At 36.1% G+C, this 55,346-nt stretch overlaps 2 protein-coding genes across 2 annotated transcripts; one reads left to right on the top strand and one right to left on the bottom strand.

The window, feature by feature from the left end:
* Positions 1-3,433: 3,433 nt before the first annotated feature.
* On the top strand, positions 3,434-34,129 carry LOC141403174 (putative aminopeptidase-2). Its single transcript, XM_073985349.1, has 2 exons — positions 3,434-6,308; positions 31,243-34,129. Exons 1-2 carry the CDS (start codon positions 3,525-3,527, stop codon positions 34,057-34,059), a joined length of 5,601 nt encoding a protein of 1,866 aa, XP_073841450.1. The 5' UTR covers positions 3,434-3,524; the 3' UTR covers positions 34,060-34,129.
* A 16,855-nt stretch (positions 34,130-50,984) lies between these two features.
* On the bottom strand, positions 50,985-54,273 carry LOC141401961 (aminopeptidase N-like). The gene is made up of 2 exons (XM_073982552.1): positions 54,069-54,273; positions 50,985-53,819 (listed from the first exon to the last, which is right to left on the bottom strand). The coding sequence occupies exon 2, from the start codon at positions 53,800-53,802 to the stop codon at positions 51,028-51,030; it is 2,775 nt and encodes a 924-aa protein (XP_073838653.1). The 5' UTR covers positions 53,803-53,819; positions 54,069-54,273; the 3' UTR covers positions 50,985-51,027.
* Between the last annotated feature and the right edge of the window lie 1,073 nt (positions 54,274-55,346).

Raw genomic sequence — 55,346 nt, forward strand, 5'->3', positions numbered from 1 at the left:
AGATTAATACCCTAGAGCAGAGTGAGGCAGAGAAAATTTTTGGGTCTCTCTTGTGCTCTCAATGAGCGTAAATTTGTTGTTGTTCACAACGTGTTAGCATCTACACAGGCTGTGAGCGATAACAAATTTACGCTCACTTAGAGCACATGGGCTCTCTTGTGAGTCACAATGCCTCCTCCTGCCCTAGAGTCTAGGGACGAGCTTCTTTGCTTAGATCGTATAGTGAGGGCGCCCACTGAGTTGTTTTTGCATTTGCTTCTCTCTCTCACGTACGGTGTAAATAAATGAAAACAAACAAAAACATAATGTGGTTGTTGCTTTTTTCACTCATACGTTCATACATGTCTTCGCTTTGGTTGTATTTCTGTGGTCGTCGCTGCCCTAGACAGACGGCAGCGTTAATTTGCATTAACTGCCTTAATTCAAATTAATTCGTGCATTATCCACATTCTTAATGCACAAAATCAAAGGAAATTTTAACTGAATTTAGGTATTTCAATATGGCAATGTTGTAAAAGAGAGCCCATATTCATGTGGGAGAGAGAGCATATTCATGCTCTGAGACCATTGATGCTCAGAAAAGTTGGTGTATTAGTAGTGGTAAGACACTCTTTCCATTGCTAAACAATGACAAATCAAAAATAAAGAGAGAATACGTGTGATTTGTTTCCACTTTTGTGTAAGAGGGCGAGCATCGCTGCTCTGAGACACAATTTGCATTGAAAAACAATTGTCTTTTGTCAAATTTCTATGTTCAAGAAAATAAAAAAGGAAAACAAATCAGAAATGTTCGCGTTTCTTTCAAATAAGTAGTGGTCTTTATAGAATAGAATAGCAGCTAATCGTTTTTCGAGCCTTCTATCAAATCTATTTTTAAAAATTTTATTTTCACAGACATTTCATTACCCACCATACCAATTCTATCGAAAATAATATCTTCTTCAAATGTTCCTTTATTTTTAATATTAAAAAGACTCAAAAATATCGCGAATAAATTAAATTTATTTCTGCATTATCGTGGTGAAAAAGTCAATGGTTGAAAGTATATTTGTTTCGCATATTTTGGCGAACTTTTGTAAAACTTTATGAAATGGTCTGCTGGGTACAAACAAACAACACACACAGCTGTTTCATAAATGCAGAAACTATCATCTGTCAGGGTAAAAAGTTAATTCAAATTAAGGAATTTTTAATGCAAATTAACTCTGCCGTCTGTCTAGGGTATAAGCCAAACTATTTTGAAAAAAAAAAACAAAATTGCAAACGCTATCCCAATAAAAAACGCCACAATGCTTCTATTTTTTTTAATTTTTGTGTTTTCGATTACAACAAATCGACAATCGTACCTGTATGATTAAGCCATGTCCGAGACACAATTTGCATTGCAAACAACAACACAGTTGTTTACCAGCTGTTAATGCAGAAACTGTCGTCTGCGAGGTTAAAATTAAATGTACATCTTCCCTGCCAGCAATTGGAAGTGCCTTTCGCACTCCCTCGCCTAAGAGGTCACTCCGGAGACACCCCAAGGAAGATCGTCGGTGAATTACACAAACAATTTCTATAGCCTTATTGTGATTACGTTTTATCGCATATGCCGACACTTCAGAGTGACTTCTGAGTGACTTCCAAGGCGATTGTTTACATTTATTTAATGATTCAACATATTTGAACAAATATAGAACATTTTCTATCTGATGATTATATGAGGCGGTGGTGCAGTGGCAAGCACACTCGCTTTGCACTCTGAAGGTCCGGGTTCGCTTCCCAAGTCAGGCAAAAACACATCACATTTTTAAAATGACAAAATGAATGTAGGCGGAAATTGCAAAGAATAATTTCTCTAAAAGAGAAGAGAAATAAAAAATAAATAAAAATAAAAAATAAAACTAAAAAAAATTAAAAAATAAATTAAACTAAAAAATAAAAAAATTAAATAAAAATAAATAGAAAAAATAAAAAAAAAATATGTTTTTTAATTTCTAGAACTATCGCGGAAATGATCTTCTAGAAGTGTCGCCGGAGTGACTTCCAAGACGACACCCCGGCGTGGTTCATTTCTTCACAACGGAGGTCACTTCAGGGTGACTTCTGCGACTATCGCCGCGACTGTTTTCATCGCCCTAGGCGACACGCCTAAGTCACTTCCGCGATAGTTTTTGCTTGCAGGGTTAATGCAAATTAACGTTGCCGTCGCCCAACAGAATACAATCAAACTGAAGCAAGTGTTTATGTATAGGCAAAAAACAACAACCACATGATGTTTATCAGTTGTGTTTTGCTCACGTACACTGTGAATGAGGGAGAATGGCAAAAGCAAAACAACTCAGTGGGCGCCCACAGTATACATATGGGCGACCTTAGACTCTAGGGTATAATCTTTGTAATAAATCGAAACGTGGACCTATACCGACGAATTTTAGTCGGAAATGTGGCAATATGAAAGCGTCGACCTGTACAGACAAATTTCTGGCGAACAGTTTTATATCACCATGAAGACTAAATACCATATTTCAGCCATTTTGGTGGAATATTGAAGCCACAACCTTCAAAATACGGAAAATCGGGAGGTACTTTTCCATGCGGGCTATATGAAGGCGTGGACCTATACCGACAAATTTAAAGGGGAAGTTTGAGTACCCCCAACGAAAATGTCAGTCATTTCGTTGAAATAATGAGGCCAAAACGAAGGCATGTACCGATAACGACAAAGTTCTGGGGGAATGTTTTATACCACCAACGTAGACTAAATTTCAGCCATTTCGGTGTGATAATGAAGCTAAAACCTTCAAAATACCGAAAATCGGGAGGTACCGTTCTATGGGGTCTATGTGAAGGCGTGCACCGATACCGACAAAATTCTGGGGGAAAGTTGTATACCCCCAAAGAAAACTAAGTACCAAAATCAGCCATTTTGGTAGGATAATGAAGCTAAAACCGTAAAAATACCGAAAACCGGGAGGTACCGTTCTATGGGGGCTATATAATGAAAACTTCTGTACCAAATATTGACTCTCTATTTTTAAAATTGCGAGCTGTATCTTGATTTCTACAGACAGACGGACGGACATGGTTTAATCGACATAGAATTTTGCTGATCAATAATATATATACATACTATATAGGGTCTCCGACGAATATTTCGATGTGTTACAAACGGAATGACAATTTTAATTTTACCCTTCATATGGTGGAGGGTATAAAAATAAAACTTTGTTTTCGTAAAAAAATACCATTTCTAAAATATGTACTGAGAGGGAGCTTTAGTTTTGGCCGACACTGTATGTAAGTATTTAATCTTAGTGGGTGTTGCGTAGTGCAACGGGTTCAGCTAGTTTAGTTTATAAAAAAAGCTGAATTGCACATTTTTGCTTTGTACCGCAATGCTCTTTCTTATCAGCGAGTCTTAATTATAGTTTCGTTTCAATTTAAAATTTATTCACGATTTAGTTCTATTTCAAGTTCCTTTAACAAATGTATCAACTTTGTTTAAATAATAAGTTTTATTAAACAATTTTAATTAAATGGCTTTCCTTCGGCGGCTATATTTTGTTTGGATGCTGTATGAAGTTTTCTTCGTGGTAATCGGCGGCGGCATATACACACATTATCGTTTACCAACTGCCTTAAAACCGGAGAAATATCAACTTAAAATCGTAACACACTTAGAGACTCCGGAAAATTTTACATTCCACGGTGAAGTGACAATTCGACTCCAAGTTCTAGAAGATACTAAGAATATTACGTTTCATGCCAAAAATCTGACACTGCATGAATCTCAAATTAATTTGAAAAGCCTTAATGATGACCATCATGTTTGTGTGGAAGGTGTTGAAAATGTTCCGGAACACGATTACTGCATATTACATTTGAGTCAGAATCTACAGAGTGGAAACAAATATGAATTGCAGTTAAAATTTTCTGGATTACTAAATGAAAATATTGAAGGTTATTTTTTAGTAAAATATCAAGATGAGAGGACTGATGAAACAAAACGGATTACGGCAACCGATTTTCAACCAACATATGCTCGTATGGCCTTCCCATGCTGGGATGAACCTAATTACAAGGCGAAATTTACAATATGGTTGGGTCACAATAAATCCCTTAATGCCTTGAGTAATATGCCTTTGGAACATGTAATTCCTTATGAAGGTGATGACAACTATGTGTGGAGTATATTCCAGGAATCTGTTGTTATGGCAGCATATCTGGTAGCATATAGTATTAATGACTTTGTTTCTATAGAATCAAAATCGAATGTTAGTGAAACAGAATTCCGAGTATGGTGTCGCAAAGACAAATCTCATCTGGGCGACTACGCTGCTGAAGTGAGTCCTCGAATACACAAATACTTTGAGGAACTATTAAAAACACCAAATCCATTGAAGAAAATTGATCAAATAGCAATTCCTGGTTACCCAAATGAAGGTATGGAAAATTGGGGTCTTGTCGTTTATGCGGAGAGATATTTGTGTCCTGAGGCCCATGGTATGGAAGAAATTTTGCTTAAGAAATATTTATTTGAATTGCTTGCCCATGAGTTGGTACATCAATGGTTTGGAAATTTAATTACAACGAAATGGTGGAAAGATGTATGGATTCATGAAGGATTAGCCAAATATTTTAGTTTTTTGGCAACAAGAGATCTCAATGCTGATTGCAATGGCGCGGTTTATCTTTGGTTGCACCTTTTAAAAATGTTTAATGCAGATTCCACAACCACGACTCATCCTTTATCAGAACTGGCAACAAATGCCCAAGAAATTCACCGAAACTTCGGCGAGTTAAGCTACGTCAAAGGATCTATAATATTGAGAATGGTTCATATTGTTCTAGGCGATGAGAATTTCTTTCGGGCAATTCAGCAATTTGTGAACAAATATCAATATCAAAATGTTGAACAACACGACCTGTTTAGAGAATTCAGCCAAAAAGCATTAGATGGCGGCAATGGGCTCAATATGGAAACCATTTTAGATTCATGGACCCTACAGTCCGGTTATCCAGTTATAAAAGTTTGGCGTAACTATGAAAATGGTTCTTTGGAAATTTCCCAACAAAGATTTATGAGCGAAATGAATCTAACAGCAGAAGATGTTCAGAAATGTTGGTGGATACCATTAAGTTATATATCTGCAAAAGAATTTGAATTCACCAATACCACAATAAAATCATGGCTTGAATGTGATGAGCTAATGAACAGTAAGCCGCTTCAATTGAGCAATACGCGTCTTGAATCAAATGACTGGATTATATTTAACATTCAAATAACTGCATTCTACCGAGTGATGTATGACCCCAAGAACTGGCAGCTCATAACCAACACCCTTCTCAGCGATGCGTATTCAAGAATTCACGTTCTTAATCGAGCCCAATTAGTTGGTGATGCCTTAACTTTAGCCTGTAGTGGTCATCAAGAGTATGATATTGCATTTGGCATTTTAGAATATTTAAAACATGAATACGAATCTCCACCATGGAAATCGGCGTGGTTTGGACTGGAGTCAAATTTCTGTGCATCAATTCTTAAGTCATTGCCAAAGAATATGATTTATTACAAAGCCTTTATGCGTCACATTTTGCAGCCTATATTTAATCGTTCAAGAAGTCGTGATATCGACTTTGACTTATTAAATCTTTATGGCCTAAAAATCCATTGGGTGGACAAGCTAGAACTTCAAAACCACTCACAATCACATATAGCACTGTTTAGAAATTGGACAACTTTGCCACACCCTGATGTAGACAATCCAATACCCCCAAGTTTGCGAGATAGGATTTATTGTGATGCTATCAAATACGGCAATATTAGCGAATGGGATTTTTTGTGGAAACATTTTCAAAATCTCTCCAGCGATAATAAGGAAAGAAAAACAATACTTCAATCATTAAATTGCACAAACAATGAAAATCTTGTAAGAAATTATTTGGATATAATTTTCAATAACGAAACTTTATTAACAACAGAAGAAGAAAAACATTTTGCTTTCATGGCATTAATAAACAATGAAATTGGCCTAAGGTTAGCCCGAGAATTTTGTGTGAAAAATATCAACGAACTATACACAAAAACTGATGTCAACATTTTATTTGACCGCATGGCGAGTAAAATTATTTCCCTGGAGGATCTCAACACCCACATCCATTTTATTCAAACTCATAGAGAATATTTTGAAAATGTCGATGAAAAAGTTCAATTGATCCGTGAAAATTATTTACCAAAAGTTCAATGGATTGATGCAAATGCAGATAAAATCATATCTTATCTGGAAAAGAGTTTAACGCGTATGGGCATAAATATATCTAATGAAATTTACTGAGATATATATAAAAGAAGATTCTATATAGCGTAATAAATGTAATTAATGCCTTAATAAATAATAAGATAAAAATAAAAATAAAGGTTTTTACATTTCTTATATGTTTAATTGTAATGATTGGTGAATTTGGTGAATTTTATGAAAGCGGTCAAGTGCTTAAAGATCGTTAAAGCTTTCAATCGGTACTAATTGTGTAAATGTGTTTTATCAAATCTTTATAAATAAAAATCAAATGTCGTAATTGCGTCAGTTGAGGACGGCTGGACCGATTTGCATCTTTTTTAAGAATTGTTATAGCCCAACCTAGGTTTTTATACCCTCCACCATATGGAGGGCATAATTAAATTTGTCATTCCGTTTGTAACACATCGAAATATTCGTCGGAGACCCTATAAAGTATATATATTATTGATCAGCATAAAATTCTATGTCGATTTGACCATGTCCGTCTGTCCGTCCGTCCGTCCGTCCGTCCGTCAGTCCGTCCGTCTGTCTGTTGAAATCAAGATACAGCTCGCAATTTTAAAGATAGAGAGTCAAAATTTGGTACAGAAGTTGCTATTACTTGCAGGATGGTTGGTATTGAAAATGGGATATATCGGTCCACGTTTTGATATAGCCCCCATAGAACGGTACCTCCCGATTTTCGGTAGTTTTAAGGTTTTAGCTTCATTATCACACTGAAATGGCTGAAATTTGGTACGTAGTCTTCGTTAGGGGTACAAAACTTTCTCCCAGAATTTTGTCAGTGTCGGTCCATACCTTCATATAGCCCCCATAGAACGGTACCTCCCGTTTTTCGGTATTTTGAAGGTTTTCGCTTCATTATCACACAGAAAAGGCTGAAATTTGGTACGTAGTCTTATTTAGGGGTATAAAACTTTGCCCTAGAATTTTGTCGGTATCGGTCCACACCTTCAATAGCCCCCATAGAACGGTACCTCCCGATTTTCGGTATTTTGAAGGTTTTAGCTTCATTATCCTACCAAAATGGCTGAAATTTGGTACGTAGTCTTCTTTAGGGGTACAAACCTTTCTCCCAGAATTTGGTCGGTGTCGGTCTATACCTTCATATAGCCCCCATAGAACAGTACCTCCCGTTTTTCGGTATTTTGAAGGTTTTCGCTTCATTATCACACCGAAATGGCTGAAATTTCGTATTTAGACATCGTTGGGGGTACTCAAACTTCCCCTTTAAATTTGTCGGTATAGGTTCACGCCTTTATATAGCCCCCATGGAAAGGTACCTCCCGATTTTTCGTGTTTTGAAGGTTGTGTCTTCAATATTCCACCAAAATAGCTGAAATTTGGTATTTAGTCTTCAATGTGATATAAAACTGTTCGCCAGAAATATGTCTGTACAGGTCCACTCTTTCATATTGCCCCATTTCTGACTAAAATTCGTCGGTATAGGTCCACGTTTCGATATAGCCCCCATAGAACGGTACCTCCCGATTTTCGTAATACTGAAGACTGCGACGTCAATATCCAACCGAAATGGCTGAAATTCGTTATTTCGTCTTCCAAGAGTAATAAAATATTCCAGAGGAGTATTATCAGTCTTCCTATATCCCCATAGAAGCGTACTTCTTGATTTTCGGTATTTTTTAAGTTTTAGCCACATTCTCTTACCGAAATATAGGAAATTTGGTATTTAGTCTTCTTTGAGCCTAAAAACTTTCCGTAAGAAATTTGTCGGTATAGATCGACGTTTTGAAATAGCCCCCATAGAATGGTGCCTCACATTGTTTTACCGAAATTGCTGAAATTTAGTATTAAGTCTTCTTCATACACGAAAGGAAACAAATTATTCCATTTTACTTCAATACAATTTGTGGTGGAGGGTATAACAAGTTCGGCCCGGCCGAACTTAACGCCGTTCTTACTTGTTTTAAAAATATGTTACATATGTTATGATTTTCCTGAAATTTTCAGGAAATGTGCAGGGATGGCCCGCGGTAAAATAGACTGCATATTTCGTTGAATTTCAGAGGGAGCGGGGAATCACTCCTATGCCATATTTTAAAGAAGTAAAAAGTCGTTAAGTTCGGAACTCTTTAAAATCTTCAACATAAAATGTTCTTCATCAGTCGTCATTTGACTGGGAAAGCAATCGAACGTCTGCGCTTCTTAGTGAGAGTTTGTTTCATAACTAACAGTTCAATTAGTTCAATAACCAAAGCCATGAATTTCGATCTCGATAAAAACAAGATATTCAAAAACATTACCATTGGACCAAAGTTCCTTTTAATGTCTAGAATAAAAGTGAAGATACATTAAAAAATGTTTCTCCCCTTTTAATTAAAAAAGTGATAGACAGTGTGGTGAAGTAGACTCGTGCAAAAAACTCCGTAACGGCGAGTTACTCATAAAAACAAAAAATGCAACGCAAGCTACCAAATTGATCCAATTGATTTCTCTTAATAACGAAATAAGAGTTGAAGTCAAAGAACATACCAGCCTTAATCTCAGCAAAGGTGTCATATACAACAATGATTTAAGGGGTATTTCTGAAGAAGAAATTGTAAGGAATTGAAACCTCAATCGGTTGTTGAAGTTCAAAAACTATTAAAAAAGTGGACGATAATTTGGTTGAAACTGGCCTCCTAATACTCACCTTTTCATCATTAAATCCTCCAGAAAACATAAATATGAGGTGACGATGATAAAACAATAAAATGTGTAAATTGTTTTGAAGAAAAGCGGAGAGAAGTCAATCACTCTGTGCTCTGTTGTTTTCCAGATGAATTCCAATTATCTAAGAAAATGTATGTGGAAAGTCCCACATCTTTAGCCCCAACCAAAATCGCTGATACTATAGAGCAAGACTTAAGCCCTTTGGAAAACCTCCAGGTATAAACAGAATAAACTACGAAATGATCAAGAATCTGGGTTCTAATTGTAAAACACGTTTATTGTCGCTTTACAATAACATTTTTAATTCGTACATTCCGCAAATTACAAAAATAGCCTTATTATTCCCATTCCCAAACCTAATGCTGATAAAACTTCCTTGATCTCTTATCGACCCATATCTTTGAATGTTTGTTGCTCCAAAATTCTTGACAAAATTATTGCTAAAAGATTGTGGTGGTTTATTACCACTAACAAACTTATTAGCCTATTTCAGTTTGGCTTCAAACAGGGTAGGACTATAGCTGACCCACTAATTTTCTTAGATTATCACGTAAACAGCACTTTGAAAATTAATAAACGTATTTCGATTCTATCTCTAGATTTCTCAAAAGCATTTGAAAAGATCGGCTTGCGTGCCATACTTTGTCAACTACAAGAATGGGTTATAGGACCTAAAATGCATAATTATATCAGAAACTACATGATAAATAGAAAAATAAACGTCAGAGTCTACTCTTACCTCTCAGAAACGAGAAATCGTTATAATGGCATACCTCAAGGGTCGGTTGTTTTATTCATAATGTTTTATTCATAATATCATACAACAAACTTACTCAAATACTGGATCTTCATAAAGAAATTAGATACGTAGCTTATGCGAATGACTTTGTAATAATAACAAGTAAGAACAGACTATAGTCGGACGGGGCCGACCATGTGATACCCTATACCACTAAACGCGTCTTCTTGGGATAAAGTTATAAGATGTGCATTAGAAATTTTACCAATTTTCACACAAAAGTTTTGATCAATTTAACCCGCTAAATATTATCCGATCATACCGTTGACTTGCACGCTACTTCTTCATCTCAAACCAAAACTACGTTTAAAATTTCGCGCCGATCGGACTATTATTGCGACCTACAGAGCGGCTACAAAATCGAGCAAAAATTTTGTTTTTGGTCCATTTCATCCCTTTAACATTTCACGATCATCGCCAAAAACTAATCAGTTCTATTCTGGTCCAAACCCGACCTCCATACTAAATTTCGTGACAATCGGTCCATAATTGCGGCCTCTAGCTTGATTACAATTGTTAATGGACGGACAGACGGACGGACGGACGGACGGACACACATCGCTAAATCGCTTTATCTCGTCGAGATATGAAGTTTGGTATACCACATGAGGGGTCTACGACGAATATTTCGCGGCGTTACATGAATTTTTGGGAAAACAAACTTATTATACCCTTTTCCACATTGTGGTATAGGGTATAAAAACGTATCTGACAAAAACCAAACATCTATTAACATGGGCAATCTTTTGCCTGAAATTGAGAAATGGTGCTCATTTTCTGGAGCGCAACTGTCTTCAGAAAAATGCAAGCATCTACATATGGTAACATGGGGCGCCTTTGCCACGTTTTTGTTCAAAATGTTCTCATACCGACACCGTTTAAGTTTTTTTAAATATTATTTTTGGTAAACATATTAGCATATCTTGACTATAAGTTTTGATATATAAACGTTTATAATGTTGTTTTTAAAATATAATTTTTGAGAATTTACAAAATGTCTAGAAAGTGGTGAAGCCTCCCCACCCATGGGGCAGCTTCGCCATCGATATTGAACATTCTCCAACGGACTCTAAAAATGGAATTCACCACACTTCTTCCTTAAATATCAACATTATACTAACAAGGAACATGTTGTATATTGATTAATCAAAAATGATTTTAAAATTCACAAAAAGTAACCGATTCTAGCGGATAAATGAAGTAGGTACCTTGAATTTAGGTACAAAAATCATAATATAACTAAAACAAGATAAGTTTAGGATAATATTTTATTTTAACTTCACATTATAGTGTGGTATATCTATGGTATAAAGAATTTAACTTAAACATGATAAATTTCTAACATTAAACCACCACGCCCTTATCATGGCGTAGGCGCCCCACCCCTTACATTTTTCATAATATTAATATATTGACATTTGTAATTGTTTTTTTCATGCGAATTATTAGGATTTATATTCTTCTGTAGTTGTCTTCTAACGGTATAAAATGTGTTTTTGATATCACAAAAGGTAAAGAAGATATCACAAAAAATACCTACCATAATTATTTTTCCCAATACCCTGAAAACACAAAACAAAGTGCGTCCGCTATCATACCGATGACACAAGTGCCAACTTTTGGAAGATGATAGATCTTCATTAAACTCACAATTTAGCTTTTAACGGATTTTTTCTAGCACTTATATTTTGCGATAAAATCAGCGCTGGTGGAGCCGCACCAGTGGCGAAGGCGCCCCATGTTACCATATATGCCGAAAACGAAGTTGTTCTCCTAATTTGGTCTGCGAAAATACATAGTACAATTCCATCTGTAGAAAAGTGGAAAATTCTCGGCTTAACAATTAACTATAAATATAATTGGAATTCACATATTGCCGAATTATTAATTTCTCTACAAAGCAAACTTAATATAGTTAAATGTTTATCCAATAACAAGTTTCAGTGTAACACATTTACACTAATTTCCATTAATACCTCCATCATTATTTCAAAAATAAACTACGGAATATTTCTATACGGATATACTGCTAAATCTAATTTAAACAGGATTAAAACCATATATAACTCCGCAGGGCGAATTGCTCTAGGAACACATCGTACAACAAGAATAAGCGATATGTTATTTGAAGCCAACTTAATAACTATTGAAAATTATAGAGAAATCGCCACAGCAAGACTTTCCAAAACAATATTGCTCAATGGCAATTCCCCAGTTGTCAAATTATTATAAAGCTCAATTAAAACAAAAAAATTCTTTAAATTTGATTCAGCTCTTAAAAGAATAAAAAACTATTGCGATAAATTTAATATCTCTCACAGCCGCACGGCTCCAGTAACTAATAAACCTTTTTGGATCTCAAACTCATTTTTAATTAATACTTCTCTTCGCAAATAATACTCTATCAGAAATTTACGCACAGGAATTTCGTGATACCCAAAAAAAGTACAAACATTACAAGTTTGTTTATACCGATGGATCCAAATCCAAAAACTTTATAAGCTACAGTAATGTAATGAGCAATTGGGTGCCATCGTGGTGCAATGGTATGAACACCCGCCTTGCACGCAGAAGGTCGTGTGTTCGATTCGCCGACCAAGCAACATCATAATTTTCAACGGTGGCAAAATACCTCTCAGTAATGTTGGCGACATTTCCTGAGTATTTCAGCCATGTAAAACTTCTCTATAAAGTGGTGTCGTAAGACACGCCGTTCGGACTCGGCGATAAACAGTAGGTCCCATATTATTGAGCTAATATGAATCGGGGTGCACTCATTGATATGAGAGAAGTCTCCCCTGTCCCGTCTGGGATGTTTGCGGAACAATTATTATTATTATAATGTAATGAATGATGAAATCCTTAAATCATCGCTTTTACCAGATTATTCATCAATTTTTTTCTGCTGAAATAATAGCGATTTATGAAGCTGTAAAATTAACTAAAAATTTAAGTGGGAAGTTCGTAATTGCCTCAGATTCATTATCAGCATTAGACTGTATAACAAATCCTTATAACCAAAACATCTACGCATCCTTAATCATGGAAAACTTTAATCATCAAAAACAAACATTATTATGGGTACCAGGACACTCAAAAATAAAAGAAAATGAATTTGCAGATTTGGTCGCAAAGGAAGCTATAAATTATCCTCTTACATGTACTGAAAATATACTTTGGACTGATATTAAAAATATATATGAATAAAGAATTTTCCCATGATAAACTTCTCAGTTGGAGCAATACATCCGACTGGTATAAGTTTATAAATAATAAAAAAATCAATATTAAAAATTATCTCCAACAAGAAAATACCCTTTCAAGAAACGATCAGATAAAAATAATTCGCTTACGGTTAGGACATTGCCGTGCAGCGCACGATCAAAAAAGAATTCACATTGTGTAACTCTAACATCACAGCAAACCATGCCAGATGTCCGACACGTCTGAACAATTACGAAAGCAAAGTCGTTCAAATTTCGTTCCGATTTCTAATCTATTTTTCGGAGAGGAAATAGTTCAGATTTTGTACCGATTTCGTTCCGATTCCGGTACGGATGTCGGAAAGAAATTTCCTTTTCAAATTTCCCAACGATTTTCTTCAGATTTCGTTACGAAATCGGACCGAAATCGATCCGATGTCGCTCCGACATTTCGTTCCGAAATTATGTCAACCACTTCATACAACTTTCGTTAAGATTTCGGATTTGATATCGGAGGTATCGTAAATAAATAAATAAATGAATAAATAAATATATATGTAAATAAATATATAAAGAAATATATAAATAGATAAATAAATAATTAAATAAATAAATAAATAAATATATAAATAGATAAATAGTTTCGCGGTAGCCTTCAAAGTGAACGCACGCATACGCGCAACCTACGTGCATCCAGTTTCGTTCTTTAGAAATTAAATCATTTCTTTATGTTCGTTGTCACCATTGTAATCGTCAATTCCATTTCTCCCCGTGTTGCTCACTCTCCGAGAGCTCATATAAAGTAGGGATGCACAAAACAATATATGTGACCATATATGTCAGAGTGAGGCAGAGAATATTTTTGGGTCTCTCTTGTGCTCTCAATGAGCGTAAATTTGTTGTTGTTCACAACGTGTTAGCATCTACACAGGCTGTGAGCGATAACAAATTTACCCTCACTTAGAGCACATGGGCTCTCTTGTGAGTCACAATGCCTCCTCCTGATATATGTAACGAAATGAAATTTACGCTAGAGTACTGTTTTGTGCATCTCTCTAATATAAAGGCATGGGCCAACCAAAGAGAGCTTTATGGAAATGTAAATACTGTTCGCAAAAATCTCCCAATATTGGATATTTGGTTTTACCTCCGGAGAATGAAAAGCAACAACAACAAAGCAAGCAACAACGAAGTGAGAGTGATGAGGCTAGCAGTAGCAGCAAAAGGTTTAGAAACTCGAACACACCAACATCATCGCTATACAACAACAATGAAAACAACGATGTCGAAGACTTAAAGTCTGGTTTGACTAGCCTTGAGATCTGTATAAAGCAATTAACAACGAGTATCACTGCAATGAGTGCGAAACTCGAACAAAACAGTGAAAAAATCGAACAACACACAACGGAGATGAATAAAAACTTAGCAACACTCACAACACAAGAGATAATGAAAAAAGGGAACAGATAGAAAAGCTAAATCTAAAAATTGAGAGACTTGAGCAAAAGTTAATAGATAGAAATATCGAAATAAGCAACATACCCAACATGAATATCGATGCGAACGATGTTGTGAGCAAGATAAATGCGAAAATAGGAGTACCAATAAACAGCAATGACATTTATAGAATCTACAAGGTACACAAAAAGAAAAAAATCATTATTGAATTCTCATCTCTCAATAAAAAACGTGAAGTAATGGGTAAAATAAAGAGACACTCATTGCAAATTAGCATTGGAAATGGAGAATTTAATGAAAACGGAGAATCTGAGAGCAATACAATATATTTGAACGATGAACTCACACCGCACAATCGCCGTTTACTTTGGTTAGCCAAAACAAAAGCCAGAGAATGCGGCTGGAAATATGTTTGGGTCAAAAATGGATCTATTTATGCCCGCAAAATCGAAAATTCCCCTTTCACTTTAATAAACAATTCTAGTGATATTGAAAATATTACTTCAGCAAATTAAACACGCATACTAATTTTGCACTCAATTACACATTAAACACAAATTAAAAAAATAAATAAAAGATACTGTCTCCCAAATTTAAGTAGTTAGTAATTAGTTAGTAATTTTAATGAAATTAATGAAAATAACATGAATTACTATTTAAATATTATACACTTAAATATCAGAACAATGAGAAAGAACTTTTTAACATTCACAGCGAATATCTCAAAGATAACACTGCTCAACAAAATTGAAAAAGTTGAATGTTTCAACCGAAGTTGTTGTTGTTTCTAAATGGAATCGGCGAGCTATTTTCAAATTTGGTCACGGTTTTTTCTTCATCAGCTCTTGTTCTTGAGATATAGCTCAAAATCGGTTTTTACGAGTTTTACCCAGAATTTGGTTATTTTTGGATACTACAAATATTTTTTTTTGGGTTTTTCGACACTAATATATTAAGAAGATGTTGTACGTTCGATACAAAACGTTTTTTGAAATAATTATGGCGAGTATTTATCAAAAAATATAGAAAACATACGATGAATCTTGTAAAAATTGCATATTTTGAGTACTTTAAGCTGTAATTACGTCATCGGGGGAAGTCATAGAAGCTTCATATGGCATTCCGGATATGCTCAGGGTGTCTGCTATATAGTCCTGTATTCAAATATTTAATATAAAGTTCATAGCGCCCACGATTCGCCATAACCTAAAAATCTTCATGAAGACTGCCATTGAAAATTAAATGGCCTATTTGGTAATGATATCACAGGTAAATGATTTACCTTTAGCAGTCTTCATGACGGTTTTTAGGTTATGGGCGAGCTATATCTCAAGAACAAGAGCTGATGGAGAAAAACCGTGACCAGATTTGAAAATAGCTCGCCGATTTCATTTAGAAACAACAACAACTTCGGTTGAAACAAAAGTCGTGTTGACCAGTGTAATAGAAAAAGTGCATTTAATAGTTCTTTGCGAAACGAACATAACAGATGAGGAGAATTCTTTTTACTCGAATTATGGATTTAACTCTATTTTTGTAAACAGAGATGGAAAAGGAGGAGGAATTGCTATATTCGTAAAAGAGACAATTCAATTCAAAAACATAATCATAATTATGAACTCAGCAGAAATCATAGGACTTCAATTATCTATTACAAAAGATACAAGCGCAACAGTTTTTGCTATTTATCGTCCACCAAACCAAAGTATATCACATTTCTTAAACGAATTAGATCACAACTTGGGTACAATTAACAAAAAAAGCAAAATAATACTTCTAGGTGATATAAACATTGATATCCTAAAGGAAAAGGGAGCAACATCAAGCTACATGAACGTCATTTCCTCAAATGGATTACAAAGTATGATATCCAAACCAACTAGGGAAGATGGTTATAGGAAGACAAAAACTTGTATTGACCATTTATTTATCAGATGGGATAAAAACTTAAAAGAAACATACTCTGCAATAGTAACCACACAAATTTCTGATCATCATGCCTTATTTGGATCCATAGAACAATCAAAAGGTAAAGCAAGATATTATTAGCAACTCTCATAACACAACTGAACTTTACAACAATATACATAACGCGTTCAACAAAATATATGAAAGCTCCAAAAAAGAACACACAAACTATAAAAAACGTAATCCTCACCCGTGGCTAACTGAATCGATATTGAAATCATGCAACATTAGAGACAGATTGTATAAAAAATGGCGACAAAACAAAAATAACAAAACAAACGAGATAATCTATAAGAATTTTAACAATAAACTAAATAAAGAAATTTTCAATGCAAAAAATATTCATCTGTATAATCAGTTCGCAAAAAACAAGAATAATCCTCGTGAAACTTGGAAAACAATAAATGAAGTCATCGAAGTCAACATAATTATGAACTCAGCAGAAATCATAGGACTTCAATTATCTATTACAAAAGATACAAGCGCAACAGTTTTTGCTATTTATCGTCCACCAAACCAAAGTATATCACATTTCTTAAACGAATTAGATCACAACTTGGGTACAATTAACAAAAAAAGCAAAATAATACTTCTAGGTGATATAAACATTGATATCCTAAAGGAAAACGCAACAACATCAAGCTACTTGAACGGCATTTCCTCAAATGGATTACAAAGTATGATATCCAAACCAACTAGGGAAGATGGTTATAGGAAGACAAAAACTTGTATTGACCATTTATTTATCAGATGGGATAAAAACTTAAAAGAAACATACTCTGCAATACTTACTTACTTAACTGGCCTTTTACAGAACATTTGTTCCATAAGCCGAACTAAGAAAAAATCTCCAATCCTCTCTGTTTGCTGCTGTATTTTCCCAATCTGGGATATGTATGTAGCTTTGTGATATCTCGTTTCACTTGTTCGCTCCAACGAAGCTTTGGCCTTCCAGATCTGCGAGAACCTCCATGCGGCCCGTATTTATACGCCTTTTTGGCGGGTTCATCATCACTAATTCTTATAACATGGCCTAGCCATCGCAATCGTTGCATCTCGATTCGTTCAACTATATTGATGTCATTGTATAGTTGATACAGCTCGATGTTCATACGACGCCGATATTCGCCGTCAACACAGATTGGCCCGTAGATCTTTCGAAGAATTTTTCTCTCAAACACACAAAGCACTGTCTTATCTGCTTGAGCAAGTACCCATGCTTCGGAACCATACATTAGCACGGGTAGTATCAGTGTTTTGTACAGTGTTATTTTTGTTTGACGAGAGGTGGCTTTATTCCTAAACTGCTTACTCAGCCCAAAGTAGCATCTGTTAGCCAACACTATTCTTCTTCGTATTTCACAACTGATGTTATTTGTTGTGTTTATGGCGGTGCCGAGGTAGACGAAGTCCTTTACTACCTCAAAATTATAGGTACCAACATTCACAGATGGTGCGGTGTTTATGGACATATTACGCGTCGATACCATCAACTTGGTTTTTACGCCGTTTACTGCCAGACCAACTTTAGCAGATTCTCTTTCGACTTTTGCAAAGGTGTCAGTTACTTCCTTTACCGATCGACCCATGATGTCAATGTCGTCGGCATAAGCCAGTAACATATGGCTGTTCGTGTATATCGTTCCATTTCTTTTGACCTTCGCGTCTCGTATGACCTTTTCCAGCTGGATGTTGAATAGGTCACACGACAGGCCGTCTCCTTGTCTGAAACCGCTTTTGGTAGTAAACTCTTCGGAGAGGTTCTTTCCAATTTTAACTGAGGATCTCGTCTCAGTTAATGTCATTCTACAAAGTCGAATGAGCTTTGCAGGAATACCAAAATCAGACATGGCTTGGAACACCTTTGAACGTATAGGGCTGTCGAATGCTGCTTTATAATCGACGAAAAGATGGAAGGTGTCGATCTGCATTTCTTGGGTCTTTTCCAGGATTTGTCTCAAGGTAAATATCTGGTCAATGGTGGATTTGCCAGGTCTAAAGCCGCACTGATAGGGTCCAATAATTTCATTGACCATAGGCTTTAGTCTCTCACACAATATGCCAGATACTATCTTATATGCAATAGGGAGCAGACTTATGCCCCTATAATTGGAGCACACAGTCTTATCACCCTTCTTGTGGACTGGACATAGGATGCTCACGTTCCAATCGTCGGGTACGCGTTCTTCCTGCCAGATGGTGGTAACTAGCTGATGCATACACCTTATCAGCGTGTCGCCTCCGGTTTTGAACAGCTCGGCTGGTAGGCCCTCTGCTCCTGCCGCCTTATTATTCTTCAGCCGGTTTATTGCTATCCTTACCTCATCTTGGCTGGGCGGTATACATTCAATACCATCATCTGGGATTGGATCTGTGGTATCTTCGCCGTCTTCACTGCTATCGGATACCAACAGTCTGGAAAAATGTTCTTTCCATATCCTGAGCACACTATCTGTATCAGTTACCAAATTACCTTTTTGATCTCTACAGGAGGATATTCCTGTACCAAAGCCATCAGTTTGATGCTTCACTCTTTGGTAGAATTTTCGGACTTCGTTCTGTCTCCTGTACATCTCCATTTGTTCACACTCCCTCTTTTCCATTTCTCTCTTTTTCCTGCGGAAAAGACGTTTCTCCTCTCTCCTTCTCTCCCGATACCTCTCTCGTGCGCTACGCGTTGCTACTGATTGTAAAGTAGCCCTATATGCCGCATTTTTTTCTTCGGTAGCAGCACGGCACTCCTGGTCATACCACGGATTCTTTGGTGGAGGTCTCTGGTATCCACGTACTGATTTTGCGGCTGTTTGCATGGAGTGGGCAATATTTTGCCATTGTGCTGATATGTTATCGGGACGAGAGGCGCTATCATTAAGCAATTGGGTCAGTTGAGTGGAATATGCTGTGGCTATCTGTTGTGTTTGCAGCTTGGCGATGTCCAACTTTCGTGTTGTGTCTGTCCGTGCTTTATTTGCAACGTTTAGACGGGTACGTACCTTTGCTGCAACGAGGTAATGGTCCGAATCTATGTTTGCTCCTCGGAACGATCGTACATCCAACACGCTCGATGAATGTCTTCCATCTATCACAACGTGATCAATTTGATTTATTGTTCTTTGGTCTGGAGACAGCCAAGTGCCCTTATGAATATCGAGATGCTCAAATCTGATACTGCTAACTACCATGCTTTTTGCCGCTGCGAAGTCTATCAGCCTCATTCCATTGCCTGATGTTTCACTATGTATACTGAATTTCCCAACTGTTTGTCCAAAGATATTCTCCTTTCCAATTTTGGCATTAAAATCGCCTAGAAGAATTTTAATGTCATGGGCAGGACAACGGTCATATGTTTCTTCTAAGCTCTCGTAGAATATATCTTTGGTCTGTTCGTCCTTGTCTTCGGTTGGGGCATGAGCGCAGATAAAGCTGATGTTGAAGAATTTTGCTTTAAATCGAATTGTAGCAAGTCTTTCATTCACTGGGGTGAAGCTGGAGACCAGATGTTTTAACCTCCGACCAACTACAAAACCGCAACCAAACTCATGCTTTGTGTCATGGCAGTTATAATACAATGCGTCACCTTTAGGTGTTGTTGTGACATCTTTCCCAGTCCATCGTATTTCCTGTATGGCAGTAATATCGGCTTTGTACTTTCCAAGTACGTCTGCCAATGCGATGACTGCACCTTCTCTATAAAGAGTGCGAACATTCCAGGTGCAGATTCGCAGGTCATGGTCCTTAAAACGTTTGCGGTGTTCGTCAACTTTAGAGGGGTTTGTTTTTCTTTTCTTTCGTTTTTTCATGGTAGGCTGTTTTTTTTCTAGGGGAGGGTTACTAACCCGACGCCCAAACCCAAGTTTTTAACGTTCTTATGGGTGAACGCGCGGCACATGTTAGCTCACTACCTTTAACGGGTGTTAAAGGCAGTTCCCCAGGTGACACCACGGGGAGGTCAGTGTCCACTTGAGATGAAAGAGGGACCAAGATAAATCCTGGGCTTTGCCATGTTAAAACCGGCCAGGACCGTTCCTTGGTATCTTCCATCCCCTACGTCACTCTGCAATAGTAACCACACAAATTTCTGATCATCATGCCTTATTTGGATCCATAGAACAATCAAAAGGTAAAGCAAGATATTATTAGCAACTCTCATAACACAACTGAACTTTACAACAATATACATAACGCGTTCAACAAAATATATGAAAGCTCCAAAAAAGAACACACAAACTACAAAAAAAAGTAATCCTCACCCCTCCTAACTGAATCGATATTGAAATCATGCAACATTAGAGACAGATTGTATAAAAAATGGCGACAAAACAAAAATAACAAAACAAACGAGATAATCTATAAGAATTTTAACAATAAACTAAATAAAGAAATTTTCAATGCAAAAAATATTCATCTGTATAATCAGTTCGCAAAAAACAAGAATAATCCTCGTGAAACTTGGAAAACAATATATGAAGTCATCGGAAAAAAGGCAAAAAACAACTACAAAACCGCAACCAAACTCATGCTTTGTGTCATGGCAGTTATAATACAGTGCGTCACCTTTAGGTGTTGTTGTGACATCTTTCCCAGTCCATCGTATTTCCTGTATGGCAGTAATATCGGCTTTGTACTTTCCAAGTACGTCTGCCAATGCGATGACTGCACCTTCTCTATAAAGAGTGCGAACATTCCAGGTGCAGATTCGCAGGTCATGGTCCTTAAAACGTTTGCGGTGTTCGTCAACTTTAGAGGGGTTTGTTTTTCTTTTCTTTCGTTTTTTCATGGTAGGCTGTTTTTTTTCTAGGGGAGGGTTACTAACTCGACGCCCAAACCCAAGTTTTTAACGTTCTTATGGGTGAACGCGCGGCACATGTTAGCTCACTACCTTTAACGGGTGTTAAAGGCAGTTCCCCAGGTGACACCACGGGGAGGTCAGTGTCCACTTGAGATGAAAGAGGGACCAAGATAAATCCTGGGCTTTGCCATGTTAAAACCGGCCAGGACCGTTCCTTGGTATCTTCCATCCCCTACGTCACTCTGCAATAGTAACCACACAAATTTCTGATCATCATGCCTTATTTGGATCCATAGAACAATCAAAAGGTAAAGCAAGATATTATTAGCAACTCTCATAACACAACTGAACTTTACAACAATATACATAACGCGTTCAACAAAATATATGAAAGCTCCAAAAAAGAACACACAAACTACAAAAAAAAAGTAATCCTCACCCCTCCTAACTGAATCGATATTGAAATCATGCAACATTAGAGACAGATTGTATAAAAAATGGCGACAAAACAAAAATAACAAAACAAACGAGATAATCTATAAGAATTTTAACAATAAACTAAATAAAGAAATTTTCAATGCAAAAAATATTCATCTGTATAATCAGTTCGCAAAAAACAAGAATAATCCTCGTGAAACTTGGAAAACAATATATGAAGTCATCGGAAAAAAGGCAAAAAACATTGATGACCAGATTATACTCAACTTTACCGCTGAAACCATAAAGGAAACAGCTGACAATTTCGCCACAAAATTCAACCAAAATGTTTTAAAAATTGTCCACCCATGCAATATTGTTACGTTGAGTTCCAGAATTGACAGAAACTTTCCAAGCTCAATGTATATGGAATATGCCACTGAATCAGAAATATATAACATACTTTGTACATTAAACACGAGTAAAAGTTCTGGGATGGACGGCATAAGAGCAATTGATCTGAAAAATAACGCCACTACCCTTACACCAATGATTACAAATCTTATAAATGGTAGTATAAGAGAACCTGTGATATCAGACATTTTCAAAGAATCTATAATTAGGCCTATATATAAAGGAGGCAACAAGACAGACTATGCTAACTATAGACCTATCTCTATACTACCTGTATTAGAAAAAGTTTTAGAAGAGATAATTGTACGAAGACTGAATGGATTCTTAACTAAATATAATATAATAAACAACAATCAATACGGTTTTCAAAAGGGTAAAAATATAAACCAACTTCTTGGACATTTCAGCAATCACATAAACAAAAAACTCAGTCAACAAAACAATTGTATTTCAGTAAAGCATTCGACACACTCTCGCATGAAAAAATAATTAATGTATTAGAGAACACTGGAATAAGAAGTCATTGCTTAAGATGGTTCCAAGAGTATTTATCATTGAGATCATTCAACGTCAAGATTGAGAAGACTAATAGCATCAAATTATCCACTTGCTACGGAGTTCCACAAGGATCAAAACTAGGTCCTATTCTGTACTTAATATACACCAACGAAATGATTCAACACCTACACCGAAGTACACCATTCACATATGCCGATGATACCGCCATAATAGTATCACACTGAGATGTCGATGAAGCAACACTCATAATACAGGATGAATTCAATACTATCACAAAATGGTTTCACGACAATGGTCTGGTTATTAATCCCAACAAAACTAAAATAATGCACATCAGGCCAAGAAGTGTGCCAAAAGCCAACGTCCGCATAGTTTTCCATAATAATGACTCCGCACAAATCCGTGGAGTTGAAGATGAGCGAGGAGAAAAATGTACAACCTTGGTCGAAAATTATAAATATTTAGGTGTTCACCTCGATCACAACTTTAAATAGAAAACGCACATTCAAGAATTGCAGAAAAAATTAAGAAAAGCATCGTTCGCACTGTACCATCTTGACAACTGTGCACCGTACTGCGTCCTGAAACAGGTTTACTATTCTATAGTAGAATCACAGTTGCGACACGGAATTTCAGCGTGGGGGAACGCACGTTGCTGCAGATCTTTGCAAGCAACGCAGGACCGAATTATAAAGTCACTATTTAAAAAATACCATCATCCAACTTACAACTATCCAAACGACATTCGAAAACTGATGTATACAAAGCAAACATATTAAACATCAAAGAACTGCATGCAGTAACCATAGTATCTGAATTCTCTGAAGATCCAAACCTTGCCAGAAAAATAAACCATCAACAAAATACCAGAAAGAGATTGGACGGTCGTTATATCATACCAAGTTTTAGAAATGAATATGGGAAGTTCTCTTTAGATGTTGATTTACCAAGCATACTGAATGAATTTCCAACGGAGGTTTTAGAAATAAGAAACAAAATCACCAAAATAAAGCATATTAAATATTTTTTATTAAATAAGCAACAATGAAAAAACAAATTGAATTCAAAAGTAAAGAAACAGGCTATATTTGAAGTCTGCAGTCTGTTTGTAACGTGCCAATTGTTAAATATTATAAAAGTTATATCCTACAGACAAGCCTTTGGCTTCATAGGTCAATGTAATACCAAACACTTATATCAATAAAGAAGTCCTGCGGGACACAAATACAAAAAAAAATTAAATAAATAAATTAATCTATATATATAAAAAAGGATGATGTTAGTTACTACGCTTATAACTCAAGAATGGCTGAACAGATTTTGACAATTCGCACCAATTCGGAATGGTCTCATGGCAGAAAAGGATAAAAATTTGCGAAAAATTTGCAAAAATATTTTTTCAATAAAGTCAATTTTTCGAGCTTCGCGTTTGCAGTAAATCTTGGCACTTATTTGGACAGTTTTTGGCGAAAATTGTATTTGCACCTACTGTGAGGGTCCATTGTACGCCTCAGTTTTGTCAATTTTTGAAAGTTGTATAGAAATTTTTATTCACAATCAAATCAATTTTCATTTATTTTCAAGCGTCTTTTTAGGAAATTAACAGCGAAAAATGGTTAAAAGGGCTTAGTTTAGAGTTTGTAAAGATTAGTGGTGGTTTCGGTCAGATACCTATTGAAAAGACTAAGATGATAATGCCAAAAGTGGTTTCCAGAGTTTTGAGGAAGACGTACAAATCCACAAAATTGGTGGGTTAATTGAAACATCAAGAGCTCCCGGTAATTTCATTGAAGATGTGGCATATATGTATACTTTTAAACCGTAGGTAAAAACATCTTCGAAAGATAAACTTCCGATGTATGCGGTATAATATTTAAGCTGTACCAGATATATTTTGATATTGTTTAGATTCTGTCATGATACAAAAAAAATTATTCCCCCACTGTAAAAGGAGTATGAATTCAATCAATTTAGTTCCCGCAGAGCTGGAAGGCAATTACAAACGGCGAAATTAAATATTGGGTGACCAAGTAATCGACAACAGTCACGTGTTAGTGTGACAAGACTTCAAGCATCCGAAACACACAAAGAACGCAACTAATAGAAAAGCTCTGTCCATGTTACCAGAGCCATTGCATCTAATACCGAATTTGGAGTGCAAATAGAATTCGGGAGATCACATTATATAGAGAAGTCAGAAAAAATAAGTAAAAAAGCGTTAAATAGAGAAGTTAGAAAAAATAAGTAAAAAAGCGTTAAGTTCGGCCGGGCCGAACTTTTTATACCCTCACCATAAAATATTCTGAACTAAAACGGAATAATAATATTCTTTCCTGTCCACAATTTTAGACGAAGATATTTTGTGACCTCTGATACCTAAATAAGGTAAAAAACATAAAAAATGTATTCCATCGGTAAGGATTCAATTATTGCGAACGCTAGAGTGATTACAAGAGATGGACAGACAGACGGTCATGGCTAGATCGTCTTAGAATTTTATCCTGATCAAGAATATATGTGCAAATGATTAGTTCGATGTGTTACAAACAGAAAAACAAACTAAATATACCCTCCATACTATGGTGGAGGGTATAAAAACAGACGAAGGAGGTTACCTGATAACTAGACAGCGGAATTTTATGCAACCCCTATTTTTGGTCCGATTCATGTCAAATTTTGGGACTGGGCATATTTTTGGCTTCTGATTATATTGCAATCGAAACATATGACATATGCAAAATTATGCAAAATGCATAAATTTTTGCATATGCAAAATTTATGCATTCTACATATTTTCTTATGCAACAAATATTTCAATAATAGGTACAAAAATGTCTATGTGTACAATTTTTCTGTTTAAAATTCCCTTCAAACAAGTCAATAAAATAGAGACATGTATAACCACAGCCACAACCTTCAAAATGCCGAATATCGGGAGGTATCGTTCTATGGGGGCTATATGAAGGCCTGAACCTAAGCCGACAAATTTTAGGTGGAAAGTTTTATACCCTTAACGAAGACTTAATACCGAATTTCAGCCATTTTGGAGGGATATTGAGGGCACATCCTTCAAAATACCAGAAATCGGGAGGTACCGTTCTATGGGGGCTATATGAAGACGTGGACCAATACCGATAAATTTCGGTTGGAAAGTTTTATACCCCCAACGAAGGCTTAATACCGAATTTCAGCCATTTCGGGTGGATATTGAGGGCACATCCTTCAAAATACCAGAAATCCTGAGGTACCGTTCTATGGGGGCTATATGAAGACGTGGACCTATACCGAGAAATTTCTGGTGGAAAGTTTTATACCCCCAACGAAGACTTAATACCGAATTTCAGCCATTTCGGGTGGATATTGAGGGCACATCCTTCAAAATACCAGAAATCCTGAGGTACCGTTCTATGGGGGCTATATGAAGACGTGGACCTATACCGAGAAATTTCTGGTGGGAAGTTTTATACCCCGTGGACCTATACCGACAAATTTCAGGTGAAAAGTTGTATACCACCAACGAAGACTACATAACAAATTTCAGCCATTTCGGTAAGATATTGGGGCTAAATCCTTCAAAATACCGAAAATCGGGATGCACTGTTATACGGGGGCTATATCAAAACGTGGACCGATGTATCCCATTTTCAATACCAAACATTTTAGGAGTAATACAAAAAGTCTATACCAAATTATAAAACTCAATTTTAAAAATTACGATACGATTTCAACGGACCGACATGGCTTTTTCGACTTAAAATTTTTATGCTGGAATATATGGGTGAATATTGCGAAAAGACTGGTTACTGTGTCCCGAAGCATTAAGGGTTAAAAATATTGAAAAATTTAAATTTTTAAAAACGGAATAAGCAAAACAACGTATACTTAAACGAAGCTCGAAAATCAAAATAAAATATTCTATATATTTATATGTAGAGATGGGAAATGGGTAAATACCCAAATGGTAAAAACCCATTAAAATGGGTAAATTGGGTAGAAATGGGTACATACCCGGGTATTTACCCAAATTGTGGGTATAAACTATAGAAACTAAAATCATGAAATTAGATGCAAAAACGCTGTGTTTTCCAAATTTTAAATGACTATGAATAAAATTACCATTTTTGGATATCGGGCCAAGTTAAAATATGATCAATTTTGGTCCATATTTTGGTAAATATCTCATATATTGTGACATCATATTTTCGGTATTTGACAACTTTTAGAGCAGTTTGTTGTATATCTTCTTGCTGAAAATCATTAATGCTGGATCGAAATCCAAACTTTATGATATATCAGATGGATTAAACCACTATTTCAGCGGATAATCTTGAGATTTGCGTCCTCCTCGTAAAAGCTATAATTTTTGCATTCTTCGCTAACTGTTTCGCACAAGCAACTCCAACGACCAATTTGATGTATAAAAAGTTTAGTCCGCGTGGTTTTACCGCTTTTCTGGTATTATTTTTGATTTTCTGTCTCACAGAAAAAACAAAATTTTGATTTCAAAATAAAATTTTATTTACCCAAATAAACACCCAAAAAAGATATTTATTTGGTATTTACCTGGTATTTACCCAAGTTTCGGGTAAATACCGGGTAGAATCCCATCTATATTTATATGAAAACAAGTGAGCCAAGGCTATAGTCGGGTCGGGGCCGACTATGTGATACCCTACACCACTACCCCTGTTCATAAGCTTTTGACTAATAAAATTCAAAATATTAAAATTGGGATAGCTTAGCGCCTTTGCTCTGAATGTCTTCGTTAACACAGGTCAATTTTTTTGAAACGCATTTAAGTGCATCGACAGTACAACCCAAATAAAAAATGGAAAAGTGGGATGTATGCCAACCATCAATAGGCTTATTTCTCTGTTAGACCCCCATCAACCCCCAAAATTTCGTGAGGATCCGATCAAAATTTCGTAGTGTGATTGCACAAAAATGGAAAAGAGATGCATTACCGACTATTGCGATAACTCTGTTGTTTGACCACCTATGACAACCTACTTCACATCGTTGTAAAGGTGATATTTTCTAATTTCCTTGCCAGGTTATCCTTTCGATATACCTCCTACAGAAGGGAGATATTAACTTTGAAATAAAACGTTGGTCTTTTTCCAAATATTTTTTTTTCACATTCCGACCCCTGAATAATATCCGACCATTCTCAAAAATCAAAAGGTTTTTCCTCTGTGGGACCCAAAACACCCAAAATTTCGTGACGATCCAATTAAAATTGCGACCTGTAGCGTGATTTCCAAAATAAGTGGAAAAATGGGATGTATTACCGACTATTGCGATATCTCCGTTATTTGGATACCTACGCCAACCTGCTTTACATCATTGTAATGATGGGATTTTTACTTTCATTGTCAGACTTTGCTTTTGGAAGGTCCCGAACCAAAGCTGTGATATTCGTCATTATTATTAAAATCGCAAAAATGAAAAGTTGTGTTCTATTAGCGGTACCCCTTTTAGAAGCGGAGATATTCGCTTTGAAATAAAACGTTGACTTTTTCTCCAAATAAGTTTTTTCCCATTCCGACCCCTGAATATTATCCGACCATCACCAAAATCAATAGGCTTCTTAATCTGTGTGACCCCCATTAACCCCCAAAATTTCGTGACGATCCGATCAAAATTGCGACCTGTAGCGTGATTACAAAAAAAATGAAAAAATCGGATGTATTGCCGACTATTGTGATATCTCCGTTATGTGGCCATCTACGCCAACCTACTTTGCATCACTGTAAAGATGGGATTTTCTATTTTCATAGTCGGACTTTGTTTTTGGAAGATCCCCAACCTAAGCTGTGATATTCGTCATTATTATTAAAATCGCAAAAATAAAAAGTGGGGTTCTATTAGCGGCTATTGCGATATATTCGTTGTTTGATCACCTACGAGAACCTACTTTACATCGTTAGAAAAGCGATATTTTCTACTTTCATGGCCAGGTTCTGCTTTTGGTGTACCCCATATTGAAGCTGAGATATTCGCTTAGGAAAAAAACGTTGTCTTTTTCTCCAAATAAGTTTTTTGCCCATATTTATCCGACCATCACCAAAATCAATAGGCTTCTTCATCTGTGTGACCCCCGGACAGACGGACGGACACACATAGCCAGATCGACTCAGCTCGTCTAGACATTCATTTTGGTATTTATAAGTATGGGTCTACGACCATTATTTCGATGTGTTACAAACTTTTTGGCCAAAACCAACTTATAATACCCTCCCCACATAGTGGTGTAGGGTATAAAATTGGTCGCAGGGTGCAAATACTACCCAGCAAAATTTGAAGGAAGGGGTTCTATGTGATGACCTGATTTCATGTCATCTTTTGCATTGGTTCAAACGAAGTCGTGAAAGATCCGATCTTTTCATTAACATTTGAACCCATGCAAAGGAAGTCGTGAAAGATTCAATCTTTTCATTAGCAATTGAACCCGTGCAAAGGTGTTGTGTGTTTTTTGTTTATACTCCTTTATATTTTCTTTTATTTATCAAAATATGTTTAAAGCTATATAAGGTTTATTATTTACAATAGGCTTTATGTTGTCGGAGACATTAAATCACGACCAAAGTTGTTAAAACTCTCGTCGTAATGTTGTCTTATATTTCCTGTATATCATACAAGTACGACTTCGAAACAATTGGTGTTGTACCTAGCTCGAAACGTCGTTCAGACACTGCAATAAAAAGGAAGTCCCAATCATCGAGCTAAAAATAGAATCGAATGGCCCTCTTTGGTGTTATTAAAATTCCCTGTCTGTTCGAAATCTGACATAGAGTGAAATCAATCAAATCTCGCTTCTCGAAAGTCGATTTGTAGATCCCTACAAATAGAAATGAAATAGTATAAATTTAAATTTTTTATAAAATTTAAAGTAATTCACGAACAAGAAATTCGCAAAGGAGTGCAGTTACAGTCCATGTCGAAATCTGAACTGGTGTTGGGAAGATAATAGAAAAAACATTTTGTAAGATGAAACAAAATCGAAATGCCGAGAGCGGAGGAGGTAAACTCTGTTTCGGTACAGCGACGGTGATAAATTGCATTTTTTTATATAATTTTTTGCTGATAAATTAGTTGTAATTGTTTAATGTATGTATTCGTTTGAACTAATAAAGAGTTTTGTTTGTCATGAAAATCATATTTAAATACAGCATTTTTCATTTTCCAAACAAGACATGAAAATTTCATGCCAAAGTACTGTTAAAAATGACATGTAAAAGCATTGGTGAAAATGACATGTCAAAGCATTGGTGAAAATGACATGTTAAAGCATTGGTGAAAATGACATGTCAATGCATTGGATAAATGACCCTACACCACTATGTAGAAAGAGCATTACGGTGGTCGACTTCTGACTACAATAGAAACGATTAGTTTTTGGCGATGATCGTAAAATATTTATGATATGAAATGGACCAAAACAAAAATATTGTCAGATTTTGTAGCGGCTCTGTAGGTCGCAACGATTTTAAGTAAGGTTTAGGTTTATGACTTGGAATTGAGCTTGCAATTTAACATGATGATAGGGTAATATTTACCGGGTGAAATAGATCAAAACTTTTGTGTGAAAATTGCTAAAATTTTTAGTATAATAGCAATATCTTTATTCCTGAAAGATATGTACCACCCCCGTAAGTTATATTTAATGGAGGAACTCCTGGCCATTCCATTGATGCTAACTATGCTGACGTACATACGTGATCAGATAACATAATTACAGCCTAGTATATACAGGGATCCCACAGTTTTAATTTTGTGTAGTGTAACCATAATCACATAATAACGCTAGAGGTCGCAGTTACATTTTAATACTGACCAATTTTTATATTTCAATACTGACGAATTAAAAGGTTTGGTCAAGAAAAATTTCAATAATTTTGAAAAAAGTTTGGAAAATGATCGGGTAGAATTATCGGGTGAAATTTACCATTGGCAATTGTAAGAATAATATCCAAATTTAATTTTTGGTATAAATTTTAAATTCTGCGGGCATATTCCGACAAACACGTAACTTGGAAACCAAAAATATAAAAAAATACGCGGAAAACAGTGTCCAGAGAAAGTGGTGTTGGGTATCACATGGTCGGCCTCGACCGACTATAGCCCTCCCTTAGTTGTTTTAATATATTTAATATTTATTAATATTGAGTTTTACTAATATTGGACACATTTGGGAAATTCCATACTTTTTTAAATACAGGAGAATGTCTCTAGTTTACTTTAAATTTTGTTAAAATATTCAAAGTACCGAAAAATTTTGTTAAAATATTCAAGGTACCGAAAATCGGCTTAAAATTTGGAGGCGATAGCTCGATTAGAACTATTTTTGACACTCCTTTCTATACAAGTGGGACCACTGTGCACAGCCATTTAACGGGCATAGAATGCCTTAATCTCGCCTATATTCATGTATTAAAATCCACAATAACAGGTAACATTAAAACTTATTGTAAATAAAATTCATTCATATACATCCATATACTTAATCTTTGTCAGGGTTCAGCTAGTTTATTTTATAAAAAAACTGAATTGCATTTTTTGTTCAATGCAATGTTTTTTTTCTTATCAGCGATTGATTCATAATTATGTGTTTGTTTCAATATAAAATTTATTCAAACTTTAGTTCTATTTCAATTCACATACCCAAATGTATCAATTTTCTTGAAGTAATACATTTAATTAAATATAAAAAATTTTATAGTTAAAGGCCAAATGTCTTTCCTTTGGCGATTATATTTTATTTGGCTGCTGTGTGAAGTTCTCCTCGTGGTAATCGGCGCCGGAATATATACACATTATCGTTTACCAACTGCCTTAAAACCGGAGACTTATCATCTTAAAATCTTAACACACTTAGAAACTCCGGAAAATTTTACATTCAATGGTGAAGTGTCAATTCGACTCCAAGTATTAGAAGATACTAAGAATATTACGTTTCATGCCAAAAATCTGACACTGCATGAATCTCAAATTGATTTGAAAAACCTAAACGATGATCTTCTTGTTTGTGTGGAAGGTGTTGAAAAAGTTCCGGAACATGATTACTGCATATTACATTTGTGTCAGAAATTAGAGCGGGGAGTGAAATATGAATTGCAGTTAAAATTTTCTGGATTACTAAATGAAAATATTCAAGGTTATTTTTTGGTGAAATATCAAGATGAGAGGACTGGTGAAACAAAACGGATTACGGCAACCGATTTTCAACCAACATATGCTCGTATGGCCTTCCCATGCTGGGATGAACCTAATTACAAAGCGAAATTCACAATATTGTTGGGCCATAATAAATCCCTTAATGCCTTGAGTAATATGCCTTTGACACATGCAATTCCCTATGAAGCTGATGATAACTATGTGTGGAGTATATTTCAGGAATCTGTTGTTATGTCAACATATCTGGTAGCATATAGTATTAATGATTTTGTTCCCATAGAGTCAAAATCAAATGTCAGTGAAACAGAATTCCGAGTATGGTGTCGCAAAGATAAATCTCATCTGGGCTCCTACGCTGCTGAAGTGAGTCCTGGAATACACAAATACTTTGAAGATCTCTTAAAGACAACAAATCCTTTGAAGAAAATTGATCAAATAGCAATTCCTGGTTACCCAAATGAAGGTATGGAAAATTGGGGTCTTGTCGTTTATGCGGAGAGTTATTTGTGCCTTGAGTCACATGGTATGGAAGCAATTATACTTAAGAAATATTTATTTGAATTGATTGCCCATGAATTGGTGCATCAATGGTTTGGAAATTTAATTACAACTAAATGGTGGAAAGATATATGGATTCATGAAGGATTTGCCAAATATTTTAGTTATTTGGCTACAAAAGATCTCAATGCTGACTACAATGATAAAATTCTATTTTGGATAAACTTTTTAGAAATTTTTGATGCCGATTCCAAAACCACGTCTCGTCCTCTATCAGAATTGACCACAAATGCCCAAGAAATTAACCAAAACTTTGACGTCATAAGCTACGTAAAGGGATGTATGATATTGAGAATGGTTCATATTGTTCTCGGCCAGAAGAATTTCTTTCTGGCAATTCAACAATTTGTAAACAAACATCAATATCAAAATATTGAACAACACGATCTGTTTAGGGAATTCAGCCAAAAATCATTAGATGGCGGCATTGGACTCAATATGGAAACCATTTTAGATTCATGGACCCTACAGTCCGGTTATCCAGTTATAAAAGTTTGGCGTAACTATGAAAATGGTTCTTTGGAAATTTCCCAACAAAGATTCATGAGCGAAATGAATCTAACAGCAGAAGATGTTCAGAAATGTTGGTGGATTCCATTAAGCTATACATCTTCAAAAGAATTTGATTTCACCCATACCACAATAAAATCATGGCTTGAATGTGATGAGCTAATGAACAGCAAACCGCTTCAATTGAACGATACCCGGCTTGAATCAAATGAATGGATTATATTTAACATTCAAATAACTGCATTCTACCGAGTGATGTATGACCCCCAGAACTGGCAGCTCATAACCAACACCCTTCTCAGTGAAGCATATTCAAGAATTCACGTTCTTAATCGAGCCCAATTAGTTGGTGATGCCTTAGCTTTAGCCTGTAGTGGTCATCAAGAGTATGATACTGCATTTGGCATTTTAGAATATTTAAAACATGAATACGAATATCCACCATGGAAATCGGCGTGGTTTGGATTGGAGTCCAATTTCTGTGCATCAATTCTTAAGTCATTGCCAAAGTATATGATTTATTACAAAGCCTTTATGCGTCACATTTCGGAGCCTATCTTTAATAACTTAAGAAGTCGTGATATCGACTTAGACTTAATGAATCTTTTTCGACTAAAAATCGATTGGGTTGACAATCTAGAAAGCCAAAACCACTCACAATCACATATAGCATTGTTTAAAAATTGGACAACTTTGCCACACCCTGATGTAGACAATCCAATACCCCCAAGTTTGCGAGATAGGATTTATTGTGACGCTATTAAGTACGGCAATATTGGCGAATGGAATTTCCTGTGGAAACGTTTTCAAAATCTCTCCACCGACAACAAAGAAAGAAAAACAATACTTCAAGCATTAAATTGCACAAACAATGAAAATCTTTTAACAAATTATTTGGATATAATTTTCAATAACGAAACTTTATTAACAAAAGAAGAAGAAAAACATTTTGCTTTCTTGGCATTAATAAACAATGAAATTGGCCTAAGGTTAGCCCGCGAATTTTGTGTAAAAAATATCAACGAACTATACACAAAAACTGATGTCAACATTTTATTTGACCGCATGGCGAGTAAAATTATTTCCCTGGAGGATCTCAACACCCATATCCATTTTATTGAAACTCATAGAGAATATTTTGAAAATGTCAATGAAAAAGTTCGATTCATCCGTGAAAATTATTTACCAAAAGTTCAATGGATTGATGCAAATGCAGATAAAATCATATCTTATCTGGAAAAGCGTTTATCGCGTATGGGGTTAAATATATCTAATGAAATTTACTAATAATTTCTATATAGCGTATAAAATGTAATTAATACTTTAATAAATAATGAGATAAAAATATAAATAATAAAATTTCTTGTATTTTTAATAGTAGAGTGACGATGCACAATAAAAAATGGTCAATGTTAAAGAATCGTTAGAGTTTTCAATCGGCACTAACTGCGTAAATGCATTTGATCATCGTCCGAAAAATCGAAATTATTTTTAACTAACAGACCAGGTTCGAGTTTCTGGCCCGTCGTAGTTTTACAATTCAAAAATAGGTATTTTGTACCATTGTCAACCCGAGTTATTCATTGAGGATTTTAAATTTATCAACAGATTTTATGTGTAAAATTTCTTTTCTCTTACAAACTTTGTCGAATTTTTTCGCCCATTGATGCCGTTTAGAATTTATTGTCACCCATGTCCCCTATCTTTATCCTAAAACGATATTATTGTAGAAGTTTACAAAAAATGATAAATTAGAATTCTCCCTCTTATTGAAACTTAACAGCCTGTTTCTGTATGTCGATAGAAGTATGTATGCGAATGAAACACGCCCAAACTTTTGTTTTCGAAATAATTTTAACTTTGCTTTTGCTTCTGTTTCTCTCGCGACTCAGAGCAACGGCAGCAACAACAAAACACGCTGGATAATTGCAATTGGAACCAACCAATACAAAAAAGGCAACGAAAAACAAGCCACACGCTCGGCCAATTAAAATAAAAGTGTTTTTAATATTCCGACGACTTTCGGAAGAAAGGAATTTTAGTTTCCTTATTTTTATTAGTTTTATATTCGAATAAAAATACACGATAGTTATAATCGTTTCTAATTACAAATTCGTATTTAATTCGCAAACAACAATCAAAAAAGATTAATCAGCTACAACGAGAGCTCAACTATAACTAACAAAATCCAAAAACGTCTCAAAACGTTAGCGAGTAAATCGTCAGCCCAAAAAAATCCTTCGTCAAGCACGTAGTGGCCACAGTCAACCCAGCGCCTTCTTAGGATTGCCACCCATTCGTTTTATGCCTCCGAAAACATCATATTGAACAGCTCACGAACGTGAACATTCCGGCCACCTTTCAGTCGCTCGGCACGAGAAACGACTCGAAAATAAATCGCAAGCATGAAAGAAAAAAAAGAAAAAAGTAAAGAAAACAAGGATTAGTAAGTTGTTTTCTCACATGCCTTCAAAATAAGGCACTAAAACCATTGATTTCAGTTTTAATTCAAATAAAGAAACCAATTAAATAATAGGAAAAAATCCAATTCAAAATTCAGAAATTCATTTTATTAACATATAAGTCTCTTAAAAACAAAGAGCGCAAAAACCAACAAAGATCAATGCCCCAACTTGACTTCAACTGGAACAAAAGAAATATGATGAAATAGATCATGGTTAAAGCTTATATGTGATGTCTTACATCCAATTTATGGGCTACACAATCCAGATATTATATATCCAAAAATCGTGAACTGTGCTAGAGGCTTTCCAAAATTACCTCCACTTACGCCATTTCGAATAATTTTCGAGTATAGATCACCTCCTAAAGTTAAATAAACAGGAGCTGAGGTATGAAAGTGCTCATCTGCCAATTGTAGTCCAGGGAACTCTTCGGTAATACGCACATCAATCGATTTCTTTGGCGTCACCACCTTATGATCTCGTCTCACCTCAGCGTAGGTCTCGACCGTCGTAGACATGCCATGACTGCCTCTAAGTCGCAGAAGACATCTGGTTTTGTTCCCAACTTTGACAACCTTTAGACCCATCCTTGTGACCAATGATTCAGATATAATTGAATTCTCACTACTAGAGTCAATCAACGCCCTTTCATGGATGTATCGGTCTCCCAAAACAATTTTTGTTACAGCCGTGGGTTTTAAAAGTACAGTCTCCCGTAGGCTGTACGTAGGAATAACTTCAGTAGACGGTCCCTTCCTCCTATGATACGATTGAGCATCTCGCCCACGGTAAGGGACTACTTCATTTGACGTCATCTTGGCAGAACCACTAGGAGCATTTTGGGACGAACTAGGTCCGCTATACCCCTTAGCCTTGGACGAACTAGGTCCTTTATGCATTGCAGGTTTGGACGAACTAGGTCCTTTCTGCGATGTGGCTTTGGACGAACTAGGTCCATGACTACGCGAATCATCAGAAGAGTGATTTCCTTTCTTCGATGTGGATTCAGATGTATTAGTCTGCTGCCCTGTAGAACTTTTCTTTGCAACCTCCTTGGACGAACGAGGTCCTGGTTTATGGAGGAGCGTATGGTGCGTATCACCACATTTGCGACACGCCCCTGTGCTCGTACATGTGCGCCATGTATGATCGTGCGCAAGACACCCAGCACAGTGCTGATAGATCGAAACTATCTTCATCCTTTCCGCATACTCCATATTCAAAAATTGTCTGCAAAAACGAAGAGGATGATCTTTCAAACAGACACGACAGACAATTCGTTTTTTGCCCACTCTGTTTTCGACGTTGTACTTCTTTGCCTTAACCATGATCCTAGAATATAGAAAGAAATGATCAGTTAGTGGGCAGAACCACAAGCTTTACCACAGGTCTTACAACCAGACCACGTGGAGTTCTGATCTCTGCAACACGCACCAACTGATCGACACCTGACAACAATCTTGTTACCCGGCCTAATCGCCATTCATTTGGAGGAATATTGTCTTCCTTTATAACCACCATATCATTTACTTTAATATTTTCTTCTGGATTCTTCCACTTATTCCTCTTTGTCAGCTCCTTCAAATACTCATCTTTCCAACGCAGGCATAAACGCTGATTTAGAGCCTTGACTCTTTGCCATCGGTTTATGATGGACTCAGACGCTTCGCTTATGGCTGGTTCTGGAGGGGATAAAAGTGGTCCACCAATTAAAAAATGTCCAGGGGTTAAAACATCCAATGAATCTACGTCTTCCGAAAGAGGACAAAGCGGCCTTGAGTTTAGACAAGATTCTACGCGTGCCAATAAAGTCGAGAACTCTTCGAAAGTGTATTTAAAATTAGCTGCTATTCTCTTAAAGTGGTGTTTAAACGACTTAACACCTGCCTCCCACAAACCTCCCATGTGTGGTGCGCTGGCTGGGTTAAAGTGCCAATTGACACCTTGTGTGACATAAGATTTTATCAACTCAAGTCCAAGTCCAACATACAAAAAGACAGACGTATCCCTTTGTAATTAAACATGCGCGGCCAGCGTAATTTTTAATATCATAGGGACCGGCGAAATCGACTCCTGTTCGAGTAAAAGGCCGATCAAGCACGGTTCTGGCCAATGGCAGAGACGCCATTAATTGACTTCTTGTCTTTTTTGCTATAATGGTACAAATTCTACAACGACGTATGGACCACTGGATCATATTTTTAGCTCGAGGTATCCAAAATTCAGTCCTCAAGACACGTAGCATCAGTTGGTTCCCGCCATGCAATGTTGTTTGATGAATAAAGTTAACTAAAAGACGCGAAAATTTGCAACCATATGGCAAAATCATAGGGTGTTTCTCGCTATGCGACAGGGCTGCGGCATTTACTAGCCGGCCACCAACACGCATTAGGCCCTTTTCATCAACAAACGGATTCAAACAAAGTAAATTACTCTTTCGGGACACCGATTTATCATTAGTCAGATCATAATATTCTTGTCTGAAATATACCTTCTGAGCTATAACAATTAAACGTTCTTTGACAATCTGAAGCTCTTCTGAACCTACAATCTTCGTGGAAAACCGATTCTTTTTGTTCAGATAGTCAATAAACCGAAAAACGTATGCCATCTGGCGTAATGCCTTTGCATAGCATGAAAAACGGTCCAGGACATCATCATATTCCTTAATAAAAGTAGATAAGGTTTTCAATCTTCTTTCTTCTTCCTCCGTAGCAAAATCAATATTGACACTCTCCCATTGGCTAGCAGGAGACTTAAGCCAAGAAGGCCCATGCCACCACAACGAATTATTTATAAGAACTTGGGCTCGAACCCCTCTACTAATCAGGTCTGCAGGGTTAAATTCAGATTTGACGTGCCTCCATTTGTCTTTTTCCACCCTATCCACTATCTTTGACACTCTATTTGCAACAAAAGTTGTCCAAGAGCTGGGTGGTTTTTGAAGCCATGCTAGGACAACCATGGAATCTGACCAACAATAATATTTTGTATTCTTTTCGTCTAGGCACAAGTCAGTTTTGACGGATCCTATCAAATCCGACAACAAAAGAGCTCCGCAAAGTTCTAACCTTGGCAGTGAAACTACCTTTAAAGGAGCTACTCTCGATTTTGCTAACAATAAATGAGTTTGTATCGAACCATCATCGGCAATAACTCGCACATAGACACAAGCTCCATAAGCTTTCTCTGAAGCATCGGCAAACCCATGAATTTCGACTTGTGCACTAGGTAGAAAACCGACCCATCTTGGGATTTTAATAAGGTTCAACGATGTGTAATCGCAAACAAATTGATTCCACTGATGTTGACTTTTTTCTGTCAATTCTTGATCCCAACCGATACCTTCACTCCATATTTGTTGCATTAACATCTTCGCTACAACAATAACTGGTCCTAGCCAACCTGCGGGATCGAATAGGCTTGCTATAATGGACAATACTTCTCTCTTAGTGAACATCAACTTCGTTTCAATAGGCTTTACCGAGAAGTAGAAATTGTCGCTCTTGGCGTTCCATCTTATTCCTAAAGTTTTGGCATTACTTTCATCTTCAATCTCTAAAAATTTTTCATTTAGAAGATGGTCCGATGGTAACCCCTTCAAAATTTGTTCATCATTTGATGTCCACTTCCTCATACAAAATCCAGCCGAAGACAATGCTTGAATCAACTGATCTCTGGCCTTGATAGCTAATTCTAACTCATGAGCCCCCGCCAAGGCATCGTCAACATACATCATGCGACGCAGAATCTTTGCGGCTAAAGGCAATTCAGTTTCGACATCTGAAGCTAATTGTAACAGCGTTCGAATAGCTAAAAAAGGTGCACAATTGACCCCAAATGTCACCGTCTTCAATTCAAAATCTTGCAAATCAGCTTTAGGATCCTTCCTAAAAACAATTCTTTGGAACCTCGTATGTTGTTCCTCCAACCAAATTTGACGATACATTTTCTCTATATCTCCATTGAAAACAAAACGGTAGAATCGCCATCTAATAATTAACAACATTAAATCATTCTGTAGGATAGGACCAGGATGCAGAACATCATTCAAACTAAGACCTGTCGATGTCTTACTAGATGCATTAAAAACTACTCTCACCCTTGTAGAGGAACTTTCGGGCTTTATAACTGCGTGGTGCGGCAAATAAAAAGAACTAGGTTCATGTGAAAATTCACAAATTTGTACCATATGACCGAGACTTTCATACTCTTCCAAGACATTGTCATAAATAGCTTTAAAATCTTCTTTCTTACATAGGGAAGCTTCGTTTCTAAAGAACTGTCGGCAAGCTCTCGTTTTAGATTGTCCCAGACCTCGTCCATTTGAAAATTGCGATTTAAATGGCAACGATACCACATACCGACCGTCTGGTAATCTCCTAGTGGTTTTCTTATAGACTTCCTCACAGTACTCATCTTCTGGACTGTATTCGGAAATTTTAGGTGGCTCTTCTAATATCCAGAATTTTTCTAAGAGTTTATCCACCTCTACAGACGTACAAAATGATACAAAAGTCGTAAAAGTACCTGGGGTAGGATTTGAAATAGGCCCAGTGAGTATCCAACCAAAAATCGTCTCTTGCGCAAGAAGAGAGCCTAATATATCTCGACGCACACCCTCTAAAATAATTTGGGGATATATATCACCACCAATTAGAATGTCGACCTGATCACTTGTTGCGAATTTTGGATCGGCTAATGGCACTACACCTAAGGAAAACGAAGGGGGAATATCCAAAGACAAGCTCGGCAATCTACCAGTAAGTAAGGGTAGTACCAACGCGGAGACTTCCATATTAAAAGTAGCAGAATGTGGCGACTTTAAGCAGAACTTACATTGCTTCTCTGCGGAACCAGCTAGTGCATTATTAAGTCCAGAAATCCTAGCATTCACGTTCTTAACTGGCAGGTTGAGTTTTCGTTGTAGCTTCTCTGATATAAAAGTAGCCTGAGATCCCGAATCGATCAATGCTCTTGCTGTAAAAACTTCTCCGTTTAAGTAGATATTGACTATAGCGGTTCCCAACAAAACCTGTCTACGAGTATTTGCAAAACAACTTTGGACATTGGATCCCGGGTTAGAAGAACTTGACCTAGCCTGCTGGCTAGTGCTAGGCTGAACATCTACATCGGTAACTATATTTGACACCTGTGGATCTCTATGTAGCAGAGTATGGTGCTTCATGTTGCATTTGGAACAACTTATTTGACTAGCACACTGATTCAATTTGTGATTGTTACTAAAGCAATTAAGACACAAATTATTTCTTTTAACAACAACAAATCTTTCATTCGGGTTCATTTTCAGAAACTTCGGACACGATTTTAAGAAATGTTCTTGAGAACAAGCAAAGCAAGGCCTTTTATTAATGTTTGCCTGATATGATTTTATTCGTTTATTTGGTCTAGAAACAAACGAAGATTCCTTTCTCTGTGAACTCTCGGTCTCATGTGCATGTGTGAGGTCATACACGGTCTCCAGTGATTGAAATCTGGAAGTTAAAAACTCATCAAGGTCTGACCACTTAGATATTTCGGTTTTATTTCTAACTGTCTGTTCCCAGAGTGATAACGTATGCGCTGGCAATTTAGTAGAACATAAAAATACGAAAATTGGGTCCCAACTGTCTATATTGATCTCATGTAACTTAAGAGCGGTAATACGGTTATTTATGTCTCTTTGTAAACGTTTTAGTTCTCCTGCTGATTCATTTTTTACAGGTTCGAGATTAAAAAGTAATTTTAATTGGCTGTTTACCAATATACGTTTATTTTCATACCTGTCACGAAGATTTGACCAGGCATTTTCAAATCCCAAATTAGTCAGAGGCGATTTTTTTACAATTTCCAAGGCCTCGCCTTGAGTACTTTGGCGTAAATAAAATAGCCGTTCAACAGGAGATATAGACCTACAGTCAATGTACACCGCTGTGAACATATCCCTAAAGGATGGCCAAGAGAGATAGTCACCATGGAATATTTCCGTCGTACATGGTGGTAAGCGTAAACGGTGATCGGGCACCCTATTTTCCAACGAATCTGTTGCCTGGTTAGTTGTGAGCTGTGTGGACGTCATAGCGGATTGATTCAAAAATGTCTGCGATAACTCTCCCATTTGAGCGGCGCAGACAATGTACGCTTCTCTACACTGCTTAAACAGAGCTGACGCTTCATTTTCTTCGTCGGTTCCGTCACACTCTACACACAACTGTTCATAAGCTGCTCTGACTTTCTGCCAGAGCCCCTTAAATTCTTCCTTTCGCAATTCCACAGTAAACATTGTGTGGTTACTAGGAAGAATAGCCGTATATTCCTTCTCAAATTCAAGGAATAGAGCGGCAAGCTTCTTAAATTTCAGGCAAATTTTTGACTGTGGCATTTTTATATCTCTTCCAGACAATCAAAACAGTCAAATCCCCTTTTGAAAATGCAATCGATAAAGCACAAGAAAAATTCGTTAAATGATCCGATCGATAGTTTAGTTTAATCGAAGAAAACGTTACGAGAATAACGTGAAAATAGTGGCTGCTATCAATGTCAGACAGTAGTTTATAGAAACAAAGGATTTGTTTTCGAAAGTAGTTTCAATATTCGAAGAAAAAATTCAGCCTAAAATATAGTTTAATTTCAAAATTTTCCCATTCAACGACTAAATATAGCGATCTTTCTGTTGTTAATTATATTCGGTATCTAGAACAGCAAATCAAAACGAAAAATAAATCAAGTTCTGACGACTTGTTTATATTAAAGCTTTTACGGGGTGAGCTTTCTTTATGAGGATTTATTCGACGTATACGCAAATGATATTTACCTTTGAAACCCAGTTTGTTTATAAGGGCTGGTATGTAAAACAGACAATAATACGACCACCAATGTTTGGGATAAGTGTATCCACTTGTTATTATAAGTCTCCACTTACAATACTTAGTCCCAATTTACATTAGGCGAGTTTACTTGCGGCAATTGTCAGTTTGTAGGTGAGAGAGGGTGCTGAGAGGCAAAGGGTTACCATATGCCTCACCTCTCTCTCCTACAAAATGACAATTGCCGCAAGTAAACTCGCCCAATGTAAATTGGGACTTAGTCAAGAGAAATACTGACAGCAGCTGATATTAATATCTCTTAATAAATGTACACTTCGTATGATTACAACACGTTGACTGAGGAAAGAGAAACAACGAACTATTGTTTGTAATCTCTTCCATATACAGGGGAATCCACAAACGAAATTTCAACGAAATAAAGCAAACAAAAAAGTTGCACAATTCCCCACCATGGATAAGTTATATTTTAGGGATTGATCAAATGCACAATTATTAGCCAAAATAAAAAATCACTGACATACCTCGACACAAGTCAGCTAACGCCATAAACAATTCCAACGATAATATTAGTGTTGTTGCCAAATATTTATTGGTTTTGTTTATTTGATATAGAGGTTTGCAAAAATTTTAACAAAATTTTTTCCACTTCTCCAATGTAAATACGAAGCAACTTGTTGTTATAAGTCGCTATCACCGATGGGTTATTCAAATGAATCCTCCTGTTCGTGTAATTTTTCACATAAATTTACTCCAGCCACTGATATTTAATAATTGCCTTTAGGAACTTTTTTCTTTATTATTATTTTCTTTTCTTTATTATTCTCTCCAAAAGAAGTATCCACAAACGAACGTACCTCGAAAACAAATGCAGAAAACCCAAACAAATTATTATTGTTGTTGAATTCGCGGGTATTTTTGACGAAAATGTATTATTATGTATTTTCTCCGGAGTTCACACGTTTAAGCCCCACCGTTTATTTCGTACTTTTTATTTTTATTCGAGTGGATATTTCTAACTTAATAAATATTATCCACTTGATATTAAATAAATATTATCAACAACTTTCCTCTTTCTCACTTATTCTCAATACCAAACCGAAAAACTAACTAGTGAGAAAGAAGAAGCATAACGAAAAAGATCAAGGTAATTGTTGTTCTTTTGCTGTCAAATGTCGACTAGCGGTAGCGTCGTTGCCAGATCAACGATTTATAAAGACAAACTGGGGAACACAATTGAATTTGGGAGACTATGCAATTAATATTTGTTCCCAGAATTATTAATTTTTTATAACGATTGTGTGTTTTGTTATCAAAATAGAAAAAATATTACATGTTTTTGTATAATTATTCAACAAAGGACACAAATTGTTCTCTTTTGCGATCCGGCTCGAAGGACTTATGTTTCTCTCGCGACTCAGAGCAACGGCAGCAACAACAAAACACGCTGGATAATTGCAATTGGAACCAACCAATACAAAAAAGGCAACGAAAAACAAGCCACACGCTCGGCCAATTAAAATAAAAGTGTTTTTAATATTCCGACGACTTTCGGAAGAAAGGAATTTTAGTTTCCTTATTTTTATTAGTTTTATATTCGAATAAAAATACACGATAGTTATAATCGTTTCTAATTACAAATTCGTATTTAATTCGCAAACAACAATCAAAAAAGATTAATCAGCTACAACGAGAGCTCAACTATAACTAACAAAATCCAAAAACGTCTCAAAACGTTAGCGAGTAAATCGTCAGCCCAAAAAAATCCTTCGTCAAGCACGTAGTGGCCACAGTCAACCCAGCGCCTTCTTAGGATTGCCACCCATTCGTTTTATGCCTCCGAAAACATCATATTGAACAGCTCACGAACGTGAACAGCTTCAAAACAAAAAAACAAATTTGAAAAACATACAGGAGTTTTGACGTGTTTCATTCGCACAGATTCTTCTTTCGACATACAGAAACAGACTTCATATGTTTTTAGTTTTTCATGGCTGATGGACCGTGTTACGAGCGAGTCAATACAAAAAATGATCAACAATTATTTTCGACAATCTCGAATACAGGGCATGTTTCAAGTTCTAATCGGCTAGCTCTGCCGTGGCGAGGTTACTGTATCCCGGGTTATCGCCTCGTAACGTAGGAGTTTACATGCCTATTATATCAAAACCACATAATTAAATTCTACAACAAATACACATGCAGTTGGCTTGAGAAACGAACATCATCAACTCATTTGTGACCGATGTAGTTGTCACATGGAGTGCATTTTCCCCGCCCTAAAAGTACGCCTATGGTAACTTACACACTCACAATTTTAACAGTTACCCCAAAAAAAAATCACCGTTACCTACCCAACATTACGGTATGTAGCGCCGTTACTCAACACCGCCCATGGTACAGCTAATCTCTCTCAATAATAAAATAAATTAGGGGTTCACATTTAAATTCAAGAATTAACAATTATTATTATTATATAATATAATCATTTCTTATAGTTAACTTATCATCTACTTACAAACTAGTTCTTAATATTAATTCTGCCGTTGTTGTTTTTGCTGCTGCTGGTGCAACCGGTGGCAGTTGTTGTTGCCAACTTGCTACATACTTCGCTTTCTCTAGCTTCATTCGTTCTTTTAATTGTTGTTTTTTATTTCGTGATGACGACTGTACTTCTTGTCGTTCTTTTGTGTTTCTTTTCAGACTATAATTGTTTCTGGCATCTCATTTTACTTTTTTTTTTTTTTTACAAGTTGCTTTATAAATGTAATTTGTTTATTTAGCCGTTTTAAGACCATAAAAATTAGTTGGTGATGTCTTCAAAATTTTGCATTTTAAGAGGAGTGTCTAATTCAGAACTTCATGCAAATTCATTTTGTCTTTTTAACTCAATATTTTTTTTACTTTTTAGAGCAGTATTGGATTATTGACAAATATTGCGATTAGGTGAAAATGTCACTCTTGGCAAAATTAATTATTTACACATTTCTATTGTATAATTAAATCATGGGGGTTTACATTTAAACAATGATTCTTCATTGAATTAGTTTGTTCCTTTTTTCTTCTTTTTCCTCATGTTTAATTCAAACTCCAGTTTAAGACAATTTTATTTTATTTAATTATTTTATGCTGTCAATTCTTTAAGAAATTGTCTTTATTCACATTCTCAAACAATGTTTATTTTGTGTAGACCACCACACTACATGTTCACCAAAAAGTCTTTTTTTTCTTGATCGTCCGACAAATAACTAATAACCGACTGCCTCTAATCAACGCTCAATATCAAGTGTTTTTTCATTCTCGAAAACAAAACGAGTTTACCAAATCACGTTACACACACATGTGCACAAACAATGCAATGCAAACCTAACGGCAACAAATTCTTAGAGCAATGTGTGACAAAAAAACCATGGATTGGCCAATGAAATCATTACAGAGTATGCCAGGTCAATGCACATGCAGCGTTTTTTCGTGGTTTTAGCGTTTTTTAATAATCGTCCAAAACAAATCCCTAACAACCGTTGAACTTCAACATTTAAGGAAATGTTGAAATATATCGTTGTTTTAATAGGGGAGATACTGCGCCACCTTTGAAATTCATGCCTACAGGTACCTTTTAGAACATTCCACAAAATTTCATGAAAATTCGTTAAGTTGTCGAGATAATATATAATTGTTCCACAAAATTTCCAGATGGGATGAGGGAGACTTCTCTCATATCATTTAGTGCAAGAAAAATGTAATTTCCCATGCATTTTTTACAAAAAATCTGTCAATTTTTTTGGAAGATTGTATTTTCGTCTGACAGATCACACCATGAGCTACTTTTGGAGTTTTTTGTTGAAAAATATCGCACTGGGTTCTGACAAATGGCCGCCTACGAAACACTGTTTTTACTAAAGCATTTTGCGGTGCCCACTGTAGGTGGAAAACGAATAAACCGATCAGCGTATGTTTTGTGGGATCATTAAGAACCTAATAATCTTGTACTTAAGCGAAACGGAAGTAAAATCAAAATTTCGATTTTAACTAAAAAATGGATTGTTTTTCTTTAATTGAATTAATTGAGGTATCATGACCTAAGGAGTTTTGTATTGAAATAGTGATATCTATCGAAGTTCACACACATCCAACCAATATGCTACGATCGTATCGCTGGTGGTTTAGTTCAGCTCATCAGGCATATTTAGATGTGGTGCTAGACAAATTCTGAGTTTGAAAACTTGTATATATACTAAACTTATTGCAAATTTGCTGTTGTGAAGTATTTTTGAAGTCTTTTTACTATCAAGTCAGCCCAGTGTCTCTGGTCTTCATAGAATCCTTCTTCAACACACACACATATACAATCGAAGATTTTTTTCTTCATGAATTGTAATGGCTTCCATTCGGAAGTTTTGATAGATTGGCAGTGGCTTATAGAACGCTAAGACCTCGACAACATTGTCTGTTTGTTGGAGGAGGTTCAAACCTCAATCGGGGCAGCCGGGCTCATGCTATGAATTTATTTAATTGTTGTATTATTAGGACGAAAGTCATTTATTTGTGAAAGTTTTATTTAATTGAATTAATTGAGCCATTATGACCTAAGGAGTTTTGTATTGAAAAAGTGATATCTAGCGAAGTTTTTCGCCATAAATCCGTTAAAGAATTTTTTAAAGTCTTTCGCTTAAGTACAAGCTCTTTATATTTATAATAATCCCACAAAAACATATGAAGATCGGGTTATCCTTTTTCGAGCTACAGTGTGCACCGCATTCAAAAATCCCAAAACCGCGTTTAAAACTTTTACGTTACATACAAATCACAATGAATTTTCTCTTTCTAATGCTCATATCTCAGCTAATTTTTGTCCTGGAAATTTTTTGCAACATATTCTTTTCACCTGTACATTAAAATTAGCAAATAAAAAAATGTTTACACCACTTGTGGAGAAGTTTTACATGGCTGCAATACTCAGAAAATGTCGCCAACATTACTGAGGGGCGGGGAATCGAACCCACGACCTTTAGCGTGCACGGCGGGTGTGCATTAGGGTTACGACTTTTTTACAACCTCGTATCCCTGTATGATATTTTGATGAGTTTTTACCTAAGATTACATCAAATCTTAATTATAAATTGATTCGATAAAAAAAGCTTCCGTACATAAAGAATCTAAAGTTTTTATTTTTTAGAACTTTTGAACATTTTTATTTTTAGTCACTGTAAGCAGATATTTAACTGAAAACAAGGTATAGGGGGACAAACGACATAACCGTTAATTTCTCACTAATTTTATCGTCATATTATTACATTTACATATCTTTATATTATATATAACTTTATTTCATATATCATACAAATTAAAAGTGGTTACGCGGGACCTTTTTTAATATTTACATGGAATACAAGTTATTTTAGTCATTAATGGCAAAACAGGAAATATTTTTTGAGAATTTTTTTTTTTATTTCTAACCCCCATTATTATAAGTCTTCTTTTGATATAGTTTGGATTTTACGTAAAGATTTATAGCTTTCCGGCTAACTTAAAGTTAAAAGTGATCATTCAATTTCAAAGAGGGCCTTCTTGGCATTAACTTCTATTGTGAACATTGTACTTTTAATGCATCCAAATTGGTTTATTTTGCGTTTTCAAATCCATCCAATAGTACGAGTAAAAGATAGCATATAATAATGGCCCATAGTGTTTTTTCAAAAACAAAAAGCAAAGAGGCTTGTGCGGAACCTTTTTTATACCCTACACCAGTATGTGGCAGGGGAATAATAAGTTTGTTTTGGAACAAAAAATCATGTATCACCGCGAAATATTCGTGTGGTATACCAATCTTCATATATCGACGAGATAAAGCGATTTTAAGATATGTGTCCGTCCGTCTGTCCAATTTATAAAACAATTAATAAATTGTCCATTATAAATTATTTAGCGGGACCAAAAACATAATTTTTATCCAATTTTGTAATGGTTTTAGACCCCAAGTAAGGTTGGACGAAATTCGTTACAGACAATTTGGAGTCGATTTAGCCCGGTCCGTTCAGCTGCCTCTCTTACTGACAAATATCAGAGATATGGCATTGTATAAATATTTATTTATATTAGGTGCATTACAAAAAGGAACCTGATATTTAAAGACAATTTAAAGATGTAGCAGGAGGTGCTAATCAATGTGAAAATTCACAATTTTGGCATATTATTTAGAAATGTATAATTTGTATAATTGCTCCACATATATCTCAGTAGGGACAAGTGAGGCTTATCTTATATCAATGGATTCATGTTATGTCATTGATATGTGGCGTAGGTTTTATCGCCGAATCCGAAAGTCGTGTCCCAAGTTGCTACTTGTAGAGAAGTTTTTCATGGCTGAAATATCGCCAACATTACTAGGGGCATTATGCCACCGTTGAAAATTTGATGTGGCCAAGCTTGGGAATCGATCCCGGACATTCAGCGTGCAAAGTGGTTGCACATAGCTAATTCCTAGAGTTTATGGTGTAGGGTATCACATGGTCGGCCCCGTCCGACTATAGCCTTTGCTTACTTGTTATACCCTCAGCATTTATGCTAACGAGGGTATATACACTTTCATACGGGCAAAATGTGCCTCATCGAAATAATGGTTTTAGACCCCAAGTATGTTTGGACGAAATGTGTTTCAGACAATTTTGAGTCGATTGAGCAATGTCCGTCCGTCTGTCTGTCTGTCTGGCTGGCTGGAGAGCATGATAACTCTCGAACGGTTGAACCGATTCTGTTCAAATTTTGGCTTTCGTAATATTTTGCCCAAACTTAGTTTAAGTTCGAAGATGAGCTATATCGGTGCACTCCTTCCGGTACCTCCCCCACAAAAGTTCGAAAATGTTCGGAAAATTTGTGCGCACGATAACTCTTGGAGGGAGTAACCGATTTGGTCCATACTTTGCCCATCGTGGAGCGTGTACCAGACTTAGATCAGGTTTTAATATGGACTCAATCGGTCCACTCCGTCGGGTACCTCCCACACAAAAATTTGGAAAAGTTCAGTTTAAGACCATCTCTCGAATCGCTTTGATTTTTGCTTTAGCAACTTGTATTTACTGCCCTCCATACGACGGTATAAGATTCATCAGGGGCAAGTCCATACTTCCTGAGAAAATAGCCTGATCGTTGCAAAAAACCCCTATGACACCGTGTGAGGAGGTTGGAGGGCAAAATAACTCTCGAACAGGTCTGCCGATTCGGTCCAAAGGTTGGCCTTAGTAATATTTTGTCCAAACATAGTTTAAGTTCGAAGATAAGCCATATCGGTCCACTCCTTCAGGTTCCTTCTCCCACAAAAGTTCAAAAATGTTCGGAAAAATTGTGCGTACGATAACTCTTGAAGAGAGTGGCCGAATTGGACCATACTTTACACATCCTAATATATCTACCAGATATAGATCAGGTTCAAATATGGACTATATTTGTCCACTCCATCCGGCACCTCCCACACAAAATTTCGGATACATGTTCAATTTAAGACCTGCTTTCGAATCACTTTGATTTTTGTTGAAGCAACTTGCATTCGCTGCCTCAATTGCGATGGTAAAAGTTGTTTCAGGGGCAAGTCCATACTTCTTGAGCAAACATCCCTGAAGTTGTAAAAAACCCCTATGGTACCATATGTAGTGGTTGGAGATCCTTTCTTTTTAGTATCTCCTCCGCAAAACTTTTGATCTTTAATTCTAATCAACATTTTTGTCAGTTCAAACGACCAAAACTTTTAAAACTCCCTAAATACGTGCGTTTTTTTGTGAAAAAATTGTTTCAATATACACAGGCTGAGGGTATATCTCTGTCGGCAAAGCCGACTGATACTTTTTTACTTGTTTTATAATAAAATGGATTGATTTTTTTTTTTTGAGAAAAAATGTTAAATAGTCATAACCCTAGTGTGCATACCATTGCACCACGGTGGCACCCAAGTTTTCGATATATAACATACTTAAAGAACATTTGAACATTCGGGGTGGTTGCGTTGATTCGAAAATTAATTTGCAAGCCGATGCATTCATAAGTTTAGCAAATAAAGCGATTATAAAACAATATGCACCCGAAATGCATCAACAAATATATTGCATTTTGGATCCTAAACATTTTCTGAAAATTTTATGAAATTAGGTTCAGTAGTTTTCGGCGTGGTCCGATATTTTGGCTCCAAATATATACCTAGGTTCGGAGACATAACCCATTGTCTCACAAAAATAATGCTGAAATCGATATAATAAGTTTGACATATACATATAGCGTTTAATAGAAACTCATTACCACGGTAAACCTTGACCACTTGCTGCTAATTTCATGGAAATCGGTTCAGCAGTATTGGGGATATAACATATTTTAAAAAGTAGGCATGGTCGGGTCTTTAGGCTTCAACGAAGTACCTACGAGTAGATTCTAGATTAATTCGCAAATTTTCAAGCCGATACATTCGTTATCATTGCAAATGTAGCGTTTTTTTTTTAAATAATCAAAAAAATATGCAGCCAATTTTTAGAGGGGCCATCCCTGTACATTCGCTGACAATTTCAGGAAAATCGGTTCAGTAGTTTTTGTAGAAAAAATTGTAATGTCGGCGTGGTCAAATTTTCTTCCATAAAAACCTATGTTGGGTTATGACCAAAATTTCAATCAGATTTATTTATTTTGAATTTTGAGACAATCGGGACATAATGGACTGAGATATGAGCATTTTATGAGTGAAATTTATTGTGTTTCGTATGCAACGTAAGCATGTTTTTCCAATATTAAAGATGTTGTGAGTATTTGCCTATAGTTTTTACAGAATTCGACTTTTTCAAGGCGCGATATCTCTGGAACTGTTAGTTAGTTAGGTTTTGTGTATGGATACCTTTTGTATCTGACACAGCCTATACCTTTGGGGAGATATGAAGACAACAATTTTTTGGGAGAAAACACTGCCTATATTTTATTTAAATTATTTGAGTTTATATAATACCAAGTTTTGGCAAACTTCGTTGAAGGTGCATTTTTATTATATCCAGATTTCGTTCTATCCACTGAATATTAAAATTAATTGTTTCCAAAGCTTTTGGAAGGAGTATGACCTTCTTTTTGCATTGGATTTTCATCATCTTTCCTGTATCTTCAAGCTGTTGCAGTTGTTCTCTCGTACGGATACGGGTCACCAATGCCGTTACCAATTGAGTAATAGGATATTCATTGCATAACCTCTCAGAATTGTCAATTAAATATTGTCGAGCCAAATGGGAACCTATCTCGCTTTCCGCTATGGCCTTAAATGCGTGGGTTATTGTATGATTAGAAAGTTGATTCACAGGATCGAAAATAAAATCAAGATAATTATTGATTATGCTTTCATTTGTGGAACATGCCAGGGCATCGAGGAAAGCATAGTCTTGGGTCTGTTCAAAACGTTGCCATAAAAATAACCAATTATCCTTAGAGCCATGACGTATGGCGGTGCAGTGAATGTCTTCCCTTAAGTGTTGTGGAATATAATTTTCTTCACTATTTTCTGGATTTTGTGATAGTTTCCATTCATTGAAGTACGCGATTGCACGTTGAACACAATCTTCTACATTTGCACGACAAGCCCATTCGTTAGCACGATATTTGAGTCTATTTTGAAAGGGTTTTGTGCCACTGAAAAAATTAGAGGCATTAAGGCCACCAAAATGTCCATAAACTGGTCCTACAATATAGCGCAGAAATTTCCTAAACAACTCATAATGCTGTGGGTATGGTTCCATCATGGAATTGATATCGGCGAAGTAGCGAAACACCAAACTCCACGGCAAATATTCACGTTCCTGATGTAAATATTCCATAATGTCCAATGCTATGTCGTATTGTTGATAACCACTCCAGGCCAAAGTCAACACATCATTTATTATTTGGCCACGATTTAAAATGTGGATTTCCTCAAAGTTTGGACTTTTAAGGGCTTCACTTATCAATTGCCAGCTAATGGGATCATACATTACTCTATAGATCCCCGATAATTGAATATTAAATATAATCCATTCGTGGGTCTTTGTCACATTGCACACTTCCAGAGGCAACATTTTGTTCGCTTCATCACATTCTAACCAAATTCTGGGGGAGGTATTATTGAAATTCAATTCCGAAGAGATGGTAAAACCCAATGGCACCCACCAACATTTCTGGTATTCTTCACTTTCAACAATTGTTGAGTTTTCAAGAAATCTTTGTTGTGCTATTTCCATACATCCTGTCTGCAAGTTTCGTTTAACTGTAACCAATGGAAATCCTGCTTGTAATGTCCACGAATCCATAATGGTTTTCAGATTATAATGGGTTTCTATGCGTTTATATTTGTGAGCCACTTCATTGAAAATTAACCACAAATCATCCTTTTCAGCATTACGAAATTTGAACCTTTCCAAATAGTTACGTATCACCTCGAAAAATGCCTCATGACCCATCAACATATGCAACATTTTTAATATTGAAGCACCTTTCCTATAGGATATGCTATCAAAATGACTTGCGATTTGAGTTGTATTAAATATTTGTGGCGACACAGGATGACTGTCCAGTTTGGCATCTCTCTCAAAGGCTGAAATTAAAAATAGTAACGAATCAATTTCATAAGCCTCAAATTCAGGTAGTATGTGCTGAACTCCCCAAATGGCAATGTATGTGGCAAAGCCTTCATTCAACCACAAGTCATTCCACCATTTCATTGTTACCAAATCACCAAACCATTGATGGGCCACTTCGTGACATATAAGCCTGGCGGTATCATATTTCATCCAAGCCGACGTGTCATTGTGATCATGAAGTAAAGCAGATTCGCGATAAGTTATAAGGCCCCAATTTTCCATACCTCCACGATAGAAATCGGGAATAGCTATTTGGTCCAATTTTTTGAGTGGGAAGGGGCCCAACAAATCTTCGTAGTATTTCAAAACATTGGCTGCCATTTCAGTAGCATAATCCATTTCATCCTCATAGTTTGGGTTGCCCCAAGTTCGCAATGTTATGTTGGATGAGCCCACTATAATTTCTTTATAATTAAAATCATTTATGGTGTAAGCCACCAAATATGTGGACATAGGTGGTGACTCCTCAAAGATGCTCCACACAAAATCTGGCATATTATCTAAGGGCACTTGTTTTTCCAGTGGCATATTGCTTAGAGCTTTCATGGTCTTATGATGACCCAACCAAATTGTAAAATTGGCTTTATAATTGGGTTCATCAAGGCATGGAAATGCCTCTCGGGCATGGCCAGGTTCAAATTTTGTAGCCGATAACCATCTTGTTTCATTTGTATTATCATCATTATATGAACTGCGATAATAGCCAACTAAATCTCCCAAAACGCCTGAAAAGTCCAATGTCAATTCAAAGCTTTCTTCTTCTTTGAGAGTTTGGCACAACATCAAAATGTAAAAATCATTTTCTTCGAATGACTTCACGCTATCTAGGCACAGTTGAATGCTATTATCATTTTTTGATTTTAACATTATTCCAGATTCGTTAACTGTTAAATTTTGAACATGTAATGTTATATTTTTGGTATCCTCTAAGACTTGAAAGCTAATTTTTACTTGTCCTTCAAACGTCAAATTAGTTGGATTTTCTAAATATGTTATTATTTTGAGATGATAGTGCTCTGGTAGTATGGTGGCAGGTAAACGATCAGCTTCTCCGAAGATGGAACAGGTGGCAATAACCGCCAAGAACAATAATCCACAGTGAAATAAGGTCATTATGAAATGAGATTTTCCTGGAAAAAGTAAAGAAATCGTGGATTATAACATAAACATAAAATTGGTAATTGTTTTAGGGATTATCAAAGCTAAGGTGGCATTAACATTTGTTAAAAATTATGTTAAGTATTCAGAGCTCCGAATATTCGCTTGAATTCCACTCGCGAGTGAAACTCTTCTCGAATTCGAGCAAAAAAAATTGCACCCAAAAAAACTTACCACCTCGGAGCTCTGTAAGTATTGCATCAATTTCTTTTTCGACTTACCTTTGTTTTAAACGGATTTAAAATCAACAAATTCCTTTTGCGTTCAAAGCCCACAATTAAATTTAATATTTCTAACATCCCTACTCTATGGCAATGTATATCAGTGAAAACTGATATGAAAGGTCAGTCATTCAACCGTTCAACAATGACATCCACGCAAATTAATTAACACGATTGAAGACACAATTTTCAATTGACAAAGCCGATAGAACAGGTTCTCTCCTTAGGAATGTTACTTAAAGACTGATTCCAAAAAAAGACTGATTTCAAATAAAATCGACATATGAACGACATTCGGCATAAATTACTCACTGCTTTTCAATGAGAAATTTGCGGTAAATGTCTCACAGGTAAATCAAATACAATTAGCAGATGCTGCACCTATTATGTTATGGTTTTCATGCAAACAACTGTCGAATAACACTATGCGACACGAAAATTATTAACCATATTTTGACACCGCAGCGTGATAGAAGATCAAAAGTAAGAAAATAAGAACTTTTGCGGTTATGAGCCCCCAAAGACCTGAGGCTTTGATGTCAAAAGGGATCATTTAGTCAGACACATATCTTCTAAACCGCTTGGAATTTGGGATTACTCGTGGAGGCAAGGTTGTAGCTCTCGTCATGAAGAATAGTAATTGTGAACACATAAAATCCATCCAACTTTATCTTCAAGGTCAAAATCGTCAAGGTCAAATTTCCATTATATTTTTTCTCGGATTTTAGTCTGCGGTTATCAAACTGATCAAAATTGATTGATGCGAATTTTATCTTCTTTTCTTGGTTTCCGCTCCAAAGCTACTAAAGCTGGGTACACATTGTCAGTTCTGAATGATAGCTTTGTTGGTGCTTGCTAGTGTGGCCGTTCATTTTTGTCATTCATCATGCAACCGCAAAATGTTTTGTGGTTGCTGGATGGTTGGACAGTTATCGATACTTGAGAAATATCGACATTCAAAACTGACAATGTGTACTGCTCTTAAACCGTTCAGAGTTCAAGAAAGCAATCAACCACAATAATGTAGCAAAGATATCAGCAAACAACTTTCTGGAACATACGAAATGTCTACGAATGGTTCTTAAATGCGAAAATAGCCAAAAACTTTCGAAAATATTAGATTTTTATACTTTTTTCTCCCATTCTGGTCCACAGATACTGAACTGCCCAAAAGTTAAGGATACATTTAACTACAAAAATGTACCTAAGATTTCAATAAACAACTTTCTAGAACATGAAAAGATTCTAGGAATGCTTCTTTAAGCTGAAATTTGCAAA

The sequence above is a fragment of the Musca autumnalis genome, unplaced genomic scaffold (assembly GCF_047663935.1).
Source record: "Musca autumnalis isolate F117 unplaced genomic scaffold, ASM4766393v1 scaffold_4, whole genome shotgun sequence".
NCBI classification, from domain to species: Eukaryota; Metazoa; Arthropoda; class Insecta; order Diptera; family Muscidae; genus Musca; species Musca autumnalis.

Bases quoted from the DNA above. Each gene is read 5' to 3' on its own strand.
- LOC141401961 (XM_073982552.1), bottom strand. From the start codon at position 53,802: ATGACCTTATTTCACTGTGGATTATTGTTCTTGGCGGTTATTGCCACC.
- LOC141403174 (XM_073985349.1), top strand. From the start codon at position 3,525: ATGGCTTTCCTTCGGCGGCTATATTTTGTTTGGATGCTGTATGAAGTT. The intron at 6,309-31,242 runs AATGAAATTTAC...AATATAAAAAAT, and splicing joins GTATGGGCATAAATATATCT to TTTATAGTTAAAGGCCAAAT.